Consider the following 72089-nt stretch of genomic DNA (forward strand, 5'->3'; position numbering starts at 1 on the left):
TTAAAAGCATGGAGGTTACCTGGAATTCCATAATTTGTTGCTTCAGCAACATGATCGAAAGAATATGACTGGACTGGAAGTAATGGATGGAAGATTTACCAGGATGCTGCGTTGGCTGGAGGCTGTAAACTACAAGGAAATATCTCTTCCAACCTCTTCTATTGGGCAGAAGACACAAACGATTTTTTGACATTTGCCTACAAATTCAAGAACAATTCCTTTCCTACTGTTATTATACTTCAGAATTCACCGCTGAATGCTTAAAATTTATGTTGATTTCGCTCTCTGTACATCGTGGTTGCAGTTGTAACATTGTAAAGTTTGCTCTGTTCTGTTACATTAATGTACTTTGTGTGGTATGAACTGACAAGTTAAGCAAAACTTTGCATTTTCTCGACGTATATGTGACGATAAAAACACAAATCAAATATCGTTATGAAGCATTGAAGCAACACAGGATATATTCTTAAAGTTCTACAAGATTAACAGGATATTCAAAGTTATTTGTTGTCTATCAGTCGAGGAGGCAATAACCAGGGACACAGATTTTTGTTTGAAGGTAAAAGGCTAAGACAGTAGTTTAGGAGACAGTTTGTCACTCAGGGAGTTGTCAGCATATGGAACCTGCTGCCTGGTGGTGTGGTTGAACCTCCACCGCTTTGTCCAAAGATGGAAAATAGCTTTATTGATATGGAACTTATAACATAGATCGGTATCGTACAACACAGGCCATTTGGCTCGAGATGTTGTGCCGAAAGTTTACCCTAAAATGAGATCAAATTAACCTGCATACCTTACGTTTTACTATCATCAATGTGCCTATCCAAGACTTTCTTACGTATCCAGACGCTACATCCTCTGCAGGCAATGCATCCTGCGCACCCATCACTGTCTGCATAAGGAATCGGCTTCAGAAATCTTCCCCAAAACCTTTTTCCAAACACCATAAAATCGTGCCCACCCGTGAGGGCCACTTCCACCAAAGGAAAAAGCCTCTGGCTATCCACTCTATTTATGACTCTCACCATCATGTACACATCTAAAAAGACACATCTCGTCCTTCTTCACTTCGAAGAGAAAACCCGTAGCTCACTGAATGTTTATCATAAGATACCTGCTCCAGTCCGGGCAGTATCTTCGTCAAACTCCACTACATCCTGTCTGAAGCTTCACACATCCTTCCTTTTGCGAGGCGACCAGCCCTGAAAACAGTATTCAAATGTGGTCGAATCAGGGATCTACAGAGCTGCAGCACAACCTTACGAATTTTAAACTCAATCCCCCTGCTCATGAAAGCCAACAAAACAACCACCTTCTTCACAACTCTGTGAACTTGGGTGGCAACGTTGAGAGATGTATGGACGTGGACTACAAGATCCCTCTGTTCCTCCACATTGTCAAGAATCCTACTTTCAACTCTGTCATATATATTGATGACATACCAAATTGAATCACTTCACACTTATGCAGGTTGACATCCATCTGCCAGTTCTAAGCACAGGACACCTTCCTGTCAATGTTCCATTGCAACCTACAACAGACCTCCGCAATATCCACAACTCCACGAAACATTCTGCCGAGGGCAAATGTACTAACCCACGCTTCCACTGGCTCGTCCAATTCATTTGAATAAAAATCACAAGAGCAGAGGACTCAGGGCCGATTCTTGCAGAACACCAATGATCAACGAGCTCCAGGCTGAGTAACTTCCATCTGCCGCTACCTTGTTTCATTCAATGAAGTGGCTAATTCTGTATCCAAACAGCGGGCCTTCCCTTTATCCCATCCCTCCTTACTTTCAGAAAAGCATTAATTGAAATGCATATATACCAGACCCACTACTCTAATGTCATCAATGTGTTTGTCACATCCTCAAAGAATTTAGTAAACTTTGTGAGGCATGAGCCACCCCTCACGAAGCCATGTTGACAATCATTAATCAAGCTGTGCTTTCCAGATATTATTAAATCCTGTCTGTCAGAATTCTCTCTAATAAGCTGACCATGACCGATTGAATATTGACGAGAATTATTTCCCAGCGTGATCGCTATTTCCTTTCTTGCAAAACGGAATAACATTTGCCACCCTCCAATCATCAGGTTCTACTCCAGTGGACTGGGAGGATTCAAAGATTATCGTCACAGGAGCAGGAATCTCTTCCCTCAGTTCCCGTTGTAACTTTGGGTATATCTCGTGTGGACAAGGGGAGGTTATGTCTCATCATGCTTTTCAACATTTCTAGCGCATTCTCGTTCTTAATATCAACATGTTCAACCATATTAGCCTGTTTCACAATATCTTCACAAAAGTCAAGGTCCCTCTAACGAGTGAATTCTGAAGCAAAGTATGCGTTAATGTCCTCCCCTACCTCCTCCGACTCTAGGTACAAGTTTCCTCCACTATCACTGATAGTTCCCACCCTCTTGTCCTACCCCTCTTCATGACGATAGCAATGGTTAGGGAGTTGTAATCTCTATCGCCAAAATGCTCTCCCACTGAAAGATCTAACAACTGACCTAGTTCATTTTCAAGCAGCAAATAAAATTTGGTCTCCTTTGGAGGTGGCTTATCTGCATCTTGGTTCAGGAATCCTTCCTGGACACATCTGACAAAATCTAACCAACATTAGGGAATTTGAAGTCACCCATGACAATAACCCCATTACAACTGCATTTTCCAAAAAAAAACTGTTAATATGTATCGCTGTTGATTTGAGTGCGAAATGGAAAAAAATAATGTAACAGCTCCTTTCCTGTTTCTGACTTCCACCAATACTGACACAGTATACAATCCATTTTCGATTACCTCCCTTTCTGCAGCTCTAACACTATCCCTGATTAGCAATGCCATTCCCCCGCATCTTCGCAGTTATATATTTGTTGACAGGCATGAGCACGATAGTCCGAATGTCTCCTAGCTGTTCTGTTCATGTTTCTTTGTCAATACGTGAAATATCTTCATTAATGTCACAAACAATGCAGAAATTGATATAAAAACTCAGTAGGTCCTGTAGCACCTCTGGAGAAAATTCAGATTCAATGTTTCCGGTTCAGTGACCCTTACTATAAGTAACCAACAATTTCAGATTTCGTTTCATAGTTCAGAATCTCCAATTCTTCATTTTTTTGGAACTGTCACTGTTTCTCATCTGACAGGGAGCTTGGAGATAACGGATTTGACAAAGTAAACATTACACTGCCAGAACTCAGCAACCATTAAATAAAGGAACCTCGATTATCCGAACGTGATGGGTGTTCAGTATTTCGCTTGGATAATCGATTATTTATTAATTGATTAAATGCACTTCCTTCGGGGCTTGGAGTTTTCAAACTCCACTCCACATTCAGGAGACTGCAGCAGCACACAGCGCGTGAGGACCCTCCCCAACACTGCCTACGACCAGCCCACCTCCAACACTGCCCTCGCCCCCAGAGCCCTGTCCAACACCACCGCAACCCCGTCCGACACCGCTCCCTCCCATGACACCATGCAAAACCGTGCATAACAGCTCTGCCCGACCCCGTGCAACACCGACCATTCCACCAACACAGATCCCAACACAGTCCAACACCACCCCCCGCCACCAACACGGCCTGCCCCAACTCTGATCAACACTGACCCCACCCCAACACTTCCCTTCCCACGTCCGAACCCAGTACATTCTCGCCCCCATTCCAGGGCAAACGGTTTTACACCAACATCAAGATGGATGCTGCGGATACCTATGTGAGTAACTCTCCAAATAGCATGCGCATATCCACACAGATACACACGCACACTAACCGGAACATACACAATTTTTTACAGCAACTTTTTGACATTTTCCAGCTTTGCCCTGTCCAGGACAATGCTAGAGAGATTATGTGGGGAAGGGAGGTGAAGGGTACACCCCTGTACAGAACTCCGGGGAATGTCTGGGAGAAGAGAGAGAGAGAGAAATAGCAGAGAGTCAGTCATTTGGAGACGGTGCCTGTTTAATGACTGTAAATGAAAGAAGCGTTCACTGTTGGAAACACGTCCTTGACGTAATATTTCCATGGGCATCTCAAGATCTGCTTTGCATGTGCCCATTTTCGGATAATCGGGTTACGGATAACCAAGGTTCCTCTCTAATGGTAAAAATCTGTGCCATTTTAATTGTGTGCAACTGATGATGTCATAGATCGGCTGCATTGATTGGCTGGAAGGATGTCAGCCAAAGCGTGTTGTGATGTGATGATTTGATTGGTTCACACAGTTGTCAGTTACGTTTAGGCTTGTTCTGATTTGTTGATATAGCTGTCAGCAACGAGCCAGCCCTCCGTAAATGGTGTGCTGCCGTGTAGACACCAGGCAGAGCTGTCTGATTGTTTCAGCTGGCCCGTAAATGTAGGAAAAACTTATTGTTTGGCAACCACCGTTCTCTGGGTAGGTAAAACCTGAAAGAAAAAGCCTTCAGAACTGCAGAATGCAATGTGGGGAAGTGAGATACGATGTGTTTGGGAAGGGAACCGATTATCACAATAGTACATCAGGAACAAAAACAGAAATTTATAGAAATGCTCGGCTGCTCCGGCACCACCTTTGGAGAGAAATCAGTATTAATGTTCCTTAAAACTCCAAATTTCAAACTCATGTGAGAAAAGCAAAATGACAGTTTGTCTCGATAATAAAGGCTGAGGCAGAAGGCAATGGGTGAAAGTGTTTGTGTGTTTGAAAATTTATTTCCAAAGTGCTTCATTAGTGATTCGTGGTCGTTCCTGCTTTTCCTGATTTTAAAAGCTGTTATTGAATTAGATGTTGGAAGTGCAATTCACGGATGACATAAAAAATTAGCCAGATCGTTGATAGTAAGGAAGAATTCTGTAAACTTCAGGATGACCTAAGTGGAGGTTAGCACTGCTGCCACATAGCTGCAGGATCCTGGGTTCACGTCCAGACTTGGAGGACTGTCTGCTGAACACTTGTACATTATTCCCATATCGGTGTGGGTTTCCACCACGTGCTCCCGTTTCCAGCTACGTTTCAATGTTGGGAATACCAGGTGAATTAGCCATGCTCAGCACCTCAGAGAGTTTCGGGATGTGCAGGTTAGGTGGATGAGTCATTGTAAATGCAGGGTCAAAGGGATTTTGTGGGTTAGTCTTTGGTGGGTCAGTGAGGCTCAATGGGCCGAATAGACTGATTCCGTACTGTAAGGCTTCTATGATTCTGTGCAATGTTCACTGTGTCAGAAACGAGACAAATAGAGCTCTGTCTGGAGAAGTGTGAAGTGATGTGTTTGGGAAAAGAAAAGACAAGTAAGGTGTCTATACAAGAACAGGGAAGCACAAATATGGGGCAGCATAAAATTCTTTCGGGCAGGAAGAGTACAAAATAGATAGAAATTGAGAACGATAAAGGATAAAGTCAAGCATACAGAACAGAAGACAGGTAAAGTTAGATATGCTTGCACAGAGGTAGAGGATCAGAAACGAAAATCAAGACAGAGAGAAACACAGTAAGACGAGTGTGGAGCAACAGTAAAAGAGTGATAGAGGGAGTGTTTGATTGCTCGGTGAAAATATTTTACTAATTTTGGTATAAATTCCAGGAAGACTTTGTCGGAACAACAGAGCTGTTTCTGGCTTTGTCTTTTTCCATGCCGAGGTGATGCCACCCTATTAGTTCAGTTCAATTTGTTTTTTGAGACTTTGCAGCGACTGATACAACTGGCTGTCTAGCTATTTCGGATGACAGTACAGAGTCAATCAGATGTCTATTGGTCTGCAAACAAATGTCGGCAGGCTTGGTGAGGATGGCAGATTTCCATGTCTGAAGGACATCTGTGAGGTCGATTTTTTTCTCTGACAATCGACAATGAAGTCACAGTGATAAGTATGTTCTTAATTCCAAGGATTGATACATGACAGATTCTGCAATCTGCCGTTATTGGAAACCTATACCCTTCCTCCAACCTTTATGTACTCTAACACCAGCTACTCTTCCCTATATCTCTGCCAGCTTCCCCAGCCCGTAGGCACCTCCCCTCCCATCTATATGAACTCTGACACCAGTTCCGCCTCGCCATTTCCCTGAAAACGTCTCCAGCCCTTACATCCCTCCCATCTACTTGCATGACTCTGACACCACCTATACCCCTTCACATCTCTGTACCTTCTCCAAGAACAACACCACTCCCCTCCAGACTCTATGACTTCTAACACCAGCTACACTTCTCCATATCTCTGTATCCTTCTCCTCCCCCTACTCCACTCCGTCCCCGACAGAAATGATACCTGATACCAACCTGTACACCCTTCCCCTCCTAGCCCTGTGATGCCTAACACCAGCTGCACCTCCTGTATCTGTGTAAACGTCTCCAGACCCTACACTCCTCCACTCCTACCGTCATGCCTTTCTGACATTAGCTACACCCCTCCAAATCGCTAGTCTTCTCCAGCCCATGCACAATTTCACTTCCACATCTGTGTCCTCGGACAACATCTACATTATTCTATATCCTTTAACGTTGTCCAGCCGCTACACCCCTCCCAATCTCTGTAAACATCTGAAATCACTGCAACTCTTTACCTCTGTATATTGCTCCAACATCTACATGCTTCCCTATATCTGTAACAAACTCCTGCCTAGCATTCATCCTTATCTCTACCGCTTCCTTCAGCCCCTATTTGCCTCCCATTGACTGCAATGTTCGCCAATGCCTACAAATCGACTCGTCTCTCTGAACTCCTCCAGCACTTCCAAACTTCCGTTTCTATAACCTCAATAATCCCTACAGACCTTACTAGATCTTTAAAATCTGCCTTCTTCCATTTGTCTGTAATTCATCAACATAAATGGAGTGGCGGTTTTGAGGGTTGACAGTGATAAGTCCTGAAGACCGACGATAACCAACATCACTTCCTGGACTTCTCAGGCAGTTGCAATAGTCAATAAGGCACAACAATGCCTCTTCTTCGTAAGGCAGGTTAAGATGTTGAGCATGTCCATAAGCATCTCAACATCTTTCAAAGATGCACCAAAGAAAGCATACTATCATGATGCATAGTGACTTGTTATGGTAACAGTTCTGTCCTTGACTGTCAGAAACTACGGAAGGTTGCATGCACAGCTAAGAACATCATAGAAGCCAACGATGCAGCCATGGACTCCATTTAGAAAGCTCATTAACACAGAAAGTTCTGGCAACAAATCAGAGCCACCTCCTACCCCGACAATTCTCTCATAAAACATCTTCCGTCAGGCAGAAGATACAGAAGTTTGAAGATGCAACATCATGTTCCAGAACAGCTTCTTCCTTGCCTTTATTAGACTGATGGAACGTCTCCCGAACTTCAAATCGTGCTGATCTTGTTAGTATTAATTTTGTTTCATGCATCTCTTGGGCAATGTAATATTTTTGCCCCCACTTTGACTAAGCACCCTACGAAGTCTATGCCCTTGCTTATTCTGATCGACCAGTTCTGCTCGCAAGCAAAGCGTTTCAATGAACTTAGGAACAGCTGACTACAGTAAATCAAATAAAATCGTTCAGGCCCTATCTCTGTCACCCCTGTGAGCACACACTCCCACCAAATCTCTGTAACCTCCTGGAGCACCTGCATCCTTCCCTATTTCCGAAATTTCTCCCAGCATTTGCATTTCTCTCTTTCTCTGAAACCCACGTTTGCTCTGACATCTTTCAGTATCTCTGTAAAACTCCCCACCAGCAGCGTCCATCACTATATATGGAACCACCTCGACAATCTACATCAGTGCTTATCTCTGTGATATACTCTATCCTCCAGAACACTTCGTTTCTTCATCACATCCTCCAGTCCATAAACAATTTCTATTACACCCTCTGTCACCTCCTCCATCCAAGAGCTTCTATAATTCTATAATTTCATTCAGCAGCAATGTCTATCTAGGGGGAAAACTCCTAAACCTACAGACTCCCCAATCTCTGAAAACTCCTCCAGCTGTCACAAAGTTTCCTATCCTTGTCACTTCCTCCAGGTGCGCCTACCCTCTATATCTCTGCCGCTTGCTCCCAGCCCTGCCACTCTGGTCATCGATGGACCTTCCTTCAAATACCTGCACTCCTCAATATGAAATCCTCCCATTCCTGTACCTCTCCATATCACTGTATCAACCTTCGGTCTGTACATCGTTCGGTACCGTTGTAACCTCTGTCAGCAACTACATCCTTCCTATCAAATGCTGACTCGTAGGCTGACCAAGAATACAGACCATATCTAGGCCCTTGTGTCTGTATTTGTAGGTCCAAGTATGCTGATGGAAAAAAAAGGAAAACTTCGAATGTCTGGATTTTTTTCTATCCTTTTGGCATTCTGTTATTTCGATTTTGGTTGTCTTTTTCTTCTGGTTTTGTGAACAAGATATTTCCAGAGAATGGAGACATTGTGCACTTTCCACTGGACTCATCTATTCTGATTCGTCAGGTAACTTGAAAAGAAAATTGAATTCTGGTTCTAATTCTCCCGGAAAACTCCAGAGAACCAATTGGGTTGACTAAGTAGTGACATTATTTATAGTCATTTAACGCGTATACTTAGTTTCCTTTGTGTAATTCAAATTGAAAGGAAGAATGACAATGAAGTTAGACAACTCAGTAAGACAATGTTTACAAATGCAGAGTGAGCTTTTGAAGTACTGACAGCGAGCCTATCTCCAAAGGACGAGTGATGGGACTTCCGCTCAGAAAGCTCGCCCTGATCCTGCCCTAGACCAAGGTTTCGTTCACCATCAACTTCAATTCAGTACTTTTGATTTCATGGAATCATAGAAAACATACAGTGTGAAACAGGTCTTTTACCCGAACAACTGCACCTCAACTTTCTGAAGAAATAACTCAGCCAGACGCATTCCCCTAAACTATTATTCCACACCTACCCCTGACTATTGAACATAGCCTGCACATCTGGGAGGAAACCTGGGAGGAAACCAGAGCACGCGGAGGAAACCCACGCATACTCGGAACGAACGTGAAAAGTGCACACACATAGTTGCGGACAGATTGAATCTACACTTCGTCCTTGGCGCTGTAAGGCAGCAATACTAACCAATGAGCCATCATACCCTTGCACTAACAGGAATCAAACATTGTCGAATTGAATGCAAAACTGCACACGCTAGAATTTACTGTACTGTCCTGATAATTGTGCTATCCAACATTTACATCAGTTACTCTTCCAATACAACTGCAGCTTAAATTCTGATAACTGCACACACTCTCATTACAATTACAGTAAGCGTTTTGGCATGGTCAATATATTTTATTCGTCTCCAACACAGACGCTGACTGCTCTTGGATCACGAGAACGATATTTACATCTGAGGTACCATGACTGCGCAGACATCAGATGATTATGTAAAATTATAAGAGACTATACCTACTTTTAGAAGGACAGATTTTGTGAGTTGCTACATGTATTAAGCACTTCCTGACAGTCCTGTCTGAAAATGCTTCATGGTTCAGAAAACTTTCGGAGAAAATTCAGCCGGCACTGCTCTCTGTTTACTGTAATTAAGGTGGCTTGTTTGGGACAAAATGTATTTTCCATGAGGATGTGGTAGTAGCTGTCAAAAGTCGTAATATGAACAGATTCAAAGCTGGCTTCCTGGCTGATTTAGACGCGACTTGAAAATTTTCAGTCAATTGCACAATAAAGATTTAAGTTTAATCTTTATTTAGTAATCTACTGACTTGTTTCTACTTGATGCCGAGGAAATATGAATGGAAACAAATTAAGAGCGGTCACCGAGATTACCATTGGCGTCCAATAGTTAAAGGACAATCAAGTTGGGTTCGTGTAGTTACGCAGTGAATTTGAAGGAATATGGATAATAAGAGGAATTGTTTCCCCGTGCAAGGGAAGGTGCTAAGTGGAAATGACGAATACATTTCATGTGATGTGTGCGGGTGTGTGTGTGTGTGTGTGTGTGAGTGTGTGTGTGTGTGTGTAAGTAAATTACCTGAGACATTCTTCTAACTTATAAGTGCTTTAGACAGTGGCTCAATGGTTAACACTGCTGCCTCACAGCACCAGGGACCCACGTTCATTTCTGTCCTCAGCGAAAGTCTGTTCGGAGTGAACATGTTGTACTAGTCTCTGCGTGGGTTCACTCCGGGTGCTCCAGTTTTCTCCCACAGTCCAAAGAAGGCCTGATTAGATGGTGTACACATCTTGCCCAAGGTGTCCTGGTATGTACATACTAGGTGGATTAGACAAGGGAAATGAGATGTTGCATTGAGAGTGTACAGAGTGGATCGAGCGGGAAGCTGTCCGGTGTGTTGGTGTGGACTCGACTGTACGAATGGCCTGCTTCCACTTTGTAGAATTATCTTATTAAGAAATAAATCTCTACTTAGCCTGAAAGCACTTTCCAATGCGTTTATCAAAAATAAAGCTTTCGGAATGCAAAGTTCATGGAACACATTTTGTCCTCCTCTCTTTGTAAGGTTGACGACACAATTGGGAAGAAAAAGAATGAAATAAACGAAACGCGCTCAATCTCCCTTGAGTGAAATTGTATATAATGCGAGCAAATTTGTCGATTTTGTCGTATCTTAAATGTATAAAAATCCTGAGATGTGAGGGAGTTATAAACAAAGAAATAAAGGAGAAAATTACAGGTACTCTGACCGAATCACTTAATTTCTCCTCAGCCAAAGGGGGGATGCCAGAGGCCTGGAGGACAGTTGATGTGTTTCCACTTTTCAAGAAGGGAGGTGGGTATCGATCAGAAATAACAGTTGAGTTCTACACCAGTGTTCAGGAAACGAGTGAAGAAACTTCCAAAGGAGAGATTTAATCTCCATTTAGTGAGGTAAGCTTTGATCATGGATAGTCAGCATGGCTTTGTCATAGGGAGTCATGCCTCACAATGAGGTGACCAGGTCTGTCGATGAGGGAAGGGCAGTTAATGTAGTTTATATGGAATTGAGAAAAACGTTCGACAAGGTGGCTCATGGGAGACTGAGAATGAAGGAAAAAGCACATGGTACAAGGAATAATTTTTCAATTTGTCTCTGAAACTGGCTCTGTCAGATTAGGTAGAGACTGTTGATAGACGCATGCTCTGAAATAGGAGAGTGGTGTCCACTGGAACAAAAGAGGGGTCAGTGCTTGGTACATTCATGTATATAATATTCTTGAATGATATTGATGGGTGTTTGTATGTGTTACAGAGGGAGTGTGGGTGGGGGTGCCGGGAGATACAGGCGATGACTTTGGGAATGACACAAATATTGCCCGGGTCGTTGGCAAGGAGAAATATCATTGGAGGTGAGAGATAAAAACAGACAGTCTGGTCAGAAGGGCAGATGATTAGTAGATGTAATTTATCACAGATAAAATGGTAGATGATGCATTTTAACAGAACTCGCAGGTACAAGAAAATGAAACACACAATGAATGGTAGAAGACGAGGAAGCTCAGACGCACATAAAGCTGTCAATAGAACTGTGCTGTTGACAGATCGCCTGAATGTGGTATTCTGTCCAGGTTTGTTAAGAAGGCTTAAATTACACTTGCCTTTGCCATTCGAGACACAGATGACAAGGAGAAAGTCAGGAATGCAGATCAGAGTGAGCAAGATTGACACTGGAAATGCCCAGCAGGTCACGCAGTATCCGACGACGAGGGAAATCGACTTTTTCGGGCATAAGATCTTAACAGGAATGTGGTGGGGTTTATAAGAGCAGGGATGATTTGTTGGAGCTGTACAGAACTTTGTTTAATCCACATTTGCACTATTGTGTGCAGTCCTGTTCACTACACCAGAGGAAGGATGGTATTGCACTAGAGGGAGTGCAGAGGAGATTCACCAGAATGTTACAAAGGTATAACAGTTTATCTGTGAAGAGGGATATGGATAGGTTCGGGCTGCTTTATCTTGATCAGAGATCGGTGTGTATAAGTTATAACGGACATGGACAATGTAAATTGAAAGCAGTTGTTTTTTTAAGTGGAAAGGTTAGTAACAAGGTTGCATAATGTGAAGCTAAAGGCAGGAGTTTTAGAGCGGACATGAGAAAAAATTCGTTTCGTCCACGAAATGGTAGATGCCTGAAATACACTCTCTTTGTGATTTGGGATATTTGAGAGGGACACCTTACACACTTTTAAAATTAAATCTTTGAGCTATTGAAATGTCTTAACATTCAAGGTTGTGGGCCAAGTTGTGGAAAGAGGGAGTAATATAGATTTAGGTTCATTTTTTGAAAGAAACAGAGTGGGCTGAAGGGTATCTTTTGTTCTGTATCACTCTGTCATTCTAGAATTCTGAAGAGAATTGTCTGAATTATTTTCTGTTTAGTTTTTGTACTTGTTTTGCAAAATATACAAAGTGCGCATTCCAGCTGTTGTGGTTAGTGTCAGCTTCAGATCCTCAGTTAGAGTACTCAAACACAGAAAGGATTTCTTAATTGTGTTGTGAAACTAAATTAACAAGAAAAAGCGGGATAAAACAGTATGCAGCAGAACATCTCCTGTCAGTGTCCCAGGAATGTCCTCTTTCACCTCCCACAGCAACCTTGGATAGATCCCATCCAGTCCTGGGAAGTTTTCCACCATTATAACCTCGAGCCTACCCAACACATATCCCCTACTTATGTCAACGTGATCCACATTCATCAAACTTCTATCTCCAATCCATCAGAGATGAAAGAAAATGGGAGGAAGTGCTGAAACCCAATGCCACGTACACAGTTCTACTTTAAAAAAAAGTCCTTATTGAAACATACAAGTTTGTTGGCGCGTTAATTTCTTGTATGCAGAAATGTTGGTTTCCTTCTCGGACAGCTGCGTACGAGTGTGCCTAATATGAGAATTGGGTTCCCTCATTTAAGACGTAGATGAGAAAGAATTTTGGAGCAAATTACTGCAGATGCTACAATCCGCAATGAAATCAAAAAATGGTGGAAATCCATGTCGAGAAAGCAAGCGAATGGTTTCAGTCTCGGTGATTCTATAAGAGCTGAAGCGATGTACGGAGGGTGCAGCATTTATGTAGTTGAGGGGAAAGGAGCATGTCTGCTGCAGGAGAAACGATGGTGATAGTTCAAATGAAGTGATTGTAATGGGAGAACGGCAGAACAATGGCGTGATTGTGAACCCACTCCCAATTCTTTCCCTTTCTTTAGGTTTTACCTGCTGCATTTTTCGTCAAAATGTCTTTTCTCCCCAACCCCACTGCAGTCTGCTCTTTCCAGTCTGGCAGGTAGACAGACGATAGTTCTGCTATTCTCCTATTCTGGTGGTATTCTCTGCAACATAAGCTGTCAGGTCCGGCTCATTAGAGACATTCATGGCGGGGACGATATTTTTATTTTATCAACTAATATATACAGGGTTATGAAGAAAGTGCAGCTCAGTATATCAAATCAGATATAAGCTCATCCATTGGCGGAACAGACCTGTTGGGCTGAATGGTCTCTTTCCACTCCGAAAATTGATGTACTTAACATGAAGCTGCAAAACTGACTGGAGTAAAATTTCTACGTTAATATACACGGATCCCATCGGGGCACTGAACCGAGGTGAAATGTGCAAAGGACAACAAATAAAGCACAGTTATTGTGGGTGAATGATCCGGAGTGGTCAGTGTCCCAAGTCAAACAGGAAAACCGGCCTTCAGCACCCACGTCGTGGGTTGAATGATCCGGAGTGATCAGCGTACCAGAGTAAACAGGAAAGCCGGACTTCAGCACATATATTGTGTGTGAATGATCCGGTGTGATCAGTATACCGGGCTAAACAGGTAAACCACTCTTCAGCACCCACGTTGAGCCTGGCTTGCCTAGGGTCACAGTCAACTCTCTTATTGTTTGTTGACAAATGTAATCACCAAGAAAGTAGAGTATTTTGTTGGTGAGCTCCGATGAGAAATGAGCCGGACCTGACAGCTTATGTTGCAGAGTTTTGTAATGTTTAATGCTTGGGATATTTCATAAACCAGATTGTTGTCCAAATTAATATAGATACCTCAACAAGATCTTTATCAATTTCAGATATTCTTTTTAGAATTAGCAACGTAATTTATTTGGCTAGACTTTTTTTCCTTCAGGACCTGACCGAGTACAGAAAGAAGAATTATAAAACGTGATTTGTATTAAATCATTATTCCTTTCTATTCCCTAACAAATGTCTGCTGACTTCTTGTTACCTTTGTTGAAAAAAGGATGTAAGGTAGCATCGTGGCTCATGGGTTTGCACTGCTGCCTCATAGCGTCAGGGATGCAGATTTGTTTCCAGCATCAGGCCACTGTCTGTGTGTAATGTTCCAATACTCCCCACGTATTCGTGGTTTTCTTATCATACTCCGGTTTCTGCCCGATACGCCAGTGTTTTTCCCACAGTCCAGTGACGTGCAGGTTAGGTAGAATGGTACTTCTAAACTGCATGTAGTATCGAGGGCTGTGTACATTAGGTGTTGATTAACTTGGCAAATGCAGAATTACAGAGTTTAGGTTAAGATCTGGGAGGGATGTTTTGAGGTTAGGTTCGAAGCTAACTTCTTAATACACCTTGGGGGCGGCTGGCAGGAGAAAATTTCTAATTAGAGTTTGAGTTTCGGATTTTTATAACAAAAATATTCAAGTAATAAGTGTTCGTGTATTTTATTTCGGGTGTGGATTTGCGTTGGTCAAAACACAGTGTAGAGTTTGTGCATGTGCCTCATTCGGTCACTAACAATTTCCTGGCAGTGTAAGCGGTCAATTCGGAAAGTTTACAGAACTTAAGGAAGGAAAATCATTTGGCGTTCCCATAAAAGTGCGAGTTGGAGTTCACTGTGTCTATGAGAAATGGACATACATTTGTGGCAATCGCGCAGTATTTACAATTGCCATGTGTGGCGTCAGAATCTTTGAAATTCATGACAATTTAATGGCAAATTAAGCAGCTTCAATTAGACACAATGGTATGAAATAGGGAAACGGACAGAAATTCCCTCATGGAATATAAACACACAGAAAAGGAAATAGAACAGTTTGAATTACGATTAAAAACAAAGGAAAAAAAGTGGCGAGAAAGGCGCCGGAGGAGAAAGACAAGGAAAGGTGGAAGAATGAGAAGAAAAGGAAAAAGAGACAGAGTTTAAAAACCAGTAGCTGGCCATTAAAGAGGAAATGTAACAGCAAAGGACATTAGTGAATGTCGAAGTTAGGGTTGGTGAGAAGTAGAGCGACGATGTCCAAATCGTCCACAGCCAAATGCCACATTGTTATGTATATGTCCAAGCATTGCCTCAATTGGTGCCATCTATGTGACAACCCTTTTCATTTCCCGAATAATGCGGCTAACCGAGTTTAGGGCCAGAAACCATGTAGCAATTTTCGAATCGAATCATGTTGGCAGGTAGAGCTAATAAGATATTTGCATCACTGTCCGTGGAGGTCTCTGAAGCACATGAGAGTATAAAAACGTTATCTTAAGTGCACATGAGCTAATGCCAGGAAATATAAACAATGCTTCAGGAATCTAACAAGAAACAATTGTCAAATCTACACTGAGTTTGAAAGGATCAAATTAAGCAAGTTTGATGCATCGATAAGGGCATTAAAATTGATCAAGTATTTCATGTACATAGATGATTATTTTTAGAGGAGTTCAAAATCACTTCCTGAAATGAGAACACATGGATGAGCGGAGACTTTGAAATTAACAATTTGTAGCTGAAAGATTGATGATTACGATTTTATTCATAAATCAAAGTTTGACTTTTAAAATTAATTTCAATCTATGAGGGATAGAATTTGGGGACACAAAAACAGATCTCAAAGAATAGAATAAAGATAGGTTTTCCCACGTCATAAAGGAAATTCATGAGGTGGAAACAGAGATGTAGAAAGGACAGATGATTTCACTGCAATGAAGTACGCCACATGAAGCTGCACTGTCAGTTGCTTTGAAAAAGCATTTCGAACACGGATGTGGGATAACAGAATAAGCCATTGAATTTGTTGCAGTGATAAAAGAAAGGACAGTGGACGCTAAACAAAATATACACTTATGCCCAACCTGGTCAGGGGTTGATTGACAAGCAAGTGCCAGACTTGTCAAACTATTTCCTCATGATGGTAAGAGTTACTCGTTTATGTCAGCAGGAGCAGATAAACAAATTGCATTTTAGAGATCTGGAACAAGTCAATCCTTGATAGTGGGAGATGAGGAGATATCCAACTCAGGAGGAGGATTGCTCGAAAAGCTTGGAGTACGTGGAATTAATAGTGAGACAAGAAGCGCTTCATCAAATAAATTTCAGGTTAGACTCAAGCACGTCATCAAGAAAGGTGAGGTTCAAGTGCCTGGTGAAAAGTCGTGATTGGAGATCAGATTAATAGAGAAATTCCTGTTTGAGGAATACTCTTTCTCCTTGGCAATGCTATAGTTTTATCGCATTTGAAATGATGCCTATAGTGTTTCAAAAGCCATTGGAAAGTGAGGCAACTGAGATATTACCAGTTTCCTCGGATTATCCGAAATGTGTAGTCTCATGGTCACAAAGACACACGTTAAAGCAGGAAGACAAATCAATGATAAGTATAAGGAAATTGAAGTTCACATGTCGGGGACTATATTTGATCGACTGGGTGAAAACAGAACACAAAAACATGTGGAGGATAAATTGGACTCTTTTTGCTTTGCGAAATCCACTGAATTAAATCATAAAGATGAAAACAGAAAGTATTTGTGTCAGACGGCGTACAGAGGTGTAGAATCTGTTTGTATCCCACAAAGTTTCTATCATAAAAATAATGTATTGATGTCGAAATGGAGACCATCACACATTCAACTGATTCAGAAATCAGCAGAAGTTTATCAAGTTGATTTTAGCAATGGATACAGAAGGAGGTTTTGAAGCTAGCACACGATTTGCTAACAGGAGATCAACTGACAGCAAGGAAAGTTCAAGCCAAAACATATTTAAAGGACTTGACGGCATAAGATCGGATTTTGCCAGAAATATCATACGTGTCAGTTAAGTTGAAAGCACCAGGCAGATCAAAGAACGATCTTCAATACCAATTCCCGCCTTTGGAGAACGTCTTACAAGTGTAGCAAAGTTGTTGTGTGAAAATGGTAAAATTGCAAAATAGGGAAAGCATTGCGTTGTTCCTTTGGAATATCGTGCTTTTTCGGCAATAAGAGTTGAACTGCATGCCTGAACAGCAACTCAATATCCATGTGAACAGAATACATCCGAAACAAAACATTTTGTATCAAACAGCCAAGAAGCATTTTTACCAAGACAAAAAGTATTTTTCAAGTTGAGACAATTAATTTAAATCCAGCCCTTAGGTACGGAAAACCCCGAAATATAAATCTGATGGCTTTGAACAAACCTGAACAAAACTGATTGTGAAAAAATGGTCATCATGGCTATAAGTCATATGAACATTTTCAGATTTAGGGGGAATCAACTAACATCTGAAAAGATAATAAATCTCCAAGCTCCCAGGACAGAAAAAAAATCTGGTCATGAAGAGTGCATGACACGTTCAGCAAATATTCCTGACGCCAGGATTCGATGGATAGAGACTTTCAAAACAGGAAATCCACAGAGAAGACTTCCCTGAAATCATAATAAGTGCAGAGGAAGAGGAGTATTACAGAAGACACAATCTGCGTGAATTTCCAGAGTCTAAGTTTTAATTTATTGTTTGCTTACTACGTGGAAATATACAGGCGGGAATTGTGTTATTGAAACAGTGTACCAAATAAATTGCTACTTGCTAATTATAGAGTGTGTGATCAGAATTCATCTAATTTGTTATAACAGGTTACTTGGGGGCGTGTTGAGAGTCAGGATGTATTCCTTGTCACTTTTTTTTATCAGATAATGAGTGTGTCCACGAGATATCCAGAGGTCATTACGTGACGTAGAATCACTTTTAAAAGGATTATAGGACTTTTACTTTTTTTTTAACTGGATGCAAACGATGTGCAGACATATCAAAATGAGTAAACCTTTTCGTAGAAATTATGGACAGCTTTGAAATATAACTGTTGAAATTCATTGCGTATCATCCAGAGTTGCAGGACATGTAATGGTGGTTGAATAAAAATGGCCTACACTCACGACAATCCAGGGAATTGTTTTAAAGGAATTTCATTTGAACTTTTTTGCAATTAAGGAATGTACGAAACGAATCTACCGAATAATGTGCATTTGAATTAGGTTTTGGGCATGAGTTCAGAGGACCACTGGAATTAATTAAAGAAAAAGATGATGAGTCAGAGTTCAGAGACGACATATATCGATTAAGTGACAATTATTAGGGAATGACCAACTTGAGAGTATGAGGAGGGCAGAGAGCATTTAGAAGCAGCACACGATGTGGGTAAACAGGAAGCAGACGGGATATCATGAATTCATTGTCGTGAAAGTGGAGGTAAAGTGGAAATTGTACGTCCAGTTGTAGGTGAAAAGTTAAAAACAAGGTACAGTGAGCCTTTCCTAATCGGAAATATGTTAATGAATGTAAACTATTTGATAAGAGCCGAGAGTCAGGTGCTGGAACATCACAGCAGGTCAGGCAGCATCTGAGGAGCAGGGGAATCGACATTTCAGGGATAAAATATTCATCAGAACTGGGGCTTGTGGGCCGGGGCTGAGAGATGAATGGGACGAATGTGGAGTTGGCGGGACATAGCTGGGAAAGCGAGAGGTGGACGAAAGTGAGGGTTAAAGTGATAGCTCACAAGGGGCAGTGATGAACAGATCCGGAGGGCGGTGCCAAGTTGGAGGCTTTGGACTGAGGTAATATGGGAGTAGGGGTATGGGGGAATCATTGAAATCCACATATATTCCTTGTATTTAGGGTCGCAACGTGGAATATGGGGCGGATCTTCTCCAGACGACGGGTGGTAGTGCTTTGGTGGTGAAGGAGCCGCAGGGCCTTCGTGCCCTAGACCGAGAGTGAGAGGAGTTCAAGTGTTCGGCCACGGGGCAGTGAGGTTGTTGGAAGTGGATGTCCCAGAGATATCATCTGAAACGGTACACAAGAAGTTGTCGTGTCTCCACACCAGCCCGATGGCTCTGTGTCTGAACTCTTCAACTCCACCTCCCACTCCATCAAGGACATGCATACCCTGGGTCTCCACTACCGCCAAACCTTTACTACTCGATGCCTGGAGGAGGAACACCTCACACTCCACCTTGGGACCCTGTAACCGCACGGGATAAATGTGGATTACAAAAGCTTCCTTATTTCTCCTCCTCCCATATTATCTCAGTGCCAAACCTCCTACACAACAAAGCCTTCCGGGCTCGTCCTTCACTGCCCTTTCTGACTAAAATCTTCTCCCTCATCTTCATCCATCTATAACATTCCCCGCATCCCCACTCTTCTCCCATTTGTCTCTCAGCACCGACCCACAAGCCTCATTCCTAATGGAGGAATTATGCCCAAAACGTCGATTCTCCTGCTCCTTGGATTTCGTTTGACGCGCTGTGCGGTTCCACACCACAATATCAATTCTTATCTCCAGCATCTGCAGTCCTCGCTTTCTGCTATTTGATAAGGAAACCAGATAGAATATGTGAGGTGAGTATAACCATAAGTACTTTGATAGGAAACGAATGCAAAAAGGAGAATGTGTTGGTTGTTGTAACAGAAAATGGAGAAAAGATTTCAGACGATGTTGAACTGGACAGTTTCAACGTTAATTTCGAAAATGAGTAAGGTCACTGAAGCTAGCGTAATTTAGTGACTTTCCATCCAGAGGAAAACTGAAATGATTTGAGAGTTATTCAAATCACGCAGGGAGATGCGTGTGGAAAAGCAGGGAAGTATTAATCTAATTCAACATCATACAGGTGTGTGTAATGCTGTTTCGATTGGAAGCATGTATATATAGATATAACCCTCTGAAGTTGGCAACGGTTCAAAAAAAACAGTGAACCCATTCGGAATGGCAACATAATCGAACTTATTTGGAGTGACTGGAGCTAATACAAAGCAAATTTTGTTAAAACTATATGGTACACAATAATTATGCATGGACTATCGCGATGTAAATGTAGTTGCAACGTTCAGTTCATATGCGGTTTCACGTTTGTAAGGCACTAATGAGAATGTCGGACATGTAATTTATTTTTTATAAATTAGACTCTCTCGGAGGATATGATAGGTATTTTAGCTGAACGAACGAAGGCAATTTCGACTTGTGTGGTGCTGACTGAAATGTTACTCGTTTGAAGTTATACCAATTGGTATGAAAACTGCAGGAGGCACATTTCAAAGATTTACCAAAAGGATTTTGATAAAGTCCATCAGCCCAAAAGAACATTCGCTAACTTCTATAAATCCACTATAGAAAACATTCTATTTGGCCGCATAACTGCTGATATGTCATCTGCCACTGTCCACGACCGTCAGAAACAACAAACGGTTGTGTGCACCCCATCCATGGATCCCGTTTCCATTTGTCGCTGTCATGGAAGGGCTACCAACATCATCTAAGACCAATTGCACACCAGTTATAATTTCATCCAATTTCTCTGCCAGGTGGAAGATTACAGTACTTTGACGGCCACGCTCCAAACTGGGTCAAGAACATCTTCTTCGCTGCTGTTATGGGACTGTTGAATAGGCCTCTCTAATGTCAATCAATGTTGAGTTTGCGAAAATAAATCTTGTGTTGGCAACCCCTTTGCAGTTCCCACCTTGTATCTCTCGCTCTGCCTAAGCTGAGTATGATCAATATGTCCATGTTTGTTGTAATCTTCCTCTACTATTTGAAACATAAACAAAGATAATCAGTAGGCTTAAAAAGATGTGATTCAGATAAATGAAAAAAAAGCACTTGCATTACCCAATTGTATGATGTATACCGACGATCTGATCATTCTTAATAACACATCGAAGGAGCACTTGATCAGAATTGATCAATCTACTTCGGGGGGCAGGTTTGCTGATCAACGTGGCTGAATGCACGTTTACAAAACTACATAACGGATTCCTGAGGCGTGTTTGGCCATGGTTGGGATAGATGGCCGTACCAGAAAATTAGAGAAACACAGAAATAATCTGGTATTTGGGTTGCCTCTACCATACTTAACAGAGTTCAGCAGATAGGGGAAACATCTCCTGCGGCACATTTTTATATCATTGCAATCTCCTCTGAGTTCAAAGAGACCTGTATAAGAATACAGTGTTGCGCTGAATTGGCAGGTGCATTTGCAAGAGCTGTATGGCCCAATTTAAAATTACAAAAGGACAAAAAAGAAGTACAGCAGATAAACGTACCCTTCGGCCTGCCAAGCCTGTGCCAATCATAATGCATTCAAATTCAATAAAAAATCTTCCAATATTCAACAGTGTTTGCCTCATTCATCCCTCTCCAATTTACAATGCCGATGCCTGTGAAATGTCGCCAAGGTGCCTGCTTCCACCACCCCTGCTGGCAGAGCGGCTCAGGCTCCTACCGCACTCTGTGTGAGGAATTTACTCGAACATCCTCTTTAAAGTTTGCTTCACTCACCTTGAACTTATGCACATTATAATGTAAAATGCAAAGCTAAGAAAATGCTTCTGAATACCAACGCTACCTATGCATCTCATAATTATGACGACCTTTACTAGTTATCCTCTGAGGTGGTATCTTTCCAATGAAAACATTCCGAAATTTTTATTTAAACTTTGACCACAGCAAAGGACCCCGAGACCAGGCAACATGCCAGCGAACATTTCTCCATTCTCTCGAAAATCTCCACAGACTTTTGTTAATGTGGCCACTAAAACTGCACATAACGCTCCATTTGCGGCCTAAACCCGCAAGGGTTTTATATATAGATACAACAAAGTTTGCAAACTCTCGTATTTAATTCCTTATCCAGGCATGGCAAGCATGCCATTTGCATTCTTCATTATCTTGGCCACCCGTGATGCCTTGCTCAGGGAACTTTGGACCAGCAAGCTCAGATTCATCTGTATGCTAATGTTCCTAAGTGTCGAAAATACACAGGAAAAGTCACATCTAAATTTGATCCTCTGAAAGACAACTCCTTGATTAAACTCTTTCTGCTACTACTGCATCCAATTCGCCAATGTGTCCATATCCTGTTGTACCCTTTCACAATCGTTGACACTATCAGCAAATCCAACTATCTTTTTCTCATCTGTAAACATCTTAATGATACAACCGACAGATTCTTATACATTGCTTGTTAATCTTTCAAGCAACAGAGAACCTAAGGCTGATCCCTGTGGAACACTGCTAGTTACCATTTTAATTCAGGAAGTGTACCCTTCCACCGCTGTCCTCTGTCTTCTAAAATCAAGCCAGTTTTGTATCTGTCTAGTCAGCCCACCTCAAATCTCATGTGATTTCAATTTCCTTACTAATCTGTAATGTGGGATTTCATAAAAAAACTGACTAAAGTCTATATGAAATACAGCAACGCCCCTTACGTCATTAATTATCTTTGCTATGTCAATAATAAAAAATAATCAATCATGTTAGTGACACGTGACCTTCTCCTAATCATGCTGTCTGTCAACAACAAGTCAAGTTATTTGAAACGCGATTAAACCTTATTCTTCAGTGTCTTTGCCAAGAGATTCTCCACGACAGAGGTAAGGTTTGCACGGCAATAATTCAGCTCAAAAAGGTGACCATGGATCCCAGGGAGATAATTACAATGAGGATTAGCATGATACAGGTACATTTAGTCAGGGGAATATATCATTCAGTCGTGGCAGCAGGCAGGAACAAGGTAAAAATAAAAGGTAAAGACTGATAACTTAAACTGCATTTATTTCAATATAAGAGGCCAAACATGTAAGGCAGATTACTTCACGGTATCGGTTGAAAACGTGGGATTGGTACATCAAAGTGATTGCAAAGCTCAAGTGATTGCAAAGACAAAACTCAAGGATTGACAGGGCTATCAGCGTAATGTGCCGAGGTATTGTTGCGATATTAAGGATGGAACTGGGTCCAAGAGAGGAGAGGCAGAGGCGTTTTTGTATCGGAATAACATTACGGCCGTACTTCGTGAAGATAATCATGGGAGTACACGGAGGGAAGTTACTAGAGTGAAACTGAGAAATTAGAAATGGATGAACTCATTGTTGGAATTGTGCTATAAACTCCCAATGTTCAGCGGGAAATTGAGCAACATGTTGGTAAGGAGACTTCTGTAGGAACAGGCAGGTGGTTATGGTGGGAGAGTTTCATTTACCAAAAATAAACTGGAACTGAAACAGTGTTAAGAGCTTAGATGGAGAGGTATTTGCTAAATCTGTGCAAGCACATTTTGAGGTTCAGTATATAGATGTATCTACTAGAGAAGGTAAAAAACACTGAATTACATTTGGGAAATAAGGCGGTGCAGGTCACTGACGCGTCAGTGTGGGAACACTTTGGGCACAGAGACAATAAGCATCTTAGTTTTAAAAGAACGATTGAAACGGACAGACTGGTTGTAAGAGTTAAAGTTCTAACTTGAAGGAAAGACATTTTGGTCGTTATGAGGTAAGAAATTTCAAGGGTTTATTTAGGGAAGATATTCGCAGGGAAAGCAATGGCTGAAAGAGGGAAGCCTTCAACAACGACATCACGGGATTTGAGATGCAGGATGCGCCTGATTGGGTGAAAGGCAATGTTGATTGGATGGATTGTTGGATGACGAGACAAATTGAGGTTTTGGTCGAGAAAAAGAAGGAAATACATATCAGGTATAGATAGCAGAGATCGAAGGACCACTAGAAGGTTATAAAGTCAGAAGGAAGCTACAGAGGAAATCAGGATGGCAAAAGCAGGACATGAGATAGCTATGGGAAATAGGGTCAAGGAGAATGGTTGAAGAATATCTTTAAAGACAAAGTAATAACTAGGGATAGAACAGGCTCCCTTAATATTTGTAAATGTTCATACTACCGAGAAGGTTGTTCTGGACTTGTTAAAACGCAGGAAGTTGAATGAATCTGAAGAACCTGATCAGATGTACCCAAGAACTCTGTGGAAAGCGAGGAAAATGATTGATGGGACGCTATATGAGGAATTTGTAATGCCTATAGACACAGTCGGGGTGCTGAAAGATTGAACTTTGGGTCCAAGTATTGCCAGCATTTATGAAAGGAGGTAAAGATTCACTTGAACTGAAGGTCAGATCATCCAGCAATAGCCCTCGAGATCACCAGCAGGATGAATATCCAGGAGAAGGCAACCGAGACGCATTAGCTTCACTCCAGCGCATTCTTCACATCCTGGAAGCAGTTACCTGCACTAAACAGCGGATCATCAAATGAGTGCTCAAAGTCCAAACATGACATCATAGCAGTGTTTCCCATTTTCACCCTCCTCTCACCAATAAAGTAAGTACAGGAGACAGACGTGTTCAAGCAAAGTTTGTTGGTACCACAAAAAGTAGTTTGCTACTGGAGCTGGCCAGGAGCGAGTGAAGATCAGCCTGCGAACACAAAAATTATAAAAAACTGACATTGTGAATTTGGGACCTGCACTTTGGCAGCACAGCTGAGCGGGAGGACGGGGACAGCAGTCTGGGAAGATAAGGGATTCCAATTCGAAACGATTTTGACTGAAAAGAAAAGTGAGGTCAAAGGATGGTTATGATTTGATTGGCTAATAAAGGGTTTGAATTCATGGGACATTCGCACCAGTACTGGGAAGAAGTAATCTGTTCCAATGGGATAGTCTTCACAAGAACCGTGCTGAGACCAGAGTCGAGCAAATGGTCCACCGAGGGCTGTAGACAGAGCCTACCGATAAGTGGCTGCGGTACAGGTTCTGTCATATAAGAAACTTGAAAACCTGACTTAAAGGATGGTTAAAGTTTGCAAAACTGAGGAGATGTGATCAATATCCTCAACATAGACAGCGCGCTGGAAAAGAGTAGGCAATCAAACTTTGAACATGCTGGACTAACGAATGACGTCAAGACGAACGACTGTTATTACAGGACTGAAGATATTATTTCGGAATGTTCACAGTATGTGGAATAAGGTAAATGAGCTAATGGCGAATATTGAAACTGGCCTGTATAACCTTTTGGTCATCATGGAGATGTGGCTACAATGAGACCGGGATTGGAAGCTGAACATTCACGGTTACACGTCTTTAAAATAAAGTTGGGCAGATGGGCAGAGGAGGTGGGATTGCCTTGTTCGCAAGAAATACAAATAATTTAACAGTAAGAAACGATGTAGGGTCAGATGCTGTCGACTGTCTGTGGATAAATTTGAGGAATGCAAAGGAAAAATAAATGAAATGTTTGGACTTCTGTCCAGTCAGGAGCTAGGAGAAAGATGCGTCAGGAGATTGAAAAGATGTGCAGGAAATGCAAAGGAACAACGATCAATGGTGATTTCAGTGTGCAGATGGGTTGGGAAAACATGGAAACGTGTTCCAGTAGTGGATTGCCAGAAAAGGAATTTGTGGAATGTCTCCAAGATGGCATTTTTCAGTAGCCATGGTGAAACCCATTGGAAAACAGGCAATATTGGATGTCATGTTGTGTCATAAGACATACTCGATAAAGGAGCTTAAGGTAGAGATACCGTTAGGAGGCAGTCATGTCAATATGACTGCATTTAATTTGAAAATTTAGAAGGAGAATGTAGAATCAGAGACAATGGTATTACACCTGAATGCAGGCATCTGCAGAGGCATGACGGAGAAGCTGGGGAAAATTGATTGGGAGACGAGCGTAACAGGAAAGATAGTGTGACAACAATGATAGTAATTTCTGGAAATGATGTTAGATCACAGCAGCAAGTCATCTTGAGGAAAAGGAACTAAGGTGCAGGGAGGATTAAGAAAACATGGCAGAGTATGTAAATCAGGGATCATGAAACCATGAAAATGCATATAATGTGGCTAAGGGCAGTGGGTAAACAGTGAATGTGGAAACTTGGAAAGACCAACGTAGGGCAACAAAACATGAAATAAGGAGACAGAAGGTAAAATATGAGGGGGAGCTAGCCAGTAGTGTAAAGGAAGACTGAAAGACTTTCCTTAGATATCACATCGGCAAAGGAAAGACAAAAGTGGACATTAGGCCGCAAGAAAATGACGCTGGAAAGATAGTAGTGGAGTGAAAGAAAAAGACTGATTGAGAAATGGAATAATTACTTCAATTCAGTCTTCACAGTAGAAGACACGATTAATATACCAAACGTTGAAGACAGTGGCAGTGCAGAGCTGAGTATGCTGGCCATAACCAAGGAAAAGTCGCTAGAGAAAGTGAATGGTGTGTAGGTGGATAAAATGAGACAATTATAGATCAATTAGCCTAACCTGGGCTATGGGTAAGATCCTGGAATCCATTTTCTAAAATGATATTTCTGAACACTTGGAATTGTGTGACAAAATAGGGCAAAGTCAGCATGGTTTCATCAAGGGGAGGAGTTGTCTGACAAGGCTGCGACGAATTTAAAGGAAGTAACGAGCAAGTTAGATCAAAGAGAGCCAATCGACTTTATATACCTGGACTTCAAGAAGGCTTTCATCAATGTGCCACAAAGGAGGCTACTGAGTAATCTCAGGAATATGGCGTCAGAGGCAAGTTAGTAGTATGAATAGAAATTTGTCTGTTTGGCAACAAACAGAGCAGAGCGATGACAGGATGACATCCAATGCCAAGTCGTGTTCTGCAAGAGTCAGTGTTGGGACCACAAATTTTCACTGTATACATGAATGTCTTAGTGTAAGGAACGGATGGCATTTTGGCTCGGTTTCTTTGGCAATACAAACACATCTGGATGGGCAGGTAGTATTGAAACGGCAGAGAGGGTGTAGAAGAATTTGGGGCGGTTTGGAAAGCGGGCAAAGAAGTGGCAGGTGGAATATAATGTAGGAAAGTGTGAAGTCCTTCACATTTGTAGGATGAATGGTGCATGGACCATTGCAAAGAGACTTGAGAGTCTCGTCCAGACGACTCTGAAGGAAAAAATGCAGTTTGGGCCAATTGTCAGGAAGGCAAAAGCATTGGAGTATTTACTTTGGGAGGGCCTGAATACAAAAGCAGAGAAGTGGTTCTGACCCTCTATAAGGCTTTGGTCAGACCACATTTAAAGTATTGTGTACAGTTTTTGGCCCCATGTATCAGGAAGCATATTTTGACAGTGGAGCGTTCAGGGTAGGTTCACGAGATTTTTCGCAGGAAAGAAAAGCTTAAACTGGGAAGTGGGAAGACTCCAGTTTATATTCGATAAAGTTCTGTCGGACGATGGGGAATCTCATTGAGAATACAAAAAAACTGAATGGCCGAGACAAGGCCGATGTTAGGAAGGGGTATCCATTGGTAGGCTAGACTATAAAACAAGTAAATAGCCTCAGGGAACATGGGGAATATATTTTGTAACGGAAATAAGGAGAAATATTTTAGCCAGAGTGGAGTCAATCCATGGAATTCATTGCCATAGAAGGCTGTGGAGCGAGATTATTGAGTATTTTTCAGACTGAGATCGATAGGTTGTTGAGTCTCAAGGGGATAAAGGCTAACGTGGAGAAGCGAGAGAATTGCGAAACGTATCAGCCATCATTGAATTGTGGAGCAGACTCAATGGACTGAATTGTGTACTTGCTTCTAGTATGTTCGTAGGGTCTTCTGATAAGGGAAATGCAGGGAATTATCGATCAGCGTGCCTGACATTGGTGGCGGGCAAGATGCTGCATGGAATCTTGAGGGATAGGAATTACATGTGTTCAGCACTGATTTTGTATATTCAAGGTGGCGTTGTGCGTTGAAAATCTTGTCTTATCAACTTGATTGGGTGTTTTGATGAAGTGAAGAAGATGAGTGATGAGGGCAGAGTGATCGCACTGACCTATAGGGATTTCAGTGAGTTGTTCGACAAATTACCTCATGATTGTTTGATTGGCAAGGTTAGATCACATTCAATACCGGAAGAATTAGCTATTCGGATACAGAACTGGCTCGAAGGTGGAAGACAGAGGTGGTGTTGGCGGGATGCTTTTCAGATTGGAGACCTGTGACCAGCGGTGTGTCACGAGGATCATTGTGGTGTCCACTCTTTTTTTATTTGTTATTCGTATTAATGATCAGAATGCAAACACTGGAGTCATAGTTAGCAGTTTGCAGATGACAACAAAATTGGAGGTGCAGTGGGCAGCGAATACGTTTGATTGACCAATGTGAAAAAAATGCCAGTTGGATAAAGCTTAGATCAATATTAGTTGCTGCATTTTGGAATAGCAAATCCGGTCAGGACTTACACACTTAAAGGGAAGGCACTGGAGAGCGATGATGAACAAACAGACCTTGGCTTGAAGCTTGATAGTTCTTTGAAATTGGAGTTGTATGTATATAGTACAGTGAAGAAAGCTTTTGGAATACTTTCCTTCATTGGTCACTGCATTGAGATCATTTTGCAGCTGTACCGAATATTGCTTGGGCCACCTTTGAAATTTACATTCAGTTAATGTCTGTCTGCTACAGGAAGAATGTTGTGAAACATGAAAACGTTTTGCCAGGGTTGGAGAATGTGAGCTACAGGGAGAGGCTGAATAGTCTGGGGCTGCTTTGCTCGAAGACTCGGACGCTGGGGCGTAATCCTGTCAAGGTATATTAAACCATGAAGCGACACAGATATGGTAAATACAAGGGTAAAAGATAAGGTCTTCTTTCTTGGTTGGAGGATTCCAAAACTAAAGGGTTTATAGGAAGATAGGAAAGATGGAAAATTATCCTAATGGGCAACTTTCTTCACTCAGAAGCTGGTGCATGTATGAAATCAACTGCCACGGAAACTTGTGGAAGCGAGTAGAATTACAACTTTTGAAAGCCGTCTGGACTGGAATATCCATGATACGAAGGGTTGGAGGGATATGAAACAAATACTTGCCAATGGGGCAAGATAAATCTTGAATATCTGGTTGGCATGGATGAGATGCAACAAATGGTCTACTTCAGTGCTCTACAGCTCTATGACACGATGATGTGGACAGAATGCCCCATTGGACATCAAAACCAAGACTATTGGGTAGTTTCCCGTACCATCCACAAGAGGGCAGCACTTGATTCGTGGGATTTATCATATCTTGACAGTATGGTTGGTCCACGAACTGAAATATGCATGGTTCACAGGTGATTTCAGTGGACGTCAGACGTTCGGAACGCACTTGACAGCCTGAAAGCTGCGTTAAACACTGATCCAACGTGAACCACACCTAATTATACAAGCTATATCAGTTGGATATTGCTGCGAGTACTTGGGTACCGGTGCTGTTCTCTTTCAAAAAGAACGGGAGAAGATAGAAAATCATATTAAGTATTGTTCCAAGGCACTGATTAACCATAACCAGTAACATTCTGAACTAAGAAGGAGATTTGGAGCTTGAACTTGGCGTTGTATTTGATGATTATACTGCCACTCAACCGTCTGAGTCAATTGGGAACAATAGTCATACCCCCTTAAGCTTTTGGAAAATTTAGGGACAAAAATGCCAGAGTGATTAAAAGTTTTTTTTCTTGCAACTAATCAGTTTGGAAATTATACATGCGCCAGTGCAAGAAATGTAACGCCACTGTGTCGTCGGCATTTTAAATATCAGAGTCGTCGGTGGTGGCAATGCAAAAATGCAAAGGAAAGACTGCAGTAGTGAATGGTTGCATGCTGTGAGTCAAAGTGATATATGTATAGATTTCAGCATAGGAACATCATAATACGAAAGGGTTTCGAAAAGGAAGTCATCTTTATATATTGTTCTTATTTTAAAGGGTTAATATCTTAAAGAGTCGTGTTCTGTCGTGGATTCTTCTGGAGAAAGATTAAAGTGACAGGTGACAATTTGCCTTAGAGAAATTATCCTTCCAAGGTTTAATCTGCGTGGAGCATGCCAGTGTATTTTCTTGGTAACACTGTCTTGGAAAACTGCACAGCATGGGCAAATTTGTAGCCCAGGGTGGAAGTGACAGGATGTGCAGTTCCCACCCTTGTACGTTTCCATATCTCCATTGTGCCATGACAAGAGATGGTGTGATTGTGAAACTGACTGCCAGAGAGAGATGTCAGGACATCAGCTTAAATATGAACACATGGAAGAGGCCTTGGAAATGGACATTGGATGGGGAGAGAGTTTGCACGACAATGCCCTCGAAGGATGTGTTCACATGTTTCAGCATGCTGAGATTCAGACATTTCATTAAGATCTTGCAACACGAAAGAGTAATTCGAAAATGGTGGGTGACTGGAACTTCGGTTGGACTTCAGATGGTGCAGAGCGTTCGATGAGCATTTGTTCTGCAAATTTGAAAATGAGCGTGGAGGCAGATTTGTTTTGACTCTACTTTATTTGCTCTGAATCTTATGATACTTTGGAGAAGTTTAGTTTCATTGGGATTAATGGAGAATTTCTCTCCGTAAGACCGAGATAGGTTTCTGACGCTACCATATGAAACTTGCCGATTTCACTTCCAATCCAAACGCATGGCATCCTTCACATTCAGCAAGAGCCCGATTTTCCAACCCAAGAAAGCAGGTGATCATCGTTCTTGCCTAAATGCCTTTGGATATTCCCTGATCACTGAAACAGGTGCCATCTTCAATAAGCCAATGAACAAGGCATAAAACGATTGAAGTGCATGCATGGTTTCCTTTGAACGTGTCCGATTAGCGGCAAGTGAACCATGATTTCTGGGCAGGGACACTGGGATCGCATTAGCTGGGTTAGTACAGCGGAGGACCAATATAATGCCAGACAACGAAAGAGCACCTGAAATCCCCTCTCAACAATCTCCATCCCCACCCCCACCTCCCAGTCCCGAACAAGGTTTGAGATCAGCACCCATCTCTGTGTATCATCTGTGGTGTCATCACTGTTCAGCGATACAGGACAAGCATCAACAAACCTCTGTGGCCTGTGAGGATCTGTGTGACGTTATTCTCTCTTCTCCTTCACATTCATTGTATATCTGTTTTAGCACCTACCCTGGACACGGTTGATGGTCGACCATTCTTGGTACTGCCTGCAATATGCTAACTCTGATTCCCGACCTACACCAGCACCAACAGCAGGACCACACACTCCAAACATCACTTCCTTTTTGCCATTATTCGACAATAGTATAGAAAGTGCCGAGCCAGTGTTGGTGTGCCCGGCATGGAGTCCCTTACGCCCTCCACACGGCATATGTGGAGGTCACTCGCATGAGGTGGAGGCAACCAGAAACCTTGGTGTGTGAAAACCTGGATGATTTAAGTACTACTATACGAGGAAGCAGCAATGTTCGGTTTCCTGTCTACTTGGGTCAACTCAGAAACATGGCCCAGATGCAGTCAATATTTTGTGTTGATTCAGTACAAATGTAATCTCCACGTTCTTTTTTATGCAGGAGGGTGAGGTCACAGCACATCGTCTCCACCACCTGCGAGGAATGGGAGCACGGTTGTTCCCTCCTACACCACTTTCAGAATTCGGAATTTTGAATCCCGACAGTGTGGAAAGAGGCCATACATTCCAACAAGTCCACACTGACAAAACGAAGTGTAACGTGCCTGGAGCCATTACTCTACCCTATTATCCCATATTCATTCCGAATAATGCCCCTAACCTACACAGGCCTGAACAGTATAGGGAAATTAGCATGACCACCTCACCTAACCTGCACATCTTTGGACTGCTGGAGGAAACCAGAGCATCCAGAAGAACCCCTCCTCGACACAGGGAGAATGTGCAAACTGCACACGGTTCGACGCCCGAGGTTGCAATCGAAGCGGGTCCCTGGAGCTGTGAGACACTGTTGCTCACCATACATTTTTGTTACACACCTAAGGTTGTAAAACTAATCTGTGATATTTAATGCTCTCCCAACTTGTCCTTACATCTTCAATAATCAGTGTCATATACACCACCCACGATCTGTTCCTGCACTCCGTTGTTATTTTACACCGTTTCCCAGGAAAGCGCATCACCTCATGACGCTCTGCATTGATCCTCATACGCCATGTACACACGATGCTATTCGGCTATGTTTGGTGCCACCTGCAAACATTAAAATTGCACTCGGGTCACACTGCAAAAAGAACAACGGACATAATATCGAACTCAATCGTACGAGAAAACTCATACTGACACGTTCCCCACGGAGCAACGGAAATACAGATTCACACCAGATAGTGGGAGATTAAAATAATGAGAAAATCACTAGGCACGATCAAATTACTGGCTGATTCCCCATGCCCGCATAAATATCGGTGTGTCAACGTGTATATCTGACTGTATGTAAATGTCTATATTTCACTCCGTGTATATTCACCTTTGCCTGTATCTGTGTCCCTGGCTGGTGCAACAATCTCTTTGATGTTTCAAGTGGTGCAATTCGTCCACATGAAGGTCTACAACGCCACTGCACAGGCAACTGCAGCAGGTGCATACGATCATCAATTCACTCTGTGAGGAAGAGTGTTAGGGCAGCTGCTGAAAGCACAATTGAATCGGACAGCACCATGAACACAGACTCAAACGCACTGCAATCTCGTTTAAGGAGCAATGTAAAAACAAGGACTGCAGATGCTGGAAACCAGATTCTAGATTGGAGTGGTGCTGGAAAAGCACAGCAATTCAGGCAGCATCCTAGGAGCAGGAAAATCGAAGTTTCGTGCAAAGGCCCTTATTCAGGAATAGAGGCAGAATGCCTGCAGAGTAGAGAGATAAATGAGAGGAATTTTGGGATGGGTACAAATTAGCCTATAGCCCAATAGTTGAATGGGGGTAGGGATGGAGGTGATAGGTCAGGGAGGACAGTGGGGAAGGTTGCAAAGAGTACAATGAGTGAATGGAAGTGGTAATGAAGGTGATAGTTCAGAGAGGAGGTGGAGTGGCTAGAGTGAAAAGGAGGATAGGCAGGTAGGTTTACGGAGCACTACAATTACACTCAGTCCGCTGAGTGTGGAAAACGATGCTGAGTAAAACGTCTCTTCCCTCTGCAACGTGGAAGTAATTTCTCTTTGAATACTTTTCATGACACGTAACAAAATAATTCCTCTGCAAACGTGTCCAAGCAATTCTGAGTAAATGAGTATAAGATCGGATTTATTCTTGCATGTTCTGTAATGCACAACGTATTGTAATGCATTCTTACAGATTATGAGTGAGGAAGAATTGAACAGTCCTGAACTAGACCGGATAATGGTGGTTATATGTTTGGAACAATGTGGCTAGTCTTCGGCTAAAATTGCTCTGTACCTCCAAGATCATTATTTGACAAGTCAAAGAGTTATGTAATGTGAGAGAATCACAGAATTTGACACAAAAAAACCCCGAAATTGCTAACAAAGTTCAACAGATCTGGCAGCATTGTGAAAGAAATCATAACTGACGTCTAGGGTCCAGTGAGTCTTCCCCAGAACCGGATTGGAAACATTAACTCTTATTTTTCATCATGCACATATGATTATTTACAAACGTGCACAAATACTTCATGGCAATGATGCACACTGGAACATGCCATTATTTTTGAAAGAGATCAAATTCATTTATAACGGGATAAATGGTCATGTGCAAAAGGAAGAAAATGGGGCTGAGAAGTATTTCAGCTATTATGGAGTCGCACACCAAACTCAGTAGTGGAACGACCTAATTCTGCTCCAATTTCTTGTGCTGTTCGCCGCTTGTGGTTTTGGAATTTTCTTCACCCGAGTTCAGTGCAGGCTAAATTTTAAAAGCATTTGATTGAAGATAGTGAGTGGGACATGTGGACAGATTTGAGGAGCTGAACAGTCGAAAGCTGTTCCTCATCGTTGTTGCTTTGTGTATGAAAGGAGTGGTGGTGGTTTTGCGGGGATGACATTTGCGAAAACGCGGCTTCCCAATTGACATGCAGACAGTGAGGTTCCGTTCTGAGTAAGATTCGACGATCTCTAGTGTTTTCATTACCACGTAACAGTGAACACTGGAAAACAGAAAGCATTCATTTTCAGTTTTTTTCACAAAGTTTTTCCTTTTTAAAAGAGTTTTCTCAAAGATAGTGTGTCCCTATTTTTTCCCAGTGATGTCATAAACTATACTGACTCCGAGGTGACTAGCGTGGTATCGAGATTGAAGTGTATTGAGGGGCGATTTGTTAATATTTAAAAATATGTGACTTCAGCCCAAAGTGGTCATGTTTTTGAAGTGACCTGTATACCGCAAGGGGAGGGGCCAGCACTGAACCTGAACATTTCTGTCGAGAACGGGGTCGGAATTCAGCAGCGTGGAAACATGCTGCCAACCTCTTTCCCACTCTGCCTGATTCTGTGAGGGAATGAGATATAATCACAGCAGGTTTACAGCATTTAGACCTACCGGAGAAACCATCAGAATATAATGAGATGGCAATAATTCTTTTGAAGATGAAGCAGCTTGAGTTAGACCCGAGGCATACGGAATGGGCAGCGGAAATGAAACAGTTTAAGTTGCGACTAAAAGAAGAGCAGAGGGAAAAAAAACGACAGAACAGCAAAACAGAGAGAAAAAAGGTGAACAGCAGCAGAAGGGAAAGAAAAACAGATAATGCTTGAACTTCAGACATTGAGACTTAAAACGGGCAGTAAGTTTAAAAAGCTAGAGGTTATAGCTGAAGGGGGTAGAGTGATCTCATGTCGAAGAGCAGATAATCAAAATAGCAATGTTAGCTGATGAGTATGAGCTCGTCAGTAAAACATAGTTTGGCTTCGCGAATCAATTTCAATCCATGAGGTGCAGGAATTGGGACAAAGAGAAATACTCACGTGGTATGTGAAATTTAGATCTCAGTGAATATTGTAAGAATAACTTAACACAGGGTAAGAAGAAAACCATTTATGAGGACAAAGAAGTTGTAAAAAATGCTCTTGTGTTTTCGTTGAAATGAAGGAGGTAATACGAATTCACAGTGCTTTCAGTCTCGGAGAAACGCAGATGTTGGAAAGCAGGGAAAGCCTGGGAGTTTTGTTGGACTGGTCAGATAGATCACAAGGGAAGTTAGACAACTGCCTCGGAGTGTACAAAATGATCAGAGGCTTATGAAGGGCGAATTGCTGATCTTCTTAAAAATATACACGCAATGGTAAAGTTTATTCGGAGAGACCATGCGTAGCAGGAAAAGAGTTTTAAATATCAAGGGCACAGGGTCCTCTCTGTCTGTGATTCTGAAGGATGAGGAGGCACGTATACCTGAGGAAATATTGCCTTCTCAGTTAACATTAACAGGAATAGAAGGTCCGATAGAAAGTGCTCAATCATGTAAAGTGAGATTAAAGAGTCCAAAGAAAATTGGATCTATTTTGGTAGGAGTACTGGACAAACTGTCAGCTCCAGGAATACAACTTGTCCTTGCAAATGATTTAACTCATTCACTGGTGGGTGTGTTGTTTTCTCCAGTTGAAAAGCCAATGGAGACACAGGCAGCTGTAGAAATGTAGAGAGTTTATCCATGTATGTTCCCAGATAGTGCGATCACAAGTTAACACATATACAAGTGGAAGCAGGAGAGATCAAAAGGTACTGACGAGGAAGCAACATGCAAACATGCAAGTATCTTTAGCTCTGCTGTGTGCATTGAGTTACAACAGAAATATGTGAATTTAAAATGTTATATCAATACACAACTACAGAGAGGGAGAGTTAATGCAACCCTGGGTGTTATTACTTCACTAATGATGTCTGAATGAGGAACTACAGACCACCACACATTCGAGCAGATGACAAATGAGCAGAAATTCTTCAAATGGTTTGCCAGTATGGTATAGAAAGCAGAAGCTGCGAGTGGCACATGTGGAAACGCTAAGAGATCATATTGGCTTGAGTACAAGACATGCTAAAGCACAAAGTCATTTTTTCCTGTTCTGGAGTACACAAGAATGTAATTGAATTTGCCAGATCTGTCATAAATGTCAACTTGTCGGAGAACAGACAGTAACAAAACTTGCACCTTTCCTACCTATTCCAGCACTTTGTGGAACCTTTCACTTGCTTACGTCCACAACCTCAAATAAAAATTGTGTTTCAGTATTTATTAGAAAGAATGAATGTGTTGACCAGATTTCCAGAAGCAATTCGATAATGCAGCATCACAGCTGAAATTGTTGCAGAAAAATAACTACCAATAGAAATCTCGACATTTCAACGATCAAACTCCACATTCAAATTATTCAAGCAGATTATGGATAAATTGGAAATAAAGCAATTCAAATTTTCTGCGAACCATTCAGAATCGAAGGGATCTCGAACAAGATTATATCAAATGCTACAGACAATGTTATGGGCTTATCGTTAGTGAATTGGGATAATGGCGTTCATTTGTACTTTTTGTTATCAGACATGCACGGAATGATTCTAAAAATTCGGTGCATTTGAATTACCTTTTGGGCATGAATTAAGCGGACAATTAAAATTGATTAAGGAGAAATTAATAAGTCAGAATTCAGAAACCATCCATTTGAACTGTGTGTGAAATTTTAGAGAACGATTAAAAATAGCTGGACAGTTGACGAATCAGTACTTAAAACTTTCACAGTATACAATGAAACAGGAAGCGGACAAAAATCACAAAGTCGCAATTGTGCATGGGGGGATAAAGAATTGGTGTTACTTCCAGTCACAGTTGAGCCCTTAAAAGTAACGTTTAGTCGACCTTATCAAATCAAGAAAAAAAATGAGTGAGGGGAACTACTTGATGAGGACTCGGGGCAGGAAGAAATCTCCCACAGTGCGTCATGTGAAAATCCTCAAAAGATATTTTGATAGGGAAGAAAAGAAAGAGGAGAAGGTGTTAAAGATTACAGCACAGAAGAAATAGGATTCTGAATTGGACCTTCCTCAAATTAAATTGGACGATGAGGAATTGACAAATGTTGGGAGGAATTTTGAGTTACTATCCAAGAGCAAATCGAAAGGACATGACTTTTTTTTTTACTATCACAAGGGAGGATATGCAGAAATCAACCGTGAAGTACCAAACATATTTTGCATGATGAAGAGATTGGACATGCTGCTCCAATTAAGCAACATGCTTGTAGGCTTATAAATCTAAAGTTGGTTAAGGTTCAGCAGGAGATAGAGCGCAAAGAGTTAACTGACTGGAGCTCATCCATAGTCATGGTACAAGCCCAGATGGAACCCAACTTTTCGGTGTGGACTATCCCAAATTCAACGCATGTGACAGGTCGCGAGAGCTTGACTGCCGATGCTTTATCGAGTCGCGAATGAGACATGGGGGCGTTCGGTTGTGGATGTGTCAAGCCATGAATTCGAATGTAGTTTTGCACGTGCGTAGTTAGTATAGTGTGTATATTAATGATTTAGACGAATAATTTGTTTGTTTCTGATGGGTTTTTAAAGTGAAACAATTTGTGACGTTGGGGTTGATTTGATAAGTGGGGAGGTTTCACAAAGCTGAACGTTTTTTCTAAAGTCTGTTCCTTTTCTCACGAAGACCATGTCCTTGTTTTTGTTTTCTCAGAGTGATGATGAAACTGTCTCTGCACCGAGGTGACTGGTTTGGTACAGAGATTAAAGGATATTGAGAGGCACATTTGTTTATATGCAAAGAGATGAGGCTTCAGACCAAAGTATTGATACTTCAGAAGTGACCTGTGTAACTAAATTGAAGTCGTCAGCTTTCTTTTGAGCAATTCCGTGCATAACTAGTTAGAAGTTCAACTGTGTTGAAACAGGCTGCGGAACACTTTATCTCACCTTGTCCTCTTCTAACGTTTGCACCTTTTAACATTTTCCCTGCTTTTTAAATGAGGGTTTACCTATTCGGACTGTTGTATACATTCGGATTGGTATTATTTGTCCAGGTTCGATAGACTGAGTTCTTCAGATGTTCTTTATTCTTTTCTTTTCGTTTCATTGTGTAATTTTGTCAGTGGATTTCAGTCAATTTAAAATATGGTAGTCAACCTGGATATCCTTCTTTGGATAAAGCTCACTGTGCACTTACAAAACAAATTGCAAAGTTATGGTCTGGTTTACACGCTTAAGAAATTGTTGAGTGAACTGGCGTGGTCCATAACAATTTCCAGAGATAATTGATGAACAGCAGAATCAATGTTTGCTCTGAACAGCCAATTAGATTGGCGTTCAGCCACAGCCATATCAACAGTTAATATCCTGTGTTCTCAGCAGAATTGAGTGGTCGAATTGTCTCCTGCTACAACAACACATGTGTTGTTCTCACATACAACCCTTCATTAGCATTACAAAGAAAAAATGAACGTCGAATTCAGCCAAGCCCGGGTCATTACACTGAATCAAGTCGAGACAAATCTGTACATCTGACGATTTATGCAGGGTAAGAACGAATTAATTCAGCCACTTGGGTACGTTTCACGTTACAGGAAGAGGCCGGGTAACCTATCCGGGCTGCTCGCCCAGACAGGGGAGCCCTTGTTTGTTAACAATTAACAGTTAGTATGTATGACTGTTTGTTTTTACTTTGTAAATTTGGAATTTGGTGGAGAGCATCATGATCACTCGGAGGTCATCAAATATTTGCAATCCATATTAATAATTTGAACTAGTACTGGTTGGAATGGAATTCAATTAGCTCATCAGAAAGTGCAGGAATTCACAAACACATCAAATGGAAGCAGAGAGTCGACAGGGGGATGCAGACACGGAAGACGAACGGGCAAACCTTCGACCAAATCAGTTAAATCTTGTTTATTGAAAGTTTTGTTTTTTGCTGTGAGAGAAGGACAAAACAACGATAAATTATTTAAATCCAGAGAGAACAAACAACTCGTGGAGCAGAAGAAATTGTGTGGCCAGCAAATGAGTCATATAAAGTTAATCTGCAGATGCAGCATGTGTTTGGAAGATCCATTGAATAATGCAATTTCATGCAAAGGCTAACTGGTATAAGCGTCCGCTGTTTTATTGCATCTGCACAGGGCATTTCTAAGAAAACATTTGTATATGCATGCTTCCATCAACTGAAAACAAGTATGCAATTGCTTCACAAACTTTTCAATGACGTTTCACTTTACTTTTCCCTTGGAATGAAAACCTTAGAGAGTCATACTGCACGAAAAAAAACTTCCATATAACTTGTTCAGGCCGATCAGATATCTTGAATTAACCTAATACATTGGCCAGAATTTTAACATAGAACATAGAACATAGAAAAATACAGCGCAGTACAGGCCCTTCGGCCCTCGATGTTGTGCCGACCGAAGCCTACCTAAACTACACTAGCCCAATAACCTCCAAATGCTTGTCCAATGCCTGCTTAAATGACCATAAAGAGGGAGAGTCCACCACTGCTACTGGCAGGGCATTCCATGAACTCACAATCCGCTGAGTAAAAGATCTACCCCTAACATCTGTCCTATACCTACCACCCCTTAATTTAAAGCTGTGTCCCCTAGTAACAGCTGACTTCATTAGCGGAAAAAGGTTCTCACTGTCAACCCTATCTAAACCCCTAATCATCTTGTACACCTCTATCAAATCTTCCCTAAACCTTCTTTTTTCCAATGAGAAAAGCCCCAAGTGCCTCAGCCTTTCATCATACGATCTTCCTACCATGCCAGGCAACATCCTGGTAAACCTCCTCTGAACTCGATCCAATGCCTCCACATCCTTCCTATAATATGGCGACCAAAGCTGCACACAATACCCCAGATGAGGCCGCTCCAGAGTCTTATATAACTGCTACATGACCTCAGGACTCCAGAACTCAATTCCTCTACCAATAAAGCCCAGTCCACCATATGCCTTCTTCACAACACTATTTACCTGGGTGGCAACGTTCAAAGATCTGTGTACATGGACACCAAGATCCCTCTGCTCATCCACACTACCAAGTAGTCTACCATTAGCCCAGTAATCCATCTTCTTGTTACTCCTTCCAAAGTGAATGACTTCACACTTAGCTACATTGAATTCCATTTTCCACCTTACTGCCCAGCTCTGCAACTTATCTATATCCCGCTGTAACCTGCCACATCCTTCTTCGCTGTCCAAAACTCCACCGACTTTCGTGTCATCCGCAAACTTGCTCACCCAGACTTCAAGCCCCTCCTCCAGGTCATTTATAAACATGACAATCAGCATGGTCCCAAAACAGATCCTTGTGGAACACCGCTAGTAATTGCACTCCAAGATGAACCTATACTATCAACTACTACCCTCTCTCTCCTTCCAGCCAGCCAATTCCTAATCCAAACTTCTAATGCACCCTCAATGCCATACCTCCGTAGTTTTTGCATTAGCCTGCCATTGGCTACCTTATCGAACGCCTTGCTAAAATCCATATACACCACATCTACTGCTTTACCCTCGTCCACTTCCTTGGTCACCTTCACAAAGAATTCAATAAGGTTTGTGAGGCACTCATCCATTTTGCGCTCATCCATTCAAATCTTCCTATTCATGTCCCCATCTTGATGCTTTTATTGTGTTCCAAATGGTCCCATCCACAAAATCTAACCTGGCAGCGCATTCCACGAACACACCACTATTTTCATGAAAAATGATCTGATATAAGTCTTTCCGCTCACAACCTGAGTCTATCCTTCTAGTAATGGATTCCCCAACCGAGGTAAATGTCCTTGGCTGTTCAGCGCATCCATGCCCCTCATGATTATACAAACCTTTACAAGGTTGGAATGGTTCATGCTTAAAAGGAACCATATAAGATATTCAGGAGAATTTATCACGTGTGGAAAGGATGGATGTATCATCTGGTATGGGAGACTAGAAATATGTATGTAAATTTCCGAAAACTATGGTAAAAAAACAAACAACATAATGTTATAGTCCAACAGGTTTATTTGAAAGCAAAAATTGTTGGAGCGCTGTTGCATTATCAAGTGTTTATGGAGGTTAAGGTCATACCCTCAGAATGTATAGCTAAAACGTCCAGTGTCATGGAGATGTTATGCAGTCAGCAGTCTGAGATTAAAATGTTCATTTTCACAATAAAATATTCTTGTTTCTGTTCGTTGGTCTGTAAACTACACGAAGTCTTTTAATTTACATTCTCAAGAGAGCTCAGGTTTTTTAATAATAAGTGTGAAGTATATCTGTCACATTGACAACACCGCTGTACTATTTGACAGGATTTTACTTGGATTCATGCAGTTTTGAGCAAAATACAAAGTAATTTTGTGAAAGTAAATTCGACCCAACAGCTTATATGTATGCACAAGTAGGAGCAACAGATTTATTGTGCATTTGAGTGTGTGTATGTGGAGATGAGTGCACGTTATGGTGTATTTGTGCATATGTTTGTGTGTATGCTCGTATAAGTGTGTGTATGAGAGGGATGAGGTATATGTGAGAGAGAGTCGACACATGTATATGCATATGAGAGAGAGCGCTTCTGTATGAGGGAGGATCTGCGTGGGTGTGAGTGTGTCAGAGTGTGTGGAGATAAAAGGAAAGAGGGTGTCAGGCAGTGAGGTTACCTGCGGTGTGACATGAACCCAAGGTCCTGTTTGAGGCCATTCCCAGAGGTGCTGAATTTTGTTGTCAGCATTTGCTCACTCCCTCTGCATAGCTACTTGGAGGACGGTCACCCGAACGTCCGATCCTCAATATCCCTGACTACTGACGTGCTCCCCGAATGAGAATACTGTCAGGCAGGAGTGCTCCCCCCGAGTCAGGTAATGCTTCAGTGGTCTGAGGTATTCAACCGCAGAGCTCCAATGCGTTAACGTTCTCCAATGCAGGCTTTGGGCAAGCGAAAACGCATACAGGCTGACCAGAAGCTGATATCGAAGTTCGGTAAACATGCGGTTGGCCTCAAACGGTAACTTGGATACCTATCATACTGCAGGTGACCCTACTACATGATAACTCATTCTCTCTTACACACACACACACACACTCACACACAAACGCATGCACATGCACGCGCAGACCTTCCCTCATACACAAGCGCTCTCACATATGTACACACATGCACTTCCACCCGCTCACACATTTCCCATCACACTCACACACAGTGAACCAAGTTTGCGCACAAACTCTATCACGTGTACTCACACCCACGCGCGCACACTCACATGTGCATTCAATATGTTGCTCCTACATGTGTACACATACAGGCTTATGGGGTAAATTCACCCCACAACCACCTGTTGAAGAACCTAATGAGCTTTGACGAAATATACACTCTTGATATGATGCGACTGGTCAATCTACCTGCTGTTAAAATAAGCATAAGTTACTAAAACACTACAGGTAAAATGAAAACAAAAGGAATGCATTTAAAAGAACTTAACTTTTGGAAAACTTTACTAAATAATAGATTTATCTACTCCAATATAGTAAGTTACAAAACACATGCCTTGGGTCCAAGCCAAAATTTCGATATATGCTTACATGTCTTTCTTCAATCCAGGACAAATAAAAACATCAAGAGCGATTTCAGAGTAATTAGCACTTTGAAGTCATTCACTGGCGCTTCCAATTCTTCTGGGAGGCCAAATACCTTCTGGCTGGCAAACCAAACCAGATCTCTAGAATGCATGGTCTGTGAAAGCTGATACCTCCTATGCACGTTGCTTCTATCTTTTAAAGTCGAAACAAAACCTAAAATATGTTGTTTGGACAAAACGTGTTCTGTCCATACTACCGTAGCTGCATTTACAACCTCTCTTCAAATAAAATAAAAACAAGACAAAATGAACATTTAAATCGATCCTCACATCACATGGCGGGTATCAATAACCCAAGTACCAGGCCTTGTCTGTGGAAGATCGTCAGTGTCGCTTCTTTGGCACAAACATCTTCAGCTAATTCATTAATTTTTTTCCTCAATAATTAGATCAGAAGTATGGATGTTAACTGAAGACTACACAATGTTCTGAGCAATGTGTCATCCCTCAGCTTCTGAAGCAGTCAGCATTTATGTGCATCATTTAATATCACGCAGTGAAACATCGACTTCTCTACTTCCTGATTCTACTTTTCTCCTGCCTCATGACTGTGTAATTTGGATTCCAGTTTGTCCAGGTCTCCTTGGCTCTAATTAAATTGTAGGTAACATTCTTACAGCAGGGCTGCAAGATATTGCGCATTTGATGCAAAAAAAAGGAGATTTCATTCAGCACATCATGCTACTTTTACGGGAATGCACAGAACAATTAAATCGATCGAAACTGTTGGGTAAGAAGGGTGCAAGGCATTGGGTGCATCCTCCCTATTAGGCAAGAAGTCAAGGAGTATGTTGAGCCCACTGTGCTGTGAAACAGGAATCAATATTTGCCCAATCAGCACCTTCAGCCTCTTCCATTGGGCACACAATAAACAGTCCTCGAGACAATGACATAGCAACATGAAAAGGCCATTCAAGACCCTAAACCACTTAAAATTAGGAGGAAGTCATTGATGCTCCACCATGACAAACGAATGAAGCGAAACTTGCATAGATCGACTCCTCCACCGCTAATGGTACACATGGTGTATTTCAGTGGTTTGCTGACCGCAATGAGGAAACATTGAAATTTGTGCCACTTTCAAGGAGGCACATTCCATGTCCAATTAGACAGGCTTGTAAGCTTTACGGAGATGGCTAATTCTTTGAGTGGTAATGCATTGTGGGTGCTGACAGACTTTTCAGGAACCTGGCGTTCAGTGCAGGGTCATATACTAACTACACCTTGAAGTGGTGAGAGTTCATTCAGAGCTTCGAGTTCTCTATTAACTATCATGGGGACTGTGCTGCGCAATGAAATCTATCAGGAATGACTTATGAAGAAAATGTGTGAAATTCCTTACACCATCAATACATTTTGAACCTAATGCGTACTGATCCATAACATCCAGTTTCAACGCATTTACCTCACAATCTTTCAATGTCCTACAAATTAAACGTTCATTTCCTTGACCCTCTCCTGATGCTGATGCCTTCAGACAAATTAGTCTGGTGATACTTTTTTAAAATCTGTATGTGGAACTGAATTGTTTATTTAAAAGAGAGAAAATCTATCAACAACGCCGCAGACACTGTCTCAACTGTCCTCTAAAACTGCAGGACGGTGTCGTTACTGCTGTACATGAAAGATTTTGAAATGAACGGCAACATACCATTTACAGTTCTGACTTCTTGCTGCCCTGTCTGAATTTTGTGAGCCAGTCATCGTCAAGGTGATCCAGGTATTTTTGAACAATACTTCCCAAATACTCACCTTCGACTAAAAAAGCAAAAGGGAATGATTGCATTTGTTGCCGACATCCAACCATTTCTTTGCTTTTAGAATATCAATACCCCAAGCATTGATACATGCGACACACCACGAGTAATCAAATTCAGTCCAGAACAGAACCCTACTCTATCATTCAATTATTCAAATTTATATCCATGTGGTGTGAGCTCGTCTTACAAAAACGATTCTAGCTTCCTTCATTCCCCTATGTGCAGATAAGTTAAAAGCCTTCGAAAGGTTCAAATACACCACTCCCACTTGTTCCCATTCACCGATGACACAAACAGCATCTTCGACAAACTCCTGCAAATTTCCTGAAGCTGGCTGATACAGCCAAATCATATCATTATTCTCCAATCATGTAGTTACCATATCCATTGCGAAACAATGCGAATGTTGTCCTCACAAATAATATTTTGTTGTGGATTATTTGGTTTTCCAGGTTCCCTGTCCGTCTTATTTTAAGTATTTGTGATCACAAGAGCAACCCTCCAGTCTGCAGGAATCATTCCCGAACTTAATGAACTTTGACGAACTTAGACCTCTCTCAATACTCATGGCTGTGGTCCAAATAATAATGGATCTGACAGCGCAGAAGGAGACAAAGGATCAGTCAGACTCGAAACGTTAGCTCTTTTCTTTCCATACAGATGCTGCCAGACCTGCTGAGATTTTCCAGCATTTTCTCTTTTGGATTCAGTTTCCAGCATCCACAGTAATTTCCTTTTTTCCATTGTTTAACCAACTCCCACCTCTCTTCCAGGAATGCCTACCCTCAAGAGGTATTGCTCTTCTCTCCGACAGGATTTTCATTTGTCTCTCTCCCCCATCCACCTTCACTGTTTTCCTTTTCTCTCTCAGTGTTAGACAAGTTATTTACTAAGACTCGCTTCCACAGCCATATTTCCTTCCTCAGTGATTGTCTTCACCTCCGACTTGCACCACGTGGATTTCAGCTCAAATTCCACCCGACATGCAGCCTCCAGGATTACAGGTAATTGGATGATATACAAGATTTTATCAGCTGCTGTTCTCACTGCATCCTAAAAACCACACTCAGGGCCATGCACTGCCACATGAAAGCACACGACACCTCTCTCCAGTGAGCTTTGAGTAAGGGTCCGTTAGACTCGAAACGTCAGATCTTTTCTCTCCTTAGAAATGCTGCCAGACCTGTTGAGATTTTCCAGCATTTTCTATTTTGGTTTCAGTGGGAGGCACTTCCTTCTATGCAGATTTGGCTCCAATTGATAACATTATAGTTAAACAAGTTACAGTGTCCATACCTCGCCCAGTGTGGGGAACTATATTGTAACGTCTCCTGGGGATGAATGCAGCAGCCGACGACACAAAACCGACAAAACCCTCAACAGAGCCTTCCCTGAGTTTACACAGACAGGAGGAAACAAATTCGTGCATAAGTGGTGCAGCCACACAGTGCATAAAATGCCTTCTTTGCCTCTTCTTTTTCTCCCGACGGGAAATATACAATAAGATCGCTGTACAGTCCAGATGATGAGAAATATTACCATTCCATGCTGCAGAGAAATAGTGAACAATGTCAATATACAAGTTTTGTGCCTCAATCACAATAACAGCAACACAATTATTGCCCAAGCATTTGAATGACGATGTTGGGACGGTTGGCCTCGTGGTGTGATCTCCTTAACATTAATTGAACGATTCATAGCAGAGTGCAGAATGTGTATTCATTAAATATTTAGAATCAAAAATCGAATGAAACCTTTCACGATTGTCAGTGAATGAAATCCTGTCCCACACACTATTATACGTCAGGGAAAGAAAAAGGCCATCGCACATGGTGTGACCGACATATGATGCCACATTCATAGAATGTAGTTGTCATTTCACTGCCTTTTGAAATGGCCAAGTCAATCTCTTATATATATCATTGCTCAAAGTCTCAAAGAATAGAAACCAGATGGACGAAGGCGGTGTTAACTTGCCTCATGTAATTGCAACAGTGCCAGGTGCATTTCACTAACACCTTCTCAAGGTCAACTCGGAAATAAAAGTAAATTCCGGCCTGGCCAATTACATTGATGTTCCATTAATAATTATTTTAAAAAGACCATACTTATGGAAGAGGGACTGAGGCGACATTATTCTGTTCAAGCAGGAACTTGTGCTTTATGAGCAGGGATATATAAATCATTCTGGTCAAGGTATTCAGGGATATGAGAAAAAGGAAAAATAAATATGACTATTCTCATATTATATTCCTATTCCACGTTTTGCTTCTTTATCTTTCTATTTTTATCTGCATCTATTCAAATCACTCCTTCTACCTGGAATAAGAAGTTTGGTGGATAGGCAGGTAGTACTGAGGAAGTGGGGAGGCTACAGAAGAATCCAGACAATTTGCGAGAGTGGTCCAGGAAATGGCTGATGGAATTCAACGTGTACAAATGCGAGGTCTTGCACTTTGGCAAAAAGAATAAAAGCACAGACTACTTTATAAACGGTGAGAAAATTCGTAAAGCCGAAGTACAAAGGAATCTGAGAGTGCTAGTCGAGGATTCTCTGAAGGTCAACATGCAGGTTCTGTCCATGATTAAGAAAGCGAATGCAATGTTGTCACTTATCTCAAGAGGGTTGGAATATCAAAACATTGTTGTGCTACGGAGACTTTATAAAGCTCTGGTTAGGCCCCATATTTAGTACTGTGACAAGTTTTGGTCCCCACACCTCAGGAAGGACATACTGGCACTGGAAAATGTCCAGCGGAGATTCACACGGATGATCCCTGGAATGGTTTGTCGAACATATGACGAACGGCTGAGGATCCTCGGATTGTATTCATTGGAGTTTAGAAGATTAAGGGGAGACTTAATAGAGACGTACAAGATAATACATGGCTTGGAAAGGGTGGACGCTAGGAAATTGTTTCCGTTAGGTGAGGAGACTAGGACCCATGGACACACCCTTAGAATTAGAGTGCGTAAATTCAGACAGAAATGCGGAGACACTTCTTCAGCCAGAGAGTGGTGGGCCTGTGGAATTCATTGCCGCAGAGTGCAGTGGAGGCCGGGACGCTAAATGTCTTCAAGGCAGAGATTGATAGATTCTTGTGGTCTCCAGGAATTAAGGGCTATGGGGAGAATGCGGGTAAGTGGAGTTGAAATGCCCATCAGCCATGATTGAATGGCAGAGTGGACTCGATGGGCCCAATGGCCTTACTTCCACTCCTATGTCTTATGTCTTATGGTCTTACCTTTCAAAGAAAACATACCTGTCGCCAACACCAATCGCGCTACACCTCAGATGCATTCAGTTCTGATATATGGCTCATGGACTCGAAATGCTAACTTTGTTTTTCCTTCGACACAGGCAGCAAAACCTGGTCATTAATGCCAGCACTGAGTTTCTGTCTTGTTTCCGATATCCAGCATCTTTCTTTGTGTGACTAAAACGTTAATTTTTTTATTTCATGGGATGTTAGCATTGCTTTCAAGGGCAATATTTGTTAACCAATACTCATTGTCCTTGACAGTGAGGCCACTCCTCATGGCAGTATAGTTCCCAGCACGTTGTTGTGGTTTTGATCTCAAAATTAATCGAGATCAACTGATAATGTGTCTTCACCAAATGGGAATGGGGGAGCAGATTTTTTTAGTGAAATGTGCTGCTGGTTTTCTGTGGGTATTTGTGACATTCGCTTACAATCACAATTTATAGCTATTTGAATTTGGGTTCTGCCAACAGCTGTGGTAGTATTTGAAACAGTATCCTTTGTGTAGTAATTGTGCCACTGAATTTCCTACCTTACAACATTGCTACTCTGACACGATGTCCCGATCGTCAAGTAAACGTGGACAATAGGACAAGTGTGTAATCAAAATACATGTAATGGAAAGTGTGGCCAGAAGAGAGCTGGAAACGTAAAGTCTGAAATTTACCATGGCGTACATAATTGTTTATTTAGTAATAGCACAGAAGCAGAATTTGAGTCTGGGAATGTTATCGAGCTAGCAGTGGACAAGTTTGGTGATAAAGCGAACAAATCAGGGCAACAAGCGGCCTCGGAGTTGTCAAAAGTCTTGATCTAAAATATTGTGAATAATAATTGGAGTACATAATTGAAAGTGATCCAATAGTTTGTGTCTTTTCCAAATATCAATAAAAGAAAGGACAATGAACTTCAACATGGTTCATACATGGAGATAGACACTTATCTGGAACACCAACAATAGTGACAATCGGCTAGTAACCGAACTGAATATTCAGTAGTACACCGATTGTCTGCCATGCTAATGATGACCAAGGCAATAAAAGAAGGTAAAGACCCGAGGATAAAGCCTTGCCCATTATTGTAACATTCCAGTCTATTGTTCACAGATTTTGATTCATTGTTGGCTCATTCCAATTCAATGCACTCAGATTCTGATCCATTGATATGATATTCCGGTTTATTTTCACCAGGCTTTTCTCTCTCCTGTCCTTGTCAAGACAGCTAATGATTCCTGCTCGTATGAGAGATCATGCACCTGCTGCTTCAATGAGAAAGTGTGTTGCAAGAATCCCCTTGCGAAGAGGAGAGGAACACAAGTGACAATTAGAAGCCGTGGTTACTGACTTCAATCACGGTCACTGAACAAACGGTTTCATTTAACTACATTGAATAGAGCACCTTCATTTCAGAATAGTAATTGGACAGCATTAGATGTTGATATTGCTGGTTCTTTGTCTTATCTCCCATCGCCAGTTGTATAGGCGAAGTGACTTGTCTGTTTTGTCCAAAGAAAATGCTACAACAACTTGCCCCCGACAAGTTGAAGGATTTTTAATGTGTTCATCACTCCTCCAATTGAACAACCGACAGCCAAAACTTGGCATATTTGTCCTGACCACACACAGAAATTAGAGATTTCGCGAGGCGTTCATCTCAGTTATCTAATAAGGCAACTTTGCATCTTCAACACAATGTGCTCCATTCATTTAAAAAAGAACGTAAAATGAATAATTTTAACATCGACCCTCCATGTTGTTTCTGCATTTTACCCTGCTCTAATATCAGAATAACCTACTTACCCTTCAGTGTACTACCTTATTTGTGACTATCCAAGAATCGCTTAAATATCACTAATGTATTTCATTTTACTACTAGTGAGAGCAGTGCATTCTACTCAGCCATCACTCCCTGCGTAAATAACCTACCACTTACATCCATCCAAAACCTTCGTCCAATTACCATAAAGTTCTAAATCGTACTACCACCGACGCCAGGCGCCAGTTCTCTCCACTATCCCTGATCGGATCTAACTTCACTCTGGTAATCCTGTTGTTCCTCGCATAAGTGTACAGTACTTTTTGTTTTTCTTCAAAACTATCCTCTAAGGGTTTTGCATGCTCCATTCCAGCTCTCCTCCGTCACCCAATGCCATTTGGCAAATCTCTCATTAGGAGCGTCTTTCTGTGATTAGTGATCACTACTCCATGATCTTTATTATACTCATGCAGAGAGATGGGAGCAGAAGATATGGAAAGTATTTAACTGGGAGACGGATAATTATAATGCTTCAGGAAGGAACTGGGGCGATTAAATTGTGAACAGATGTTCTCCAGGAAGTGCACGAACGAAATGCGAAGGTTGATCAGGAAGTACTTGCTGATAGTGCTTAACAGGTTTCTCCGACTGAGGCATGGAAGGGATGTTAAAATGAAAGACCATTGGGTGACAAAGGATCTGAAACATCTAATCAAGAGAAAGAAAGGGATTTTCGAGAGTTTTCACACATGAGAGTGAAGGAAAACTCAGAATAACGTGATTTGACGAGAGCCTGCAGGGTTTGGTTTTCGTATTGTCCAGTTGAGGACATTATCCTTACGGACCTTTACAAATTCACTTTAATCACAGTCTTGCCCAGCGCCTTTGATGCCATCTTCAATCAAATACTAATTTTCTAGCAAGCGAATTCATTCTGATGTCATCACAACATCATCTGAAACAATAAAGAACAAACGGAAAAACAAGGCCTCTTCACAATGTTCAAATGAAAACTAATGCACGACCTTCCTATTCTGTCAGAAGACATGTATCCTATTTGTGATGACGCTGGTTGGGAAGGTTCTGTGACCCCGGGACAGGATGAAGCTCCACACTCTTCCATAGGGGAAGAAATGCCTTTCACTGTGCATCAGACAGTGTTAGACAAACACTATTGTTTGTTTGTATTGGACATTGATAAGTGCAAACTCATGATTCACTGACTATCAAAAGCAAACTCGAAATCAGCAATTTCCTACATCCTAGTTGAGGAGCAAGCAGAGAAAGAGAACTTAAGGGGAAGTGGGAATAAACGGGGAAATGGTGTGACACATAGTGGGACGGGAAGACGAGGACACTAAAGGATGATTACCATGAACATAATACGTCGCAGCAGCAGGGTCAGTGCAAGAGCAATGGGTTTGCAAAGAAAGAGAAGGGAGAAGGGGGAGGATTGGCAAATGAAATATTTGTGTCAGAGAAAAAAAATACATTTGAAGAGAGATTGTCAGTCAATGAATCATCACTGCTCAGGAAAATCTCGATATGGGTTTGCACTGGATATTAATAAAACATTTCTTCCAATTATTTGTCTTTCACTTGTTTTTTTTTAACTTTGCACATTAACTTTCCATCTCAATATCTTCATCAATTTCAGGCAACGTGCTTTTCTTTTCTTCAAAAGTGCATGAGCTCGATAGTGTCTTCATTGCTTTTGCAGTAGGAAAACTGTGGGTGCTTGTTCTCCAAATATGATTTAATTCAATGTAGTTATGAAAATGCCTGATCGCCTAATCCGTGTCGACAATGTAAAATTTAATGTAATCATTCTCACCAATGTAGCTCTTTTAATCAACATTAATGAATGAGTCTGTGTCCATCCCGCAGTTAAAAATAAAATGCTTAAAGTCTGAATATAAGCAGAAGGTTACAAAGCCCATGTATAGTTCAAATGTGGCCGCGCAAGTTGCAAAGCCTCGTCCAAAATTAATGACGTATAATCCTCACGAATTGAATATGTTCAGGGGCAGAGTGAAATGGAATAATTCACTCCATGTCCCACAGACTATTTTGCTGCCACATCCAAGACCTCGACTACTTCTGTCTGCAAATTCACTAAAGTAAGGGAATCCAGAGACTGCTTTCGAAATCTCCTGTGAATAACTTCGAGAGAACAGGAAGAAAATCAATATGTCATTGATGTGTCATAAATGCTGATGACGAGAATTGAATTGAATCTAATTGATTTGAATTGAAATGAATTGAATTGAACTGAGTTGAATTTTTTTTGTCATGTGTGCCGCTGCACAGTGAAAATCCTTGACTTTTGTTAAAGACAGACAGATCACATAGTTAAATACAACAGACAAGTAAATCGTTCGAAACAACTGCAAAAATCAAAGAGAAAACACACAGGTGTAGGCAAATGCTAAGATTTTGAGAGTCCATTCCGTATTCTAACAACGTTTAGGGTTGTAATTGTTTCAGAGGTGTCTGGTGTATGTGTTCAGGCTACAGTATCTTCTCCTTTTTGGCAGAGTTAACAGAAAAGCATTGCCAGGATGGGAGGCATCTTCGAGACTGCTGTTTGCCTTTCCTTGACAGCAGGCCTTGTGGATGGATTCTGTAGATGCGGGTTTGGCCTTTGTGGTTCTCTGGGCAGAGTTCGCCAGTCTCTGTAATCATCTCTGATCTTGCATAGTACAGTTACCATACCAGACTTTGGTACATCCAGACATAATGTTCTGGATGGTGCACCTATAAAAGTTGGCAATGTATTCGCCGTCATGGCAAATTATCTCAGTTGCCTGAGAAGGGTCTTTGTAACCAGTGCGTCCACATGATGAGTCCAAGAAAGGAGTTGTTGATAACAACTGTGTTGGAAGGTTTTGCCGTCTTGACAGCTAGGTTTTCATCAGTGCACCTTTTTGCCATGTCTTTCGCCTCCCTTTAGTAGTCTGTTTCGTCGAAATCTGATATTCGAACGACTATGGTGGTGTCATCAGCGAACTTGCGTTATGGCATTATTCTGGTATTTGGCGACGCATTCATGGCTGTACAAAGAGTAAGTAAGGGGTTGAGTACGCACCTCTGGAGAGTTCGAGTCTTGTTTGTTAGTGAAGATGAAATTTTGTCCCCAATATTCTCTGATTGAGGCCTTGGGGTCAGGATACTGCGGATTCAGTTGCGGTTTGTGACTCTTAGTCCGAGATCACTAAAGTTAGTAATCAGTCTCGACGGGATAGCCGTGTTGAAGTATGAACTGTAGTCAATGTGTAGGGTTCTTACGTAGCTGTTCTTGGTGTCAAGATGTTCTAGGGACGAGGAAAGGGCAAGTGATATGAAATCTGGCGTGGATCTGTCGGTGCAATAGACAAATCTGGGGGTGTCAACAGTAGTTGGGAGACTGGTGTTGACTCATACCATGACCAGCTTTTTTTTCAAAGCATTTCATGACCACAGAAGGTAGTGCCACTGGGCGACAGTTATTGAGACATGCTGCATGAGCTTTCTTAGGCACAGGGATGATGTTGGCCCCCTCCTGAAACAGGCAGGACAATGGCCTGCTTCAGGGAGAGGTTTAAATACCCGAAGAAACATCTGACCATTGGATTGCCCATGCTCTGAGTGCATGGTCTGGTGCTCCGTCTTGTCCCATCGCTTTCCTTGGATTCACAGGAAGGAAAACACGAAGGACTTCTGATGCAGTGACTGTTGGGGTAGGTTCGTCAGGACCTGTCAGCGTTGGTATGATCTCACTGCCGATATTCTGTTCAAAGTGAGGATAGATAATGTTGAGACCGTCTGGGAGGGATGAGGAGGAAACAATAAATAATTTTGTGAACGACACAAAGTTTAGCAGGGTAGTTGTCTGTGCGAATGGGAATATTAAGGTCCTCGAGGATATAAACTAATTCTTCAAATAGCTAGATCAATATTCTATGAGATTTAACAAAATTTACCACTGTTAAAGAGAGGAGGTGATGCACGTCTGAATAAAATCAGGTAAGAGGGTACGCACACGACGAAAAGGGGCTAGATTTACTTTGTTTTTCTTTAGGCCATAAAAAACTTTCAGTGGCGGTCTGATAGAGTGGTATCAGAAAAGGAATGGTATGGACAGTGTGAAGAGTTAGCACATGTTCCAATTTGATCAAGGGTGAATGATAAGGGGAAAGGCAAAAGTGATACAGGAGTTGTGGAATCCACTCTGAAATCGAAGCGTGCTACATCTCTAAAATGCACTACTTCAGAAGGTGGTTAAGGCACGTATTCTCACAAACTTTATAAATCACGTGGATGAGCACTTGGCAGCACAGATCGACCTTTTCATCATTGTATGATTCTCAGTGGTGGCAGGTATGAAAGCTGTGATATATCTTGAAGCACTTCCGTGAAGATTACTTCTGTTTATTTGAGGCCGGATTGTGAATGTTCACAATCTGAAAGACGCCATTGCGAGAGCATGAAAACACGAGCTACGTAAATGAACACATAGCCATTTTCAGCATCATTTCACAATTCTCAGGGACTGCATCCGTCTATGTAGGGAGTCAGAAATATGTAGACACCATTTAGCTTTAGCTGATTTGCGGAAAATAAGAATATTTCTTCAATATAGCCAGCCAGTAATTTTCTTCGACAGGAGATAATTCAAAAGCCTTCCAGTGGCATTATTGAGTGGCATTTTCATTTGACGAATAAATATTCCCTGCGCATAAAAATTGGCCAGAAAAAAAAATGGTCACGCCATGTTAAATGACTGTGAGACGCAGGCAATTCTCTGCAGAGTACCTCACCTCCTAAAGCTCTCGAACACTTACCCATTATCTGTATAGCACCAGGCAGGTGGCTGATGAAAGATCCTCTGGTACCTGCTTTCGCAAATGTGCAACAGTTTGTATCGAAAATTCGGCAGATTTTTGAACATTCAATTCAGCATCAGGAAACCTTCCTTTTGACAACACTGTCGCACAAGATGCTCTGTTGGGACGACATCCCAAAAGCACTGTGCGTGGTCTAACACCACTTGGACTGCAAGTTCTCAAGAACAGTTAATGCTGGTCCAGATCCGTTAAAGTCCATTTTTTTCATTATGAATTTCTAACAGTATTGAATAGTGTAGACAGTTTCATTGATCTGACGAGCTCGTCACTGTGTATTGAATCTGCTCATCTGTTTGCAGAACTCAGTTCATACATATATTGAAGGCAAAGGCCAACTGACAGTTCAGGTCACAATTAGTAGAGAATTAATCAGTATTTAAGAAGCAGCTGGATTAGCCCATTAAATGCTTAAGAGGCATGGTAGGCCATTGAAATCGAGGTAAATGCAATTAATGTAGTTTAGTATTTTGAAGCTGGCATAGTCATGTTGATCTGAAAGGCCTACACATTTGTTCTATATCTGTAAAACTTTTTTTTTGGAAAACAGAAAACGTAATCTCATATTTCCATCGCTGTAAGCAATACGTGGTGACGAATATAATCCCCAACGTCGCATAGCATCCTAACTTGAGTGTACATCATTATTCGTTCGCTGTTCCTTTTTAAAAAATTCTGTTCATCTTCCTGAGACATTTACTTTCGTGTCACCGCACCACGAGGCCCTCTGGTGTTCACCACGATGCACTGACTATTTATTCGGCAGAAACACAAAATGTTAGCCTTGCTGACGAAACTCACAAGAACAAACAAAAGCAATATGCATTATTAAAGTTGTCCACTCGACAGATCTGATTCCAGTTTGAAAACCCCTTTCCTTTTCGCCTGTTTCTCTGAGCACTCTGGTAAATCTTGAGACTTTTCTGAATAATTTCTCAATGCTGATTAGTGAAAATTACATTTTGCGTTTGTACCCATCATTCTGATATGCATAACCTTGGGGGTCATGAGAATGCTCTCATTCATTTTGGTTATCTGAAGAAAATAGAAATGTTAAAACTAGAATCAGGACTAAGTGATTGGACAACACGAACCAACTCCACGAAGCAATAAGGTCACGGCTAATCTGACTGTCATCGCAAACACATATTTCTGCCAAATAACGTTGATGCATTATCCTGACTGAAGGATCTATCTGCCTCTGCCTAACGAATATACAATTTCTTATCATACGTTGCTATCTGGTAAAAGAATTCCAAAAACAGAAGATCATTGGAAAGGAGCTTTATAAAATGATATCTTCTTAACTCGGTTGTTTTTTATTAGCACATCATTTCACTCGTTGAAATCCCTTGTGCAAAATGAAAATTGTTTCAGTATTAAATCGGAGAAAAAATACTCGGAAATTATGGGATTCAGCAAGATCATGTGGCATCGCCGAAAGTCCAACAGATCCAAGGCCAGGCTGATCAAGATCTCCACATGAGATAAATGTTGATCATATTTATCACATTCAGTGGGATCATGAACAATTTCACCTTGTCTCAGCTTTTCTTTTCATTGTAAACACGTCTACGTCTTTCTTGAATCTGCCACTATTACACTCTGAGGTATGAGTTCCACAAATTCACAACCTTCTGTGAGTAATTTCTCTTGTTATCAGTTTTATACCTTTCATTTCACAGTCTATATCTATATCTATGCGATCTTGTTGGCGATAGCCTCGTAAAGTGATATCTTTCTAATGTCAGACGTTATCAATCTCGTTTAGAATTTTATTTGCTGCAAGCAGATAACCCCCTCATTCTTCTAAACTCCTGTAAGTACTCCCATAAACTCCGGACAAGTGGGCAGCGCGATGGCACAGTGATTAGCACTGCTACCTCACAGACCCTGCGACCTGGGTTCAATTCCCTCCTCAGGCGACTGAATGTGTGGAGTTTGCACGTTCTCCCCGTGTCTGCGTAGGTTTCCTCCAGGTGCTCCGGTTTCCTCCCAAAGTCCGACGATGTGCAGGTCAAGGTGAATTGCCTGTAGTATTAGGTAAGGGTTAAATGTAGGGGTATGGGTGGCGGGTCAGTGTGGATTTGTTGGGCCGAAAGGCTTGTTTCGACACTGTAATGTAATCTAATCTAATGTACAAATCCAAGCCTCTTATGACAGTTTTTTCATCCCTGGAATCAACGTGCTGAATGTCCTATGAAACTGCCTTTAGTTCCACTGTGTCATTCCTCAAGTGGGGAGACCAAAACTGGACACAATTATCAAGGTATGGATCCAAGAAACCTTCCTCTCTCTGAATTCCGTCTCAGTTGCCTTTCAACACTCCCTATAGAATGTAATGCCCCTCCAGCTCCACAACCCTATTTCAATAGATACCCCTCCAGCGTAGCAGCCCCTCTGACCGTATAATGTCCATTCCATCTCACAGCCATTCCTACCTCTGTAATTTCCTTCCAGTCTCAGAACTCTGCCTGTCTCTGTAATCCACCTGCAGGCTCACAGCTCACTCTGTAAGTTTAATTCCCCTCCAGCCTCACACCTGCGATATTTCTGCAATACCCTTCCATTATCACAATCTTTCCTTTCTCTGCAATGCCGCTCCAGTCTCACAAATCTGTCTGTCTCTGTAATTCCTCTCCAAACTCACCACCCTTCCTATATCTGGAATTCCTTTCCAGCCTTTCAACTCTTCCAGTCTGTGTCACGCCAGTACATCCGATTCACACTCACTATCTATGTAATACTGTTGCAGCCTAACAAACATTTAGATCTCTATAATCCCCCCTCAGCTTCACAAACCTCACTACATTCGAGTTCACTTCCAGTCGCACAATCGTCCCAAACTTTGTAATCGCCCTCCAGCCTCCCAAACATCCCCATCTTTGTAATGCCATCTCCAACTACGCAACCCTTCCCATCTCTGTAATCACAATCTGGACTCACAATCCTCTCTACATCTGCAATCCCCAAACAGCCACACAAGCATCCTCATCTCTTTAACACCTTGCAGCTCCACAATCCTCTGTGTCTTTGGAATTACCCACTAGCCTCATTACCTTCTCGATCCCTGTAATCTCCTTCTAGCCTTACAACCATCCCTGCCTTTGTAATCGCTCACCAGACTCACAGCCCTCCATATATATATTGAATCCCTCTGCAGCGTCACAACCATCTCTAGCACTACTGGGCCCCTTGGGGTGGCACGGTGGCTCAGTGGTTAGCACTGCTTCCTCAAAACGAAAATGAAAAAGGTTCGGTTCCAGCTTGGGTAATTGTCGGTGTGGTGTTTGCACATTCTCCCTGTGTCTGCTGTCGTTTTTATCTGCGGACTCCAAAGATGTTCAGCGCAGCTGAACTGAGCATTAAAAATTGCCGATAGTCAGAGGAAAATGGGTCTAGGCTGGTTATTCTTTAGTGTGAATTTGTGGTTTTGTTGGGCCGATCAGCCTTTTTCCACACTGTAGGGAATCTAATCTTGAAATCACAACCCTTCTGATATCTGTCATCTCCTTTCAGCCTCGAACCCTGCCTACTTCTGTCATAAACCTCTCGACTCACAACCTTCCCTCTCGGTATCAACATTCAGCCTCACAACCATTCCTATATCCGTAATCCTCCGACAGCCTCTCAACCGTCCCAGTCCATGTTGTGCCATTATTGACAAAGCATTTACCTCGATTTCAATGGCCTACCATGCCACTTCGGTATTTAATGGGCTAATCCCGCTACTACAGAAAAAATCACATTTCTGTAAAGCCCCTTCAGCTTCACCAAACTCCTGATGTCACTTGCCTCCCTCCAGCCTCAAAAACCTCCCTTTCCTTGTAATCCTGCTCCAGCCCCACAACCATTTCTATCTCTGTATTCCCCTAACCTGACAACATTTGCCATCCCTGTAATCACGGTCTCCCCTCACAACCCTTCCTATCTCTGCAATCCCCCACCAGCCTCACAGTTCTCAGTGTCTATGTCATCCACCTCTAGGCCCTAAACGCCCCATCTCTGTAATTCCCCTCAAGCCACTTAACGTTCCCAGTTAATGTAATTCCCGTACGGCCAAATCAATCTCCCTATTTATGTTCCCATCCAGCAAAACAACTCTCCCTATCTATTTAATACCTCTGCAGCCTGATGACCTTCCCGATCTCTGCAACAACCTCCAGCCTCACTTCCCTCTCTATTCCTGTACTTCACTTCCAGCCTCAGATCCTTCTCTACCTCTGTAATTCTCCTCCAGTCTCACAACCCTCCCCGTCAGTGTGATATTCCTTCAGCCTGAGAACCCTCCCTATATCAATAATAACACTCCATTCTCACAGTCTTCCCTTTCTTTATAATCCTTCTCCAGCCTCTCAGCTCTTGCCATCTCCGTAATCTGTCTCCAATCTCACAATCCTGCCTATGTCTGTGATTCGCCCAAGCCTCTGAGCCCTCCCAGTCTGTGTAATGTACTCCAGACAAACCACTCTCCATATCTACGTTATCCTCCTCCAGCCTGTCAAACAATCCGGTCTCTGAAATCTGCACATTCGTCCCTTATTTTGTACTTACCCGACATTCTTAAAGTCCCTATCTTTGTAATCCCCCTCCAGCCTCTCAAAGCTCCCAGAATGTGCAATGTCCCTCCAGCCTAACGACCTTCTCAATCTCTGTAATCCATGATTTTAGTTCATGATTAGGGTTTTTTTAAAAAAACAGCAGTTATTCAGGGGACATGGGTTGTGTTGATATACCTCAAGAATATCATTTCATAACAGTTGAATCTCCTGCTCAACTAGTTTCATTGCTTGTGTTGTGGTAACCTACAGATTAAACCATCTTTAGTCAACTCTCCCGAATGAGAGTGCAGCGCTATGGTCTGGAATGAAACTGCTTTAATAAAATGATGCCACTCTGCCTTGGGGGTGGAGAGAATATAAATTCAAAGTGGTGGATGGAACATCAATCAGGAACAGTGCTTTGTCCAAAAAGATGTTCACTTCATTTCATATTGTTGAGGGCTGCATTGATACAGGCAAGTTGACAATGTCACATGACCTGAAAATATGATGCTGGAAAAGCGCAGCAGGTCAGACATCATCCAAGGAACAGGAGAATCGACGTTTCGGGCATAAGCCTTTCTTCAGGAATAACCATGACCATGTCACATGTTTTCCTTTACGATAGCAATCAGATATTAAGGTATCAGTCATTTAGAGAAACTGAGATTGTTCTCCTTGTTGGAAAAGAAACAGAGGAGAGCTGTGATAGAGCTGGTTACAAAATGTATATATTGAGGTAATGAAACGTACACTCATTAGCTGAACATAAAATGATTACAGGTTTTGCAGGAGATCTATTGAGAGAATTGAGTGATTCAAAGGAGTAATTGTATGTCGGAAATGGGTATGAGCTGGAACACAATACTCATATACAATGCAAATATGGAAGTCTGGATAAATCCAGTAATTTGTTCAGAATTTGGCGTTTCAATTATTGAGGTTCACACCTGTATGTCCACTTGTAATATCATGTAATACAGGCTTATAAAATCCATCATTGCCAGTCCCACAAATAAATTCGCAAAATCCCTTCCTCCCGAGCCAGGATGACCATGCATTCTATGCGCCGCACATTAACCCCTGTTGATATCAGCCAACGTAGGGGAAAATCTCTGAGTGTTTGTGTAGTTTCAACCTTGAAAATTCATGTGACTGAACAGAGCAAGTCGTTGAGACTTGGAGCAGAATGTTTAAGCGACGGAATCCATCCATGGGCACTAAAAGTGATGGCAGACAAATAATAAGTGCACTTGTAGAAATTACGCAACATTCGCTGAATTCTGTGGCAGTTCATCAGATTCGAAATTAGCAGATGTGGCATACTGACTAAAAAGGGATGTAGACAAAAGCAAGGGAATTATCGACTGGTTAGCTGAACATCTGCTTGAGTCTTTTCTCAAGGAAGAAATGGTATGGCATATGGATATAAATTAGCCCATTGAGCACACAGAACAGGGTTTTATGAAGGGCAATTCATGCTTAACAAATCTTTTGGAAGTATGTGAAGACATTACCGGGAAGGTGGATGTGGCGTTCCTCGATTTCCAGAACGCCCTCGACAAGGTGCGACACAAGAGGCTGTTGCATAACAGAAAGATCCATGGCGTTACGGATGATACGTTCACACGGATGTAGGGCTCGTTGACTAAAAATTAGTAAATTTAAATGCAAGATGCAGTGAGACGGACAGAAGTATTTAGAAGGTAGGGTTATATCTCAATAAATAAAGGATGCAAAACTAAATTAATGAGTTATTGGTGCAAATAAAAATTAATGTTATGATTTGCTAGAGATTTTGGATGTACGTTTGGTCACTGAGGTGAAAGGTTAATTTCCAGACGTTGCGTACGAGGTAACATCTTCAGTGAACCTCAGGCGAAACAATGCTGAAAATTCGTGTTTTCTATTTTTCTGTTTGGGTTTCTATGGGAACCAGCGCTACAGATCAGAGGAGGGATAAATGTTGAATGGGGAGAAACAGAATGCAGAGTGTCTGTCAGGAACGATTCAGAGCTAATGGGGCAAAGTGATGTGTCAAAGTGTGTCATGAAAAAGAGTGATACACTAAGAACATGGATCAATACTTGGAACTACTATGATGTAACCAGAATGGAGACAAGGACTTCACCGTGGCGGTGATGGCTCCTGAATGTTCCAAGATCTTTCAAAAAGAACAAGGAGTGGGTAAAAGAGGACAAGGAGTAGCACTGCCAATTGGCAAGTGCATTACAGCTTCAGTAAAGGAGACTGTTGAAGAAGGTATATCCATTGATTTAGTATGGGTGGAAGTCAGTAACAGGAAAGAAACAGTCACTTTATTGTGTGTTTTCTAAGACTCCCCATGGCAACAAAGAAATGGAGGAACAGATTGGGCAGCAGATCTTGGAAAGGGGCTGATGTCACAGAGTTATTGTTACGGGTGACTTCAACTTACCAAATATTGATTTGAATCTTCTCAGTGCAGATGGTCTGAATGGAGCCGATTTCATCAAGTGTGTTGGGGACTCGATATGCGGTTTCAGGCAACGAGGAGTGAGGTCATATTGGATTTGTTGTTTGGGTACGAACTGGCCAGGTGTCAGATCTCTCAGTCGAAGAGCATATTGGTGGCAGTAATCACAACTGGCTCCCCTTTATCATAACCGCACAGAGGGAAAGGAACAGACAGTGTTGCAAGGCTCTGAACTGGTCCAGGGAAAATTACACTGCTTTTGAACACGTTATGTGGATTATAATTTGGGAACGATTGTTCTCCGGGAAATGCACAGCAGAAATTTGAAGCCTGTTTCAGGAGCACTTATTGCGAGCGTGGGAAAGTTTTGTTGCACTGAGACAGACAAGGAATGTTAAGGTGAAGGAACGTTGGAGACAACAGAAGAGGAGCTTCTCATCACGAAGAAGAAAGAAGCTTACATTAGCTTGAGGAATAATGCAGGCACAGCTTTGGACGATTATAGAGTAGGAAGGAAAGAACTCAAAAGTGGACTGAGGAGAACTAGGTGGGTGTACGAAAACGCCTTTGCATGAAGGATTTTGGGCAACGCAAATATGTTCGGCATTTGCGTGAGGACTAAATGAATGATTAGCGAGAGGGTACGTCCGTTAGGGGGTAGTGGAATGAACTTTTGCCCGAAGTCTGAAGAGGTAAGCGACACCCAAAATGAGTTTTTCTTTGCTTCAGTATTAAAACAAGAGATGGGCCTTGTTCATACTGAGAACATTGTGATCCAAGTTAATAGGCTTGAACTGCTTGATATTATGAAAGTAAACGTGCTGGAAATTCTGGGAGGCATTCAGATCGATAACTCCCCAGGGCCGCACCAGATATAACCAAGGTTACTACAGGAAACGAGTATTGAGATTGATCCTCCTCTCGCGATGATCTTTGCATTCTCACTCTCCATGGGATTAGGACAGGATGATTGGAGTGAGGCAATTGTTGTTCCTCTGTTCAAGAGAGTGAACAGGGAAATCCTTGGGAATTACAGACCCGTCAGCGTTAAGTCTGTGGTACTGAAATTACTGGAAATGATTCAGAGAGATAGGATTTATCATTATCTGGAAATAAATAGCACAGTTTAATCAAAGATAATCAGCATGACTGTGAGAGGGGTAGGTATGCTTCATAAGACTTATTGAGTTATTTTAGGATTTGACGAGACAGGTTGATGATGGTTGAGCAATGGGTGTGGTGTGTAAGCATGTCAGTAAAGCATTTAAGAAGATGCCCCACGACAGACGCATTCCCAAATGTAGGTGATATGGGATACAGGGAAACCTAGATGTCTGGATACAAATTTGGCTGTCCGAGAAACGACAACGAGTGTGTAGTATATGGAACTTATTTTGGACGGATGTAAATGACGAGTGGGGTCCCGCAGGAATCTATTCTGGGGCCTTTGCTCTTTGTAACTTTTATAAATGATGTGGATGAAGAAGAGGAAGGTTACCTTAGTAAGTTTGCGGATGACACAAATGTCGATGTTGTCGTCTATAGTGTCGAGGGGTGTTGCAGGCTACAATATGACACTGACATGATGCATAGCTCCGCTGAGAAGTGGCAGATGGAAAACAACGTGTATAAATGCAAAGTGATTCATTTTGGAAGGTCGAATTTGAATGCCGAATGAACGGTTTAGGCCGATGACCACTGCAATTTCGAAGAATGAGGGGAAGCTCAAGTTGAGGTATTCAATGCAATAAAATGTATGGAAACATAGACGGGGAGCGGACGCTTCCTTTAGTGGGGCATAGGCTTAGAATAATGGATAGCAATTGTAAACCAATGTAGAAACTATGTCTCCCAAAAACTTTTGAATCTGTGAAGTTCGCGACCTCAAGAAGCTGGGACAGTGGCTGAATTTAAGGAAGACATGGAGAGAATTTTAATTGGTGATGGGTTGAAAGCTTACAGAATGAAGGCAAGAAACTGGATTTTAAGCACTTATCAGCCATGACCGAGTTGTGGAGCAGACTCAAACGGGTGAATGGCCGAATTCTGCGCCGATGCTCTTATGGATTTGTGAACTAGCACTACCAACATTGACAAAACAGACTTTTCTACTAACTTTATGGTTGGAACACCTCAAAATATTACAGAACGTGGAATAATATATGAAGCATAGAGTCATAGGAATGTGCAACAAGGAAACAGACCCATCACTACAAATTATCCATTTATACTTCCTATCCGAAATTGATCGATTCCCTATTCCAGCATTTGACGCAAAATCTTTCAAACTCTTCTTATTAATGCAACCATTCAAATTTCTTTTAAGTGTTGTAATTGTGCCAGTTTCTACCATTTCCTATGACAGCTTATTTCTCACATGAACACGTTCTACCTGAAAAAAAGGCGTGCCTTAGGAACTTCTTAAATCTTACCCCTCTCATTTTAACCCTACGCATTCTCGTTCTGGATTCGCCAAAACCAGGGAAAAGGCCTTGTCACTTTTATCTATCCATGCCCCTCATGATTTCCTAAAAGTCCAAAGGTCATCTCTCAGCCTCAGATGTTCCAGTATAAGAGCACCAGGCTATTCAGCGTTTGCCTAATGCTCAAACCTTGCATCACCAGCGACATTGTTGCAAGCATTTTCCGAACGCTATCAAGTTAACAACATTCCTCCTGTAGAAAGAAATCTAGAATTGACACAATATTCCAAAATTTGCCAAAACAATATCTTGTAAAGAACATCGTATCCTCCCTCCACCTGGACAGAACGTAATGACCAATAAAGGAAATTATTTCAAATCCCTTTTCATTATCTGATCGAAAAGCAACTCTTCTTTAAAGGAACTAAGAACCTCCACCCCAAGTTCTCTTTGTTAAGAAGCACTCGCCAGGATCTTGCCATTAAATGTGAATGTCCCGCTCTGATTTGCCTTTACAAGGTGCACACGTCACACGTTTCGGAATTTAACTCCATCTGCCACACAGAGGCCCATTGATCAATCTGATCAAAATTCTGATGTCCTCTGTGGTGACCTTCACCGTTCACTACACCGCCAATTTTGTTGTCATAGAGTCATAGAGATGGACAGCATGGAAACAGGCCCTTCGGTCCAACCCGCCCATGCCGACTAGATATCCCAATCGAATCTAGTCCCGCCTGCCAGCACCCGGAACATATCCCTCCATAGTCTTCCTATTCATATACCCATCCAAATGCCTCTTAAATGTTGGAATTGTACCAGCCTCCTCCACATTCTCTGGCAGCTCATTCCATACACGTACCACCCTCTGCACGAAAATATTGCCCTTTAGGGGTCTTTTATATCTTTCCCCTGTCACACTAAACCTATGCCCTCTAGTTCTGGACTCCCCGACCCCAGGGAAAAGACTTTGCCCATTTATCATATCCATGCCCCTCATAATTTTGCAAACCTCTATAAGGTCACCCCTCAGTCTCCGACCCTCCAGGGTAAACAGCCCCAGCCTGTTCAGCCCCTCCTTGTAGCTCAGATCCTCCAACCCTGGCAACATCCTTGTAAATCTTTTCTGAAACCTTTCAAGATTCCCAACATCTTTCCGATAGGAAGGAGGCCAGAATTGCACGCAACATTCCAACAGTTGCCGAACCAATCTCCTGTACACCCGCAACAAGACCTCCCAACTTCTGTACTCAATACTCTGATCAATAAAGGAAGTCATATCCAACACCTTCTTAACTATCCGATCTAATTTCAATCAGCTATGAACCTGCGCTCCAAGTTATCTTTGTTCAGCAACACTCCATATGACCTTACTATTAATTGTATAAGTCCTGCTAAGATTTGCTTTCCAAAAATGCAGCACCTCGCATTTATCTGAATTAAACTCCATCTGCCACTTCTCTCCCCATTGGCCCATCTGGTCAAGATCCTGTTGTAATCTGAGGTAACCCTTTTCACTGTCCACTACTCCTCCAATTTTTGTGTCATCTGAAAACTTACTAACTGTACCTCTTATGCTCGCATCCAAATCATTTATGTAAATGACAAAATGTAGAGGGCACAGCACCTATCCTTGTGGCACTCCACTAGTCGCAGGCCTCCAGTCTGAAAAACAACCCTCCTCCACCACCCTCTGTCTTCTACCTTTGAGCCAGTTCAGTATCCAAATGGCTAGTTCTCCCTGTATTCCATGAGATCGAAAGTTGCTAATCAGTCTACCATTGGGAACCTAGTCGAACGCCTTACTGAAATCCATATACATCACATCTCCTCCTCTGCCCTCATCAACTACTTTGTTACTTCATCAAAAAAACTCAAACAAGTTTGTGAGACGTGATGTCCCTCGCACAAAGCCGTGTTGACGATCCCGAATCAGTCCTTGCCTTTCTAAATACATGTACATACTGTCCCTCAGGATTCCTTCCAACAACTTGCCCACCACCGAGGTCAGGCTGACTAGTCTTTCGTTCCCTGGCTTTACCTAACCACCTTTCTTAAACAGTGGCATCACTTCTGCCAACCTCCAATCTTTCAGCGCCTCACCTGTCACCATCGATAATACAAGTATCTCAGCATGAGACCCAGCAATCACTTCTCTAGCTTCAGACAGAGTTCTTGGGTACACCTGATCAGGTCCTGGGGATTTATCCACCTTTGAGGAGAAAATGAGGACTGCAGATGCTGGAGATCAGAGCTGAAAATGTGTTGCTGGAAAAGTGCAGCAGATCCGGCAGCATCCACGGAACAGGAGAATCGAAGTTTCGGTCATGAGCCCTTCTTCACGAAATTCCTGAAGAAGGGCTGATGCCCGAAACGTCGATTCTCCTGTTCTTTGGATGCTGCCTGATCTGCTGCGCTTTTCCAGCAACACATTTTCAGCATTTATCCACCTTTACCCCTTTCAAGACATCCAGCACTTCCTCCTCTGTAATCTGGACATTTTGCCAGATGTCACCATCTATTTCCCTACAGTCTATATCTTTCATAATCTTTTCAATAGTAAATACTCGTGCAAAGTATTCATTTAGTATCTCCCCCATTTTCTGTGGCTCCACACAAAGGCCGCCTTGCTGATCTTTGATGGGCCCTATTCTCTCCCTCGTTACCCTATTGTCCTTAATATATTTGTAAAACTCCTTTGGATTCTCCATAATTCTATTTGCCAAAGATATCTCATGTCCCCGTTTTGTCCTCCTAATTTCCCTCTTAAGTGTACTCATACTTTCTTTGTACTCTTCTAAGGAATCACTCGATCTGTCCTGCCTGAACCTTACATATGGGTCCTTCTTTTTCTGAAACAAACCCTCAATGATACAAAGATGATACAAAGATAGGTGGAGTTGTGGACAGTGAGGAGGGCTGTTGTCGGCTGCAGAGGGACTTAGATATGATGCAGAGCTGGGCTGAGGAGTGGCAGATGGAGTTCAACCCTGCCAAGTGTGAAGTTGTCCATTTTGGAAGAACAAATAAGAATGCGGAATACAGGGTTAATGGTAGGGTTCTTGGTCAGGTGGAGGAACAGAGGGATCTTGGGGTCTATGTACATAGATCTTTGAAGGTTGCCACTCAGGTGGATAGAGTTTGTAAGAAGGCCTATGGAGTATTATCGTTCATTAGCAGAGGGATTGAATTCAAGAGTCGTGAGGTGATGTTGCAGCTGTACAGGACTTTGGTTAGGCCACATTTGGAGTACTGTGTGCAGTTCTGGTCGCCTCACTTTAGGAAAGATGTGGAAGCTTTGGAGAGGGTGCAGAGAAGATTTACCAGGATGTTGCCTGGAATGGAGAGTAGGTCATACGAGGATAGGTTGAGAGTTCTCGGCCTTTTCTCGTTGGAACGGCGAAGGATGAGGGGTGATTTGATAGAGGTTTATAAGATGATCAGAGGAATAGATAGAGTAGACAGTCAGAAACTTTTTCCCCGGGTACAACAGAGTGTTACAAGGGGACATAAATTTAAGGTGAAGGGTGGAAGGTATAGGGGAGATGTCAGGGGTGGGTTCTTCACCCAGAGAGTGGTGGGGGCATGGAATGCGCTGCCCGTGGGAGTGGTAGAGTCAGATTCATTGGCGACCTTTAAGCGGCATTTGGATAGGTACATGGATGGGTGCTTAATCTAGGATAGAAGTTCGGCACAACATCGTGGGCCGAAGGGCCTGTTCTGTGCTGTATTGTTCTATGTTCTATGTTCTATGTCTTTCGTCATCCAGCATTCCCTATAGTTTCCAGCCTTCCCTTTCACCCTGACAGGAATATACTTTCTCTGGATTCTTGTTATCTCATTTCTGAAGGCTTCCCATTTTCCAGCCGTCTCTTTACCTGCGAAGATCTGCCTCCAATCAGCTTTTGAAAGTTCTTGCCTAATACCGTCAAAATTTACCTTTCTCCAATTTAGAACTTCAACTTTAAGATCTGGTCTATCCTTTTCCATCACTATTTTAAACCGAATAGAATTATGGTCATTGGCCCGACAGTGCTCCCCCACTGACACCTCAGTCAACTGCCCTGCCTTACTTCCCAGGAGTAAGTCAAGTTTTGCACGTTCTCTTGTAGGTGAATCAGCAACTTAATCAGAACATTGTCTTGTACACACTTCAGAAATTCCTCTCCATCAAAGCCTTTACCACTAGGGCAGTCCTAGTCGATGTTTGGAAAGTTCAAATCCCCAATTATAACCACCCTATTATTCTTACAGATAGCACAAAACTTACTGTCTATACCCGCTATGTTCACATCCAAATCCTTCATGCAGATGACAAAAACAGTAGACCGAGCACGGTTCCCTGAGGAACACCATTGGCCACAAGACTCAAGCCTGAAAAAAAAAACCATGCACAACCACTTTTTATTGATTCTCCAGAGTGTACATCCACATATCCAATAAGAAAATTTCCTTGCACACACCGAACATATTCCACTCTCTCAACAGCGTAGCAGTCCCAGTCAATGCTTGGAAATGTCAAACCCATTATTCTGACAGATAACTGAGATCACCTTACCAATTTGCATCTCGATTTCTTACTGATTATTGGGGGATCGAAAGGACAATCCCAACAAGCTGATTTTACCCTTTCTTATTTCTCAGTTTTACTCAAATAGCTTCACTGGGCATACTCTCTTGAATATCCTCTCTGAGTACAGATGTATTGTTAACCCTAATCAAAAGCACCACTCCACATCTTTGCTTGAGCGACTTTCTATCCTTCAGCTAGCATGTATTCCCTCTAACAAGCTTTGAATAGATCACTGCCATATTCTGAACCATACCCGAAGTTCATATGCATTACCTGCCAGGCCTCTTACACAGTAATAAACGCAAATTCCTTTCCAACTCTTTCTTCGTTTTCTGCTTTGCATTTGTCTGTTTTGAGTATTTGATATACTCCTTTTTTCCCCAACTGTACTACCCTCAGACCAATCGCTTTCCCATTATCTCACCAACTCGAGGTAAAAATACTCTTGAGTGACTCTGTCAAGTATATTGGACCCCATCTGAATCAGTGCAATCCACTCATCTTACACAGGCTAGTTTTACCCCAGAAACAATTCCCATGATCCGAAAATGTGTAAAGTGTACCATTCTCTCTTGCACCACATCTTTATCCACACATCCATCAGCTCTATCCTCCTATTCCTACTCTAACTAGAATGTGGAACCGAGAGTAACCCAGAAGTTACTTCCGTTGAGGATCTACTTTTTAACTTCTTTCCTAATCTGGTATATTTTCACTTTTCATCATTTTCACTTCCTCTCCCGTTGGTTCCAAAGTGTACAACAACCTCTGCTTGGTCCATTACACTTTGAGAATATGCTGCACCCTCTTCGAGACATCCTTTACCAGACACCTGGGAGGCACACACCATTCAGATATCGAACTGCAGGCCACAGAAACATCTGTCTGTGAATCTGACTATAGAGACAATTATCGTTCCCATGTAACCTTGCCTAGCTCTCGTTATAGTTGAGCCTGTCTCAGAAACCAGACCGCCAGCGCGACATTTCCCTGAAAATCCACCATGCCCATCATTTTCCAAAACACCATCCGTGTTTCGAGTAGGATAGCCGCATATCCTAGCTATCTACCCCTCGAAAGTGTCGTGGAGTTAACCCATGACCTGACTATCTGTTATGATGAGATATGAAGGCTGCTTTAGGGCGCTTGAAAGTTGCAGAGTAACCAGGAAATATATTAAGAAAGAGTTCAGAATAGACAGGAGAGACCATGAGAAGTCGTTGGCAGATCGGATCATGGAAAACCCTCACGTGTTTCTGTAGGTACAAGAACAAAGGAATGACAACATATACATGTGGACCAATCCAGGATACTGGTGGAAAGTTGTGCGTGGAGACAGAGGAGATGAGGAAGCGGGAAATGAATATAATTCGTCAGTATTCACATTACACAAAGACCATGTTGGAGAAGAGAATATTGATATACAGACGTCTAGACAACATGTCATTGAGGTTCCCAAAGAGGTGGTGTCAGTAATTCTGGAATGTGTGAAATCAAATAAGTCCTGTGAGCCGGACGGGAGTCATCCTACATTTGTCTGGGAAACTGGGGAGGAGATTGCCGACCCTTTGGCTTGGATATTTGTGTCGTCATTTTCTCCAGGAATTGTGTCAAAGTCTGGAGGATAGCAAATATTCCCTTGTTGAAGAAGTGAAGTAGAAACAATCCTGGGAATTATAGACCACGGACTTTACTTTGCAAGTAGTTAAAATATTGGAAAGCGTTATAAGACATAGAATTGATTTTAAAAAAAAACTAGAAAGTTATCAGCTGATTCGGGATAGTCAACACAGTTTTGTTAAGGTAATCGTGCCTCACATGATAACGTGACCAAACAGGGCGATGAAGGTAACGTATTTGATGTGATGTATATGCAATTTATTAAGTCGTTTGATAACTTTCCCTACGGTAGGCTGCTGCACAAAATATGGAAACATTGGATTGAGTATGATTTAGCAGTTTGGAACAGTAGTTGGCGAGCTGAAAGGAAACAGAGAGTGGTGGTTGATCGGAAATATTCATCCTGCAGTTTCGTTACTACTTGTGAACCACAAGAAAATGTTTTTGTTTTTGCTGTTTGTCATCTTTATATACGACGTGGATGAGGGTGTAGAAGGATGGGTTCTTAAACTTGTGGACGACACGAAAGTGGGTATAGTCGTGAATAGTGCAGATGGATTTTTAAATTACAGTGGGGCACAGATAGGCTGCAGGACCGGACTGAGAGGTGGAGAATGGCGGTTAATGCGAAAAGTGCAAGCTGATTCACTTCAGAACGAGCAACTGGAATGCAGAGTACTCTGTGAAAGATAAGTGTTGGTAGTGTAGATACGCAGAGCGATCTCAGTGTCCAGGTATATGGATCGCTCAAAGTTGTGAGCCAGGTTGATAGGTTTGTTAAAAAAAAATGCATTTCTTGTGTTAGCTTTTATTGGTAGAGAGAATGGATTTCCGGAACAATGAGGTCATGCTGCAGCTGTACAAACCTCTGCTGCAGCCACAGTTGCAGTGCAGCATGCAGTTCTGTTCACCACATGAAAGGAAGGATATGGAAGCTTTGGAAAGTGTACAAAGGAGGTTTTCGGAGATGTTGCCTGGTATGGAGGGAAAGCCTTCGGATGAAAGGCTAAAAGGATAAAGGACTTGCGGCTGTTTTCATTGGAGAGAAAATAGTTGAGAGCTGACTTAATTGAGACATATAAGATAGTCAGCCGTTAGACAGTGAGCAACGTTTTCCTCAGATGGTGATGGCTACCATGAAGTATTATGTACTAAGCCAGACCACTCAAAATATTCTTAAGCAGGCAGCTGAGACCATAACTTTGCAATTTGTTTCAGGATAATTACAGTAAAAATGGCCCGGGTTTAGTCAGCTAGGTTGACTGTTAGATTTCAAAACAGACAAAAATATTCACAAAATGATACAATGGTAGAGAAAGAACAGAATAACGAACCCCTACATAAATTAACCTGTACAGCTAAACTTATTTATGCTGTTCCGAATTTACACAAAAGTTCCAAATAGCAAACTGCCTTTAAAGCTGGTATAAATGAAACATATGCTTACAGGTTGAAATTCAAAAGCAGAAAGGAAAGACAGAGATTCTACATAGCGCCCTGTTGAGCTTCCAGGAGCTCAAGACTGAATTGAAACTGCTCAGCTGGACAGCTGACCATTGACCTTTCATTGTGTAGGTAACTTCTGAAAGAAGGACCACTTTGGACTGAAGTCTCATCTGGTAGCATGTTTTAAAAAGCCTCTCAAAATACTTTTCATCTCTGTCGAAAGCCAGACAGATCAGACCCCGGCCAGGTTTACTGTCCCTCTGGAAAAACATCAAGGGCAGAGTCTCCTTAAGGCAAGGAACACCTTTTAGAAATAAAGAAGTACTAGCTTTCTAACAGAGGAGGCAAGACATATTTTGAGGGGTAATAGATGTCGGACAGATAACAGAGTAAGTTGCTTTTAATAGAGGGTAGTGGGGCCGTGGAATGCACTGCCTGCATCAGTAGTAGACTTGCCAGATTTCAGGGGTTTTAGACTGCATTTGGAGAGACATAGAGTCATAGAATCACGGGGATATACAGCATAGAAACAGACTCTTCGGTCCAAACCGACCCTCCCGACCAGATATCCCAAGCCAATCTACCCCACCTGCCAACACCTGCCCCGAATCTCTGCAAACCCTTCATATTCATATACCCATCCAAATGCCTTTTTAAATGTTCCAATTGTACAAGCCTCCACCATATCCTCTGGAAGTTCATTCCGTACACGTACCACCCTCTGTGTGAGAAAGGTGCCCCCAGGTCTCTTTTATATCTTTCCTCTCTCACCCTAAACCTATGCCCTCTTGTCTGTACTCCCCGACATCAGAGAAAATACTTTTTCTATTTATCCTATCCATACCCCTCATATGTTTGTAAACCTCTTTAAGGTCACTCCTCAGCCTCCGACGCTTCCAGGGAAAACAGCCTGTTCCTATAGCTCAAATCCTCCATCAGTGTCAACGTCCTTGTAAATCTTTTCTGAACCCTTCCAAGATTCACAACATCTTTCTGATACGAAGGAGACCAGAATTGCACGCATTATTCGAAC

The sequence above is a fragment of the Chiloscyllium punctatum genome, chromosome 43 (assembly GCF_047496795.1).
Source record: "Chiloscyllium punctatum isolate Juve2018m chromosome 43, sChiPun1.3, whole genome shotgun sequence".
NCBI classification, from domain to species: Eukaryota; Metazoa; Chordata; class Chondrichthyes; order Orectolobiformes; family Hemiscylliidae; genus Chiloscyllium; species Chiloscyllium punctatum.